Below are 72,089 nucleotides of genomic sequence, written 5' to 3'. Positions count from 1 at the left end.
GTTCCAGATTTTAGAGAGTCATATGAGTGACCATAACCCACTTGTTTTAGATCTTAGTCTAGAGCTCCTTCCGTGTCTACTATTAAGATGCTCTGCCCAATTGAGGAAACAAGAAATAGGGGTGTACGTCGGAGGTGGAGGAATATTGATCTAGAGGCCTTCCTAACCCTGCTCATGGAGAATCAGATGGAGCAATTTGAGCACTGTCTCAGTGTCAACCAGATCAGAGATTGGTACTGGGGCATTTGAGGAAATTTGAAAGAGGGCATCTGCACAACAAACACTTACTAAGCATCATCATATATCAAGACATAATAAGTGGTTTGACAAGACGTGCACACGGGCTCTTAGTTCTTCAAACAAGACCTTAATAGATCCCCAAAGGCACCAAAAGAAATTAGGAATTGTAAGAAGCATTGCAAAGAAGCCATTACACTAAGAAGAGATTAGAAGATAGGCTTGGGAGCAGCTAGATGTTGCCTGTGAAATGAATGATGTGTCAAATTTTGGAAGGAAGTTAATGCACCCTTCTCTTCAAACATTCCGTCTACCAGCATTGATGTGACCATCCAGGAGCATCTCTGGATGAACCCTTTCATGAAACTGTACGACTCAAATGAAGCGGAACCCACTGAGTATAATGCCACAGAGGATTCATTAAACCCAGAGGTCAGAAAAGAATTAACAGTTTTCCTTGGGGATATCATTTCCACTTTGAAAAGATGCCCCAGTAATAAAGCACCGGGACCGGATGGGGATCCAGTTGACCTGTTTAAAGACAATCTGGCACTCTGGGCTCCAATACTGGCGAATGTGATTCGAAGTGCAGTTTGCATGACCCCCCCCACGCCGGATCCTAGTCTAGGGCAATTATTCTACTAATCTTTAAAAAGGGGGATGGAAGTGATCCCCAATACTACCTGTCAATATCTTTTAATTGACTCCACAGCCAAGGTACTGGGTAGAGTCTTGCTGGATCAACTTGAAACATGGGCAAATGAGAAGTGCACAATATGGCTTCAGCAGGGCTCAGGAACTGTTGACCACTGCTTCAATTTGCATTTAGTCATTGATAAGTACGTGGCTGATAAAGAGGGATTCCTCTTGTGGCATTTGTGGACCGAAGTCCAGCTTACAACAATATTTATTGGGGAAAGCGATTGAAAATGCTAATAAATAAAGGTTCCAATCCCACCTCCGTTCCCAGTTGCATGGAGATGTAGAAGGTAGTATCAGGCTTGGCCCCACATGGGGAGTGCACCCCATATATATAGATTAAGAAGGTAGTCAGAAAAGGCTGTGTGCTGGCCCCCTTTCTTTTCAGTCTTTACATTAATGACTTAGATGGCGTCCTGATAGATGCAGTTACCTGTACGTAGGACGCTGATGATTAGCTCCATGTGGCTAGAATGGGGATGGGTCGTCATAAGCTGTTAGACAGTTTTTTTAGCTTTTATGTCTGATTTAGGCCTCTCCACCTGAGATACTGCTACTACTATATACAAAGCCAGAGTTGTATCGATTGCCACCTATGGTGCAGGAGTGTGTCGGATACACCAATCATTCTCAACTTCACACCAATTATTCTCAACTTCAAACTAGTGAAAACTATTTTTTAAGTAAAAAGTTATCACCCCCACGCAGTGTTCCTTGCATAATAGCGCATGAGAAAGTAGAGCTACAGTATCTGGGAGATGCCATAAGACTAGCACACAATTATTTGTGGCTTTCTATATGGTCCAAGCCTGGAGCACCATTGGCACAAACAGTTATTACTGATTATAGAAACCTTGCAGGGGCACATAAATTCAAATGGCTGACACATCTCAAAAAAAGAGCTGTGAGCTATTAATAGAATTGAATTATTTGAAAATGTGCTCTGTACTGCCCATTCTGCTAAATCACTGGTTAAAAATGAATTCTTGAGATTGATAGCGGCAGTGAGGCAGGAGGGTGAATTGAAGAAGAGGTTGGTAGCGTCAAACCTCCCACTATGTACAACATCTGGTATAGAGCCATATTTACTGAAGATGTCACACCCTCAAAGATTTTATTTATTAAGATTCAGGCTTGGTTTGGCTAATTTTTTGGTTTCCTAACTCTCGAATATATATATACAAAAAGACCTGATATCGTCCCATTCAATTCAATAGCCCACTAATCTCAATTCCATATGACGTTTATTTGTGAGTATTACGAAGATCAAATTCGGACACTGAAACCTCATCTAAGGTATTTTAACTTAACGAAATGCTAAGAGGTTATAGAATATTTGCAATTACTACAAACTGGTGAGGTAAGTCTAACAATTTATAGATGTTATTGCCTCTGTGGTAAAACATAGGCGTGTAACTGGGAAATAGAGAAAACGTAATGGCCGGCTCCTCTCTTTTTATAATCATTTTAAGATATGGTCAAGATGAATTTAATTTTGCAATTTTTATGCACTGAGGCACATTGATTACGCAGTAATTTGGTTGCACAATTGATTCTATTTTAAACAACATTTCAACAATTTGTATTTTATGATGTGTTTTTATGGTTTGTCTTAAACCAAAGAAAGTCTTTAAAGTCTAAAGTCTATGTGGCAGGATAAAAAAATTATGCAGCAAGAAAAGGCAAATTATGTGACATAATGCGACACATTTTGTAATAGCATTACTTAATTATTTCTTCATTTTGAATCTTAGTAAAACTGTGTGGGCTTTGGATGCAAATCATTACTACCATTTTAATGCCCACATTTAGAAATGAGTAATAAAAAGGTGACCAGATCAGCTTTTCAAAGGGCCTTAAAGTGTGCAGCAACATTTGTTGCTGCCGTTTTAGTAACTTCGGAACCATTTGAACAAGAAACAAATGTTATTTTGTTAAAATCTGTAGATTATGTGGCAAATGTGGCAAATCTATAGTCATGCCAAAATAGCAGCAGGCACACAATCGCATAATTCCAGTGCCCCAGTTCATAAATCACTGTGGTATATTAGGATTGTAATTTATGAACTGCAAGTAAGAAAGGATGTGGATAACCCACTGAGTTATCCACATTAAATACAGTTCTGTGGTGTACATGATACGCTTTATTTGCAGCAGGAATATGAACCCTCTGTGCTACTTCATAAGTCAAAACTGCCTCAAGATAAAACTCTGATCTGTCTCCAGCAGGTACATTAATTACCACATATATTTTAAAATGTGTGTTGCTGCTTGAAAACTGCACACAAGAAACTCTGCAGCAGGTACTTCTAAACCAGTTGCGGCCTGTTGAGAGAATTCCATGGGGCGGAAAGGCGGGGCGAGGGAGGGGCTGGGTGGAGGGTAGTAAACACCGGAATATGGATGATTGGAGGTAAGCAAACAATTACATTTATAACATTTACTAGCAGCCCGTCCCGACCTTGTCCGGGAGCAATCAGGCTTCCCGGACCCACCCCCCGCCCCGACGTTGTGCAGCAGCCCGGCCCCCCCGCCCGCCCTAACATTGTCAAGCAGCTCGGGCCCCTGCCCGCCCCGTCCTCCACGAGCAATCAGGCTTCCCGGACCCCTGCCCGCCCCGACATTGTGCAGCAGCCCTGCCCCCCGCCCGCCCTGAAATTGTCAAGCAGCTCGGGCCCCTGCCCGCCCGACCCCCGCCTGCCCGGAGCCTTACCTCAGCCGCCGCTCCTCCCCCACGCTCCTCATTTCACTGCTCCACCGCTCCTCGCGGCTTACCGCCTCTCCCATCTGTCTGCCGGTCCTCACTGCCATTCCGCCGTTCGTCACTGCTCCTCCTCCGCGCCATGTCCACCGCTCCTCTTCCGCTCTTGCACGCCGCTTCTCCCCGCGCTCCTGATGTCACCACACTGGTCGCGGCCGGCGCTACTTGCAAGGGACTACTTTTTTTTATCGTCAATTTTTTAGACAACGTATATATATTTTTTTATTTATATAGCCTATGTCAATCAGCACACCCTGACGATTACAATGATGTATCGGGTGTGTGGATTGGCGCTGTGGTTCCCGAGTTTACCCACCTCAAAGGTGCAAAGTTCATCCTTTATTATAGTAGTATAGATTTATTAAATAAATAAAACGAATTTCGTTGTGCGCCCTGCATCGCAAAATGCGATGCAGCGCGCGCTACGATATTCGTTTTATTTATTTAATTGTTTACTTACTTCCAATCATCCATATTCCGGTGTTTACTATCCCCCACCCTGTCTCTCCCAGCCCCGCCTTTCCGCCCCATGGTACTCCCTCTGCGGGCCGCAACTGTTCTAAACCCATAAGCTACACCTGACTCAGTGCCAGGTGTGGCTGGATGGTTCTCACCACCCTAAAAGGGGCCCAGATTTCATCTTATGCTCCTCTGAAGCCTTATTTGGTAGTCACAGGATCAGTATATGCTCCACCATTCTACACTCACCATCGATTAAAGCTACATGTGGAAACAGGAAGCGTCTTACAGAAGCATCTAGTTTAACAGGGCTGAGTGACTCTGCAGCTGAAATGTCCTGGAAAAAGAAAACTTAGGGAAAATGAGGTATAACCACGAGAAATAGGTGTGGTTGTCAGTACTCACCAGTAATTTCCCATTTTTGAGGGGACTCTCTGGGTTACGCTCATAGGCCCTGATCATGAGTTTGACTTTGTTTTCCAACCCCTGATTAACCCACTTGTTTGAGCAGGGGTCTGAATTATGAGTTGAGTTACTGCCTCTGGTAATTACTGGGGGGCATATTACCAAGCAATAGCGATAATTATCGCTATTGCTTGGTTAGAGACAAAAATTTACCGCTGAGCTGCGGCGATTTATATCGCAGATAAACCTTGGTATTACCAAGGTTTATCCCAAATGCGATAAAAATCAGCCGCAATGCATGAATATCGCTGAAAAGTCCTCCTATTGGATAACATGGCTAAGAATTGCTCAGGGCAGGTGTTAGCTTTTGGAGATATTCGCGCTTAGCATATTGTGTGCATATTTCCCAGTGTATCCTCATCCTAGCATCACCATTAGCAGCCAGTGGACTGTCATAGCACGTGGAATGGTTAATGATTGTAAGGTCAAGGCTTTACATGGAGACACTAGTAGATAGACTGCACACTGCAAATAGCACTAAGGATAGAGATGGCCAGAAATTGGAGGTTAGAAGATACACTTCTATTGACACACCAGTAGATGAGAATTCTGCACACAATCATCGTGTCTACTAGGGCCATAAGTACATAAATGTTTCCTCCTCCCTGACATCCTTTGAGTCTATAAGTGCTCTGCTGTGCTCCTAATGGGCCTTAGAAGTAATCTCCTGCAGTGGATTGGGACTTTAAGGACTAAAGTTTGAAGGTAAAATCTTTGACAAGGATGAACTTGGTTGGTGTGTCCAACCTGCGCTCCTTCACGGGTCAGCCTCAAATTGAGGCTCAGACTAGTTCTACCGTGACCACATTGACTATCATTGGCACTTTGTGGTTCTATGTGCTAGTCCCACTTAAAACGTTACAAAATCTGTTTCCCTTGTTGGATGTTTGTCATTTTGTCATGTTCTTTATTAAATCTTACCATATTTTTCAAATTCAGTTTGCCATTTTTATTTGGTTGCATTTTTGCTTTTTTACTGCTATTAGTCTGCATAAATATGTGTAAATTGTCCAGGGTTAAGCTTTCCTACTCTGTGCTATTGCTACCAGGGTGTTGAGTGCAGGTTAATTTAGTAACTTTGAGGGTTCACCCTGACAAGGGTTGTGATTATTCCTTGATATGGGAAATCACCTGAACCAATTGATAATCCAATAACAGTTGTTTTGTCTTTGCTCTGTGGAAATATTTGTACTAATGTATGCACAGTTTGAATATTGAAAAAAAGTAGCAACATTGTTGTTTGTTTAAAATAATTCAGATGCATATTGATCATTGTGTTGCATCACCCTTGCACCCCGCAAGGGAGCTCAACAGCAACGCAAACATAAATTCAGATGTGTCAAGCCATGCAAGGCCACCTTGCATGTTAATGCATGCATTGATAAATCTGGAGTAACACAAGGCAGCACAAAACAGCTGAATGGTGTTAATCTGTTACAGTGAAGTGTTTCATGGGTGGATGTGTGGGAACAGGGTGTTCCCACACATCCACCCATGGATTTTTGCATTTTCCCCGATTTACCATTGGTAGTAGACCTGGGAATCCCTATAAATGCTACGCCTACCCAGGTGAAGCATAATGAAGAGAAATATCTTTATTTTTCTTCGTTTTTCCTGTTTCTACACGTTCTGCATTCTGCAACACACATAGAAAGAGGAAAATGTCTCTCAGGATTTTTGGGGGCCAGGAAGGTGTCCTTTCCTGCACAAAAAATCCTGCTTACAACAGGCAGCCAAATGTGCCAGCAAAGGGAAAGCACAGGAATGCTCTGTATGATGTTGAATATAGCGCATTCCTGTCCTTTCTCTTTGACTCAACGTAACACAGCAAGGAGGCTTTATGTTACGTTGTGTGAATGTTTGATAAATTTGCACCTCAATCTGCAGACTTTGCTAATAGCTTCCATCTACCAAAACCAGATGATTGAGCACCGTTCTAGCACCCAAAGACTGACGAACTAACTGAGAGAGCAGGCTGATAATATCCCCCTCTGATGGGTTACATATGTCCCGCCGGGACAAATTGAAACCAGCAAGATTACCTAACTTGTAATACCTGGAACCAGTTTATTGTTTCTCTTCTCTCAGCTTCAGCTCCCAGAATGATAAAAAGGGCTTAAGACTAATAGCATCTGTTTTATGACCAGCTTACTCACACGTCATACCTGCACCAGATGTGCTACAGTAAAATTTAAAGGCTCCTACAGGAAGAGCAACATTTTAGTCGTCAATGTTAATTATAACAAGACTATAATCCTGTCATTCTTTGTGTTCCAAAGGACTCCCACTAATGAGATATTGACATTTCATCTTTAGATATCTGTTTTTGAGAATGTTGTGTTTTTCCAATTGTATATTTGTAAGCAGGAAGTGAAATACTGAAATTTATTTGTGATTTTATGAGCAAAGACACATTCCATAAAGCAAACAAAAAATCATTGTTACCCAGTGTATTCATTTTTATATCTAGTGAAGCAGTGGTGAGTAAGTCGCCATTTATTGTCTTACTGTAAGATGAACTATTCAATAATATGATTTAAAAACATTTTTTTAAATTGTTTTTGAAAGTTTCACAGCAGTCAGCCATATGTTAAAGTTTCTCTGCAATCGGGATATTCTGGAAAGTCTTCACCTGGGCTTTCTTTTAGGAAGACTCGTCTGGGGGTCTTACCAGATGCTGTTCATATACGGTGATTAACATTTCAATCAATCAAAATTGAAACTCAAAAAGAAATAAACATACATTCATATTCATAAGCGATACTACTCCAAATCCCCCATCCCATGCATGTTTGGCCTTAATAGCAGTTCATCAATAAGTGCATGCCCAGTCTCATTGTCCATCCCCACCACCATCATTGCTTTTTAAAAAACTGTAAAAAATGAATTCCTGTCGACATTTGTGCCAGACCATTGTGTACATCATCAACTTAAGAAATAAAGGCACAAACCTCTTAAGAGTGTTTTTTGTAAAAAAAAAAAAAAAAAGGGGTACATTTTGTTTCCCACTGGATTAGGAAATGGGTGATTGCCTTGCAGGAGTTCCAATTTTGGTGTATCTTACTTACCTGTTTTTTTCTGGTGAAGATTTTGAAGAAGAGCTGAATGTTTGTGTTTAGATTATTAAACCGCAGCGCGATCTCACAGGCTGCACTTGACAGAAGACAGGAACCTGTGAATTTCTTTGCTTAAAATCGCTGCGCTTACTGCATTTGCTCGTTTTTAAAAATCGCCGTTTTCTATTACTCTGGGGTAATATTTTAAATTGTTGATTCATTGTACCAGGCTCAATACTCATTCCGCTTAACTGCACATTAAAAATCTACCACCACACGCTATTTCTGCATGATTAAACATACCTAGCCTGTCACTGCGTCATCTAAGGTGAGGCAGTGTCACGGCCATCGACAGGCGCCATTTTGGGAGGTGCTCTAGTCTCTGTAGATGCTCGGCGGATCACACGTCCCAGGATACTTAAAGGGGGAAATGCAAAGTCGCGAAGCATGCCATAGAGGTCTCGGACTTGATAGAAGACGAGAGACTCGATGTATTACTTCTAACTGAAACATGGCTGAACAACGAGTCTACCGCTGTACTGGGATTTGTCTGCCCTTACGGCTATAAAATTCTGCATAAGCCTAGGGCCACGGGCAGGTAGGGGGGAGTGGGAGCTATATTCAGAGAGGAGCTGGACTTTAGACTTCTGCAGATTAATGAAGTGGAGGGTATTGAAGTGATGGGGTTCTCACTATACTCGGCAAACGGGAACCTACTTACTGGACTGCTTTGCTGAAGCAACAGACTACCAGAACTTCTTTGATATTATTACCAATCTCTCGTTGGCCCACTCTTGAATGATTGTTCTTGGTGATTTTAACCTCTGGGAAGATGGGAAGGCTAATGGCCATCTGCGAGATCTAAGACATACTTGTGCGTATCTGGATCTCAACCAGATGGTGGAAAGTTTGACTTATAAAGGGGGGCATGCTCTTGATCAGATATTCTCCAATCAGGCTACAACACAGGTACTAAATATAGTGCCGCAGAGCGGGTCAGATCACTATCTAGTCATGTTTAGTATCAGGATGGAACACTCGAGGGACAGTGAAGACAAGCAAAGGACATATAGGATAGATAGAGAATGGGCAAAACTGGGTCAGATTAAATCCCCAATATTTGTCCCAGAGACCACGTACTTTAATCCTACGCAAACTGTAGACGAGAATTACGTGATTTATACTAACCGTATATTCGCTATTTTAGACCAGGCAATTCCTATGAAGAGGATAAAAAATAGGAAGAAGGCCACAGCGTCTTGATTTAATGACGAGCTGAAACAGCTCCGCCTGCTTCGCAAGAAGGCAAAGAGGAAATGGAGAAGGGGGTACGGGGAGGAAGAAAAAATGGAACTAGTACAGAGACAACGGCATTATAAGGAAAGTATTTTTAAGGCCAAAGCAGATTATTATGCCAGGTCATTTGCTCACACATCAAATGGGACAAAGGCGCTCGTTGAGATTATTAAGACAATGTCTGCCCCTAAGTGTATGGACAATAAAGTGGCAGCATCGCAAAAACTTTGCGATGAAATCGCCTAACATTTTCAGGATAGGATCGCTAAGATCGTGGATAGCCTCATTGTTGATACCAAGGCTGAACAACTTAGCCTTGGACTGTGGGGAGCGGAAGATCAACAACTGGCATCTCTGAGTAACTTCCACACCCTTACTAAAGATGCATTTGACAGCCTGGTGGAGAGTGTCCCCTCAGGTTCCCTAAATGACCCCTTTCCCTCCAGAATTTAGAAGGCAGCTGGCCGGGACACTTTTCCTTGGTTAAGGCAGATATGTAATCAGTCCCTGGAGGAAGGAGCCCTTCCAGAGGAATGGAAATTGGCGGTGGTGACTCCACTGATCAAAAAGCCTTCCCTGGATCCGTCAGTGCCAGCTAATTTCAGGCCTATATCCCTCCTACCCTATCCAGTGAAGATTTTTTTTAAAACAGTCAGTAGGGAACTGTCGTGCTTCTTGGAGGTAAACTCATTGCTTGACAAGGATCAGTTTGGCTTCCGCCCTGGCCACGGGACCGAGACGGCCCTGGTTACAATGGTGGACAACCTACGGATGCGGGCCGACAACGGGAATGCAACTGTGCTAGTGCTTCTCGATATGTCGGCCGCATTCGATACGGTGAACCTTCTGATCCTATTGGAGAGACTACAGAAGCTAGGAGTGAAGGGGCAGGCACTGCAATGGCTACAATCCTACCTAGCAGGACGGCACCAGGTGGTCACACTAGCTCCTTTTACTGCCAATAAATCACCGGTCATTCATGGGGTGCCGCTTGGCTCCGCGATCAGCCCCATCCTACTTAATATTTATTTGCAGCCCCTGCTACCCATCATAAAGTCTGCTGGAGTCTGCTTAGTTAACTATGCGGACGACACACAACTGGCCTTCTCTCTGGAGAGTGATAGCGCAGTACCTCTGGACGTGTTTCAGGAATGCATGCGGAAAACAGCTGACTGGCTTAGAAGGAACTCCCTACAATTTAACGCTGGAAAGACCAAGGTGCTGTACTGTTCCTCGGGTAGGCTACCTAGACAGTTTCCTTCTAAATTTAGGCTTACCCCAGAGGAGGAACCACTGACCCCGGTCAGTAAGGCACGTAATCTGGGGTTGATGATTGACAATGATCTCCAGATGGAATCACAGGCAAGCAAGACAGCCAGCGTCTGTTTCGCTTTAATACGCATGCTGCGTAAAATACTCCCCCTGCTGCCTAAAGAGACGCGACCACTGGTCGTAAGTAGTATGGTTGGCAGCAGGCTGGATTACTGTAACTCCTTGTATCTGGGGGCCCCAGCTTACATTCTACAGGGACTCCAAAGAATCCAGTCTGCAGCTGCTAAACTAGCCCTTGGCTGGCAACGTTGCTCCTCAACCACACTGGCTCTGAGAGAACTGCATTGGTTGCCAGTGATGGAACGTATTCGTTTCAAATCCCTATGCCTGGTTTTTAAAGGGATACATGAACTTGGCCCTGTTCCTATGAGGGAAAGGTTCTCTTGGTATCAACCTACAAGGCAGCTTCGCTCCTCCAGTGCCGGGCTGCTCACAGTGCCTAGATTTAAACGGTCCAGGCTAGGAGGAAGGGCATTCATTGTGGCCGGCGCATGACTGTGGAGTGGACTTCCCCAGAGTCTTAGACAGATCAGCGTCTTGTTAGAGTTTCACAGGAACCTGAAGACCTGGCTTTTTCCTAGGGCTTAGTCTGAGAACTCTCTCCATCTTCTACCAGTTGCGACCTATTCCATCGTGGTTCGGTTTTTAGTCTGAAGCGCCAGGATACCCGTGGGGTGACAGATTGCGCTATATAAGTTTTAAATCAATCAATCAATCAATCAATCAATCAATCAATCAATCATGTGTCATTACAGATGGTTTCATCTCTGAGGATGCCTGGTGTGAAAGCCTCAATCAAGATGTTGTGTTGAAATCTGTTATCACTAAGGTATGTGATGGTTGGGGAGACAGGAAGGATTGTGCTGAAAATCTTAAGGATAAACTGGTTGCCGATGCCCATGTGAGTCATATGGGTATTGCCAAAACTAAGCAAAGAATTTGGGAGTCGTACTGGTGGCCGGGCATGGATGTTTATATTGAAAGAGTTTGTGAGTGTCTTCAATGTGCAGTGAGTGATAAGGTGTAGAAATGTAGGACTCAACCCATGGTAATAAGGGAGCAGTCCTGTGGTCCATGGGATGATGTTGTCATTGATATTTTAGGACTGGTCAAGTTCAGATCTTAGGATTCTTATGTTTTATTTTGTGTGGATCCATTTTCCAGGTGGCCTGAGGTGAAGATTGTCAGTTTTGTTGAATCTCATGTTGTCATAACATTTTTGGAAGAACTTTTTGAGTGTGAAGATTTTCCTTTGTATTTGCTATCGGACAATGGGGATCAGTTCACCTCTTTGGCCTTTCAGACATTTTTAGAAGAGAGTAACATTAGGCACACAAAGGCTGCTTGTATCATCCTGAGTGCAATGTTGTTGTGAAGAGATTTGTGAAAGTTCTGGAAGAGGCAATGCAGTTGGCTGTGTTCTCTGGTGATGATTTGGTGGCTGCTGTTAAAAGAAAGGTTTGTGAATACAGGTTCACACCTCATTCTTCTACGGGGGTTGCTCCCTTCAGGTTATTTAAAGGGAGGGCAGCTATTACAGACATGATTCCCTCTTGGGTTGCTTCTAATGCGAAATCTGTTGACAGCAGTATTGAAAACACTGGTGCATGGAAAGAAAGAGAAGTTAAGCGTGTGGAAAAAGAAAAGAATTGTTTGATCTAAGAAAGTCTGCTAAAAAAAACTCTGGTTGGGGTTGGTGATTGGGTCAGAGTGAAGTTGCCAAAGATATGTGGTGGTATTTCTAAGTTTGGCAAACCTTTACAAATCATTAAATTGTTTAAAAATGCAGTGAAGCCTGGTGATTATAAGATTTGGAACCTTGGTAGAGTTGCCAAGTGTCCTTCTCAAGGCTCTGTGCATGCCGATGTGTCTGCACCTTGTCTTGCTTCGCAACCGGTGAGGAGGAGCTCTGGATGTACAAGGTCTACTCTTCGGTGTTTGCAAGATTGCATGTGCTGATTTGTTTTTTGTTGTTGTTTTTGTTTTTACTGTTAAAGGGGGAAGGTGATGTGGCATTCTGCATTCCCTGTTTCTTCTTCAGATAACTCATGTTCTACATTCTCTCCAATGCAACCTGCCTTTGTTAAGGTTGCTAAGTAGTGATGTAACTTAGAATGTATTTTCTAGGGAAAGAATATTACTATTTATTCTGTTGGCACTTGCATGTAGCTGTTGGTGGCTGAGGTCTCTTGTACATAGATGGATTAAACCTGTTCCTGTTTTACAACTACTTACTGTGTCCTGCCTCTACTTTGAAACTGGGAAGCATCACTTCACAGGCATACATCAGCATTTATGCAAACCTGCCCCAAATTGACTAGGAGCCGGGTGTACGACCTTTTTTGACAGTCACAGGCGGAGAATAGGGCCATTTGCGACCTTTAAATGGCTTCTGGCATGTAGTAACCCTATTCTGCGAGTAGGTAACCTAGTACCGACTCGCAAAAGAGTATTTGCGAGTCGCTATTAGGAAGGGTTGTGCCAAGGGCGAGTCACCTAATAGTTAGTTGCAAGAGCATGTACGATTATTTTTGCGACTGCATTCCGGCTGAAAAACAATCAAAGTTTACTGCCTACTTCAAGTAGGTGGTAAGTCAGTTGCAAACTGGAAGGGGTCCCCAGGGGACCACTTACCCTTTGAGACTGGCAGCTAAAACTTTTTTTAAGAGCAGGCAGTGGCCCCATGGACCACTGCCTACTATTAAAAAAGCAATGGTAAATGCATTAGGTTTCACCTCTGTGATTATTATTAAGATGACTTTTTGTTGTAAATTGTAGCTTGCTGAGTAGTTGTACAATATTAGTTACAGAAAGTATGTTAAAGTGTTATGACTTGTTTATATTCAAAAAAGCTATGTATTGTGCTGTAAGTAGTAGTATAGGACCGGTAAGTAATAGTGCAATTTTGAACAATGAAAGTGGGAAATAATAGAACTAATTGATGTAATAGCAATATCTTGTGTTTAGAGGAGTCCTGCTGCACCATTCAAATCATGTCCCAAGTGTCTGCAAGATAACTGCATTTGTTATTGCCTGATTAGTAGTAAAATATAGCAATGTTTCATGTTTAGAGGAGTTATGACAAATTTTGCCCCCCGGTGCACTGCGCCTGCTGCACCATTCAAATCATGACTCTATTGCCTGCTAGATGAATGTACTTGTGACTGTCTTGTTTAGTAGTAAGATTTAGTAATAATCTGGGTTTAGGGGATTCTCTAGAGCTTTTGGCTCCTGTGCCACTGCACCTGCTGCACCAATACAAATTGAATCCCTTTTAAATGCAAGGTAACTGCAATTGTGACTGCCTGTTTTATAGTTAAATATAGCAATATTATGTGTTTAGAGGAGTTCTGACATCATTTGGGCCTGGTGCTACTGCACCTGCTGCACCATTCAAATCATGACTCCGTTGTCTGCAAGGTAACTGCACTTGTGGTTGCCTGTTTAGGAATAAAATGAAGAAATATGCAGTGTTCAGTGGGGTGCCTGGAGATTTTGGTGCAAGTGTCACTACACCTGCAGTACTAGATAACTGCATTTGTGACTGCCTGTTTAGTAGTAAAATATAGCAATATTGGAGTTATGACTTTTGGTCCCTGTGCCACTGCACCTGCTGCACCATTTAAATCAAGAACCTTTCAACTGCAATGTAACTGCAATTGTAACTGCCTGTATGCCTGTACAGTAGTAAAATATAGAAATGTTAAGTGTTTTGACGGAGATCTGACGACATTTAGGGCGAGTGCCACTGCACGTGCTGCACCATTCAAATCATGATCCTGTTGTCTACAGGGTAACTGCACTTGTGACTGCCACTTTAGTAGTAAAATATAGCATGGCTCTTGTATATTAACTTTATTTGTAAAGTGCAATGTTTATTACAACATTTAGAATTTGATCATAATGACCACATAGATTAAGTTTTAAAAAATCAATCTGATAATTCCTATAATGTGCAAAGAAAGGTACAGAGGCATGAATAGGAAATGCCACAAATGTTCTAAGGCTAAAGCAGCTGCTTTACACAACTAAGTAATAAAAAGCAAGTATTCCAGTATACTGTTCTGAGGCTGTCTGCCTTTTCCTTGGTATGAGTCAGTAAATGGGGTTTAAACTAAACCTGGGTGTAGTTTGCATAATAGCACTGCATGGAGCTGTCCATAGTATACTTTAAACTACACGTAATACTACATAGCATAGCTGACAGCACTGTATAATTATCTGCACTGTAAATGAATTGAAAATGCATCTTGCACAGTGCCATTTATTATAAAATAAATATCTCTATCTTTTTATGCTATAAAGCATATAGTACTTTCACAAAAGTGAAACTGAAAAATTAGCAAGCAGTGAGAGAGGTGATGATTTTGGGATCCTCCCTAACCTAGGGAGAGAACCAAGCAGATACCTTGAAAACAAAAAGCACATCTTGTTGAACGATTCGGTGGTGGTCTCATCTTCTTAGAACCACCCCAAGCACAGTTATCGGCAAAAAACAATCCCAACCAAAGGCCCTGCAAAGCATCATGGGATGAGTTTAGCAGTGGGCAGTGAATATTATAGTATTCAATATAAAAATAATTCTACAAAGAGCTACAGTTCAACTAGTCATTACTAGATGTCCCTCATGAGTCAAATGCAAATGCTTGATGAAAGGGTTTCAATGCTTTTGCATTTGACTCATGAGGGACATCTAGTAACGACTAGTGGAACAGCAGTTTGATGTAAGAATAATTTCAATGCTTCTGCATTTGACTCCTGAGGGACATCTAGTAATGACTAGTTAAACTGCAGCTCTTTGTAGAATTATTTTGATATTGGATACTATAATATTCACTGCTAATCTTGTCCCAAAATGCTTTGCAGGGCCTTTTGGTTGGGATTGTTGTTTGCCAATAACTGTGCTTGGGGTGGTCCTAAGAGGATTGGACCACCACCAAAGTTCAACAAGATGTGCTTTTCGTTTATGCTCCTTGTGTTCAAGGTAACTGCTTGGTCCTCCCCCTAGTTTAGGGGGACCCCAAAATCATCACCTTTCTCATTGCCTAAAGTTTTCATTGAATAAGCTCACTTTTGTGAAGTGGTTATATGCTTTTTAGCATGTAAAATTGCTTTATCAAAGCATCTGAGGATGGTGTTTTTTTAGCTGCTACGCTATGTGATTAAGCACAGTTTTTGTACTGTGCTATGTGCAAATTGCTGAATGCGAATCAGTACAAACTACGTATGCTCCGTTAGCGTATCGTAGTACTATGCCCAGGGTTAGATTAAACAGTGTGAACAGCTTTATGTGGGCAGCCAGGGGATAATAACAGAAAGAAAATTCCACAAAAAGCGAATAAACAAAGTAATTCGGCAATGGGAACTGATAAGAGCCCCTTTTTAGGTATATTAAATACAAGAGATTTCACAAGCACAGCTAAAGTGCTGTGCAGACAAAACCTAAAAATGAAACAGCAACATTTTTCTTTTTGAAACGCATCCTGTTTTCCTTTTTTGTAAAGTTGCTTTATTTAAAAGCACACATAGACATAGTGGTCTGCTGTCCCCAGCATGCCATAAACCCTGTGTTATTGCCCATTCCCAAGGTGTCCCAAAAACAAAAGCAATGTCATGCCCTTGTTTTTCAAGAAGCCCTTGGATGGGCCAGGTCCCGGGGGCATGCCAATAGTTATTAAATAAATGGAGGGGGTGCACGTGGCCCCCTCCAAGGGTATTTTCATACTTCGGGAGCCACCACCTCCCAGGGGCTACATAAAGATATAATGGGGAATGCGTGGACCCCTCTCCAGGGGCCACCACTTCTTCTGTCTTTTTTTTAAAAAAGGAGGGCCTGAATGGACCCCCTCCTAGAACCCCAGGGGCCACTACCTCCCAGGGGCTGTATTAAAGAATTTCAATGGGGTCCATAAGGACCCACAACCCCAGGGACCACCACTACCCAGGGAAAATATGAAAATGAAACATGGAGGGGACCACACAGCTCCCCCTTCCTGGGCCAGACATGCTCCCCGGGGACAACCTGTGCAAAATAGGTGGGGCCTTGAGACCCCCTCCTGGAGCCAATAAAGGCCCTGGAGACCGCCATTGCCCTGGGCCAGATCCTGCTATGTCCCGTGGTGCCCAACCCCGGGGCATAGTTGTGTGCTTTTGCTTTGTGGGAGCTGTGCAAGCTTACACCAGGCAAAAGCAAATACTCCAGTTCCAGCAAACGGGTGTTGTTAAATTAATATGCTCCCTCTTGCTGAAAACAGAGTTTTCATCTCTTTTTTGGGCAGGGAAAGTGATGAAACTCTTGCTCTCACACACAGTGAGTTGCATTTCCAACAGCTCCCTGTGTGAAAGAGCAATGCTGGCTTCTGCAGGAGGCAGGGTCCTGGCTGGGATGGCAGGGGCCTTGAGGCTCCCTGCACAATCCCATAGCACACTGGGTACCCTGGGTCAGAACAGGGCACCAAGGGAGACATGGCCAGGCCCTGGGGTTCCTGGGGCTGAAATTGGCTTACGGCGTGGCCTTCTCCCCTATAGCATTTTGGCCAAGCCCCGGGGATATGGGCCTGGGGAGGGGTGCTGCAGAGTTCTTCTCCTCTATCAGAGCCAGGACAGCCCTGGGGATAGGGCTCCCATGACTGTTCTAGCTCTGATGCTTATTTCATAGAAATAAAACTCAACAGAGGCACATAAAAATGTAAACATAGCAGGTGCCCTCGTTGAAGCTCCACTTCTGTAAAGGACAAATTATTCTAAACTCCTGGGCCTGACAAAGGCAAAGCAAGTGTGTTTCCTCTGCAATTCCATATTGAAAAGTTCTCTGAAATTCTTTGTGGAGATTAATGCATTGTTTATCTATTAGAGAGCAATCTGTATGTGACTGTGTTGAGTGAGTTCTTTGTTGTCCTTTCCTGGTGAGATAGCATAGTCCATTGTTCTCCCATTAAATTACTAAAGTATGGAAATATGAAAATAACTTAGAAGCTTTGTCCATTTGACCCCACCCACCTTAGTAGTATGAAAAGGTCTTTTTTGCCAGGATAATGGACATCCCTCATGCATTATCTACTGATTTGGGTGAAGAGTACTTGATGCCGAGGAATATGAGGACATCTCATCCAAACAAATAAGCACTAGCTTCATATAGTTAGGAGCAAGGATTTTGTTTGGGAGAGATTTACCTCTTTGTAATCTTGTCGTCTTCTCTATAGGAGGATTCATGTTATCACATAATTCTGGATAAAGATGCACCAGGAGAAATCACATTGCCAAACCGCACTCAAGGTCACTGGTGACATTTCCATGATTGCTCCATTATGCAACTGTAGTGAAGAATACGTACTGGACATTTACCGAAAGAGGTAGCACTTATTCATTAACCAGTAGAAATAATTCCACTAGGTAGATACTTTGTGCAAAACTGTGGACTCTTGTTGGATAAAGGTGCAGGTGTTTTTCCTTTGTGGCCAAGTCACTCACACAGCTATTGACATACCCACATAGATAGTAAGAAACCCACTCTAACACTCAGGCATTCACACACCCACTAACAGACCCACTCAACAACTCACACACCCACTCACAGATGCACTCAGATACTCTTGTATCCACTTACAGTAGCATTCAGCCACTCACAAAGCCTCTTACAGACCCATTGAGACACTCATAAGCCCACTCACAGACCCACACAGATACATAACCCACTCACAGACCCACTCAGACACTCAGGCACCCACTCACTGACCCATATGGCAATTCACACAGCTACTCACAAACCCACTCAAAGACTAACACACCGACTCACAGACCCACCTACTCATGCACTCTCTCACAAACTGACTAACATCGTAATGGAGGCACTTGCAAACTCACTGAGACACTCTCATACCTACTCACAGACCCATTGAGACACTCATGCACCCACTCTCACACCCAGTGAGACACTTATGCAGTAACTCCCAGACCCTTATAAACGCTCACACACTCCCTCACACACTCACTGAGACACTCATGCACTCACACACCGATTATCAAAAGTAACAACTTACAATTCAGACATAAAATTGAAAAAACAATCTTAGATATTCACTTAAAAAACAAAGGTTGCAGGGATGTTATAGTTAGTAAACAACATTTAAAACACACTTTGAAATTCACAAAAAAAACAAAGGTTACAGGGACTTTATTGTTAGGAAATAGAATAAAAACAGACATTCACTGAAAAAAACAAAGGTTACAGAGACGTTCTAGTTAGGCTCAGATTTCACTTGTACAAAACCAGTGAAATTCAGCAGTTATTGTTACCTGAGCTAACCCTAATGCACTGCTTATGACCTCACATAATACATTACTCAAGACATGGCCAGTGATATCACTGATGACATCACTGATGACATCTCTAAAGACATCACTGATGACATCACTAATGACATCATCCACAGAGCCACTCATAAACTTGTCATGTCTCATGTCTTGCTGAAAATGGAGACCAGTTTGCTGTGGCTCGGCAGGAGCTGTAAAATTCCAGCCATGCCATAGCAAACAGCTATGTCCCGGGGGTGGGCACCCCAGGACTGCCATGGGACCGCTGCTGCCACCAAGGATCCATGATCCCTGACGGTGGCACAGCGGTCTGAAGCACGTAATATGCTGGGGGTGCCACTGTGGCACGGTCAAGCATATTAAGAATTTCCTCACCACCACACTTTTCATGGCGATGCAACCGCCATGAAATGTGTGGTGTTGAAGAAATAAAGGGGGCCCTACAGGGCCACCTCTTTCCTATGTACCATAGGTTAGTTTCAGGGGGGTACATGCTGTACCCCTCTCTGTGCATGCACCCCTAGTTCCTGCAGGGCATGGACTTATGAGTCCATGCCCTGCATAAACTGCCTTTGACACTCCCATTGCGGTGCCTTTTTTTAAGGCAAAACATTTGGACCACGAAAGAACCACCCGCCAATGTAAAAATAAGTTGTACTCTGGTAGTGGTTTTTAATGACTTTGGTTGTCTTGCAGGGCAGCCCACCACCAAAGTCTTAATGAGGCCCTTGGGCTTTTATTTGGAATTTTCAAACCTAGCTAAGATGGATGGCTATTTCCATAAAGCATAAACACATCTAAGTGACCATATTTCCTAGGAAGTTGAACATGACAGGGTGCCACCTCTCATCTATACTATTCATCTTAGCCCTAGACCCACTTCTATATCCAATCTGTGCCAATAAAAAAATTACAATTATAACATTTTACTAAACCTATATTAAAGAGTTGACAGGAGTGGATGGCATTCTCGTCTACCACCATGCCGCATCTATGATTGAAATTATGTTTTTGCATATACTTATAATTTGCCATCTCTGATTCTGAGGTTAAACACTATCCTATTACATTTTTTTAAAACTTCCTATTCCAATCATGACATTATTTGGAACCCAGATTTAATTAAGTGCCTGGGTACATCTTTTTCAAAGAATGTGCACAATGAATATGATCTTACATGACAGACTGGCTTACCCAGTACCATTAAATAAAGTTAAGAATGCTTAATAGTTTTGTGTTAGGATATACTTGAAATCGTTAAAATATCATCCTTTTTATTGTCTCTTTTGGTAATGGTTTTATTGCAGTTCCTAGAAATATATAATAGGATAATAACAAACTTCCTAATACGTTCCTCTGGACAGTGAAGCATCATAGAGTCTCCAATAAAAAATCATAGAACACTAAAACTCTAAGTGAAGGTAACATCTCTTATTAAACTGTGCAGTTGCCACACTTTCATAATGAAGAAAATGCCTAATTCTATGTTAAAAATTAGCCGTCCAGCCCTTTGAATCGATTCAAATTGTCCCATAGGTTGGAACAGAGGTTAATGCACAGTTGCTAAGTGTCTTCTATGCATGTGGATAGAGAGACCTACCCTCCTCTGCTCACCAGGATGGTAGGGCGGGAAACATGTATACCTGATTATAGATTTGAAGCTACTCTGGTACATCACGCCTTAGAGTAGCCCTGATCCCTTTGTGAGTTTTTTTTATCCTGCCAGGAGAGCCATATTAAAATGCTTTCTGGTATCTCCTAGACAGCTTCATCCTTTTTTTCCCCCACTCCGAAATGCACAATCACTCCACCATTCAGATTTAGGATGACCTCATACAGGCACCACTCATCATACAGCAAATACAATAAAAGAGCTCCACCAAAGTGACCTTTCGTTGGACCCATCGGGCATTGCAGCACCGACCCTACGAGGAGCAATGTCCGATGATGAGGCATGACATCCCCAGGGATTTGTGAGGGCACCAGGAAAGAATCCTTAGGATTCCCCCTCATTAGATCATCCATAGTTTTATCGTTTTTTTAAGTTTAGAAAGCTTTATTGAATAAGATAGGCGAAGTAAAACATCAGTACAATCAAAGGGGATAGTGGTAAGTTGGAAGACAAATTGTGTAAGAAAGTAAAAACCAGCAAGAATATAGAGGTATACAAATTACAAAAAACATTTTTGGGGAGATTTTGCGATTTAGGAAGGGGAAGGAAAAAGAGAAAGGAGGAAAAAGAAAGTGGAGGAAAGGAAGAAAGAGAAGAGGAAAGAGGGCAACATATCATATACATTAAAATATGACAATTGTAATAAAGTTAATATTCAAATAACATGTCTGGAAAGAAATTCAGTAAGGGGTAACCATAACAAATCCTTTTTGATTAATAAAGGTAAAGTGGTGGCATACGCACAATCATGTCTGTGATGATGACATAACAAATTTCACCAAGCATTATATGAAATGTTAGTGGTGTCCTTCCAGTTAGTTGTGATGATCTGAAAGGAAATAGCTATTAACAAATCTATACATTTACGTACGTTAGAAGAAACATCCCAAAGAGGTGAGGAGCCACCCAAAAAAATATGTACAATGTCAAAAGGCATATCAGTATTTAAAATAGGGGACAATAGAAAAACATATGAAGGAATTCACTATTAGTGTGGGGGCAGGACCAACAAGTCTTGGAATCAATTAATTTGTATTTGGGAAGATCAGAAGGGGTGAGAAAGAGTCTATTGTAGAAGAAGTATAAAGTCTGTGTAGTGCTTGCAGAACGTGAAACTGAGTGTATGTTTAACCAAATAGAATCCCAGGTGGGGAAGGAGAATTCCTGAGCAAAATCCCATTCCCAAATGAGTTCTAATTTTGATTTGACCGTAACAACCTGTGAACAGGAAAGCATCCTATATATAGCAGTAGCTTTCACAGGAATATCAAAATCTGGTGAAGGAGGGAGGGATAAAGCAAAAGTGGGCTGAGGAATGTTTTGAGAGAGTATGGAAACAAGGGCCTTTTTTAGTAAGGGTTATTGGGAAGTATAAGTATCAGAAAGCGGGAACACTTTCATTAAATTGTTTTCAAGTAAGTGGTCAAAAACAACCTTTGTTGATTCACTCCTTCCAAAATAACGCCCTATTATTTATTTTTAGGAACTTGTTATGCCAAATCGGGGTCTGCAAGTGAGAATCAATGGGTAGTGTAAATAGGCGGGGCAGCATGAAAGCAAGTGCTTTAGAATGTTTAAATAAGGGTGTGATGAAACGTTTCAGAGGTTGAGCTAAACGGGTGGCAGTGAGAAATGAAAAGGGAAAGAGTTGTGCCAATTCAAGTGAACTCCAACCGGTTGGGCTAAGGCCAGAAGAGTCTGAATTGGAGGGGTCAGATTTGTTTTAGTGAAAAAACGGAATGATATCAGCTAATATTAGGAAATTTAATTCCACTTAGGTTGTTGAAGTCGGAACAAAGAGATCCTGGTTTTGCGATTGTTCCATAAAAACTTTATAAAGATTCGGTCTGAAAAAAAAAGCAGGAGAGAAATGGGAAGCGTGGAAAGATAAAAATTGACGATGGGGAGAAGCATCATTTTAATAGTTGAAAGTCGACCCCACCAGGATAGGAAAAGGGGGGACCACCCTTCAATAAGATTAGAACATTTTTGGAGTATATCAGCATGATTAATGTTAATAGTTTCTCTAATAGTGTTGGCATAATGAGCATCTAAACATTTAATATTTTTAGGATTCCATTGAAAACCCGAACCATCAAATATATAAGAGAGGCAAAATTTATTTAAAGGTAGAACTTCAGATTCATCAATATTTAGCTTGTAGCAATGCAACTAAAGAATTTTCGTTTAGTAAGGAAAAGAGGGAAGGCAGGGAAGTAGAGGGGTTAGAAATATATAAAAGAATATAGTCAGCGTAAGCAGAATATTTAATATCAATAGTCTGTAATTCCAAAAAGTGTAAAATGAGGACCGTCTAATTTTTTCTAAAAATGGTTCTAATCCTAGGTTGAAGAGAACAGGGGAAAGAGGACACCCGTGCCTGGTGCCTCTATGGAGAGAAAAGTAGTTATATTGAGAACTGTTAATCCAAATGGAAGTGGAAGGGGCAGAATATAATAATTGAATAGGCTGAATAATATGGGGACTAAAACCATGCTGTCGTACTGCTCCAAACATAAATTCCCAGCTCACCCTATCGAAGGCTTTCTCAGCATTAAATCTGAGAAGATTATTAGTAGCAGAATCCCATGAATGTTTATTATATTGCATTTTAGCTTTAATAAGAGAGAAAAGTGTGTCAGTGGAGTTTGTTGTGAAATATGGATGTTCAAGGTCTTTGATCTGTTTAAGAATAAGGACGGACTGTGAGAACGATTTCTTCTTCTTCTGGGATACATAAGCAATGATAAAATCACGTGCGGCAGCCTTAAAGGCATCCTAAATAGAATGAAGGTGAAGAGTATAGTGAAGATTGGTACGGAAAAACTCATTCATAAAGAAAATACATTGTTCAACAAAATGGAAATCTAAAAAGAAGAAATTATTAAAACGCCAGAGACGAGAGGTGGGCGGGGTGAGAGTAATCCATATCTAAGACGACAGGGGCGTGGTCCGAAATGAGTATAGAAACTATTTCTCAATTAGTCATGAATTGCAGGGCATGTTGTGAAAGCAAAATGTAATCGATTCTGTAAAGATATTTATGAACAGGGGAAAAGAAGGAAAATTCTAATGCATTGGGATGGGAGAGTCTCCATGTGTCTATAAGACCTCTAGATGAAATGGCTTTATAAAAGGATTTTTGCATTTATTAGGAACATATCTGGTTTGTGACTTCCGGTCTAACAAGGGATCCATGAGGTGGTTACAATCGCCACCAACAATTAAACTATCAGCTGGATGCGAAGAGAAAACAGTAGAGACTTTGTTCCAAAAGGCTAAATCAAGGCTGTTAGGACCATAAACATTTCAAAATGAAAGTTGTGTATCATTATTAAGAGTATTTACAAACAACCATCTACCATTGTTATCATGAAACTCGTTTTGTAATTGAACATTTAACGATTTGTGAAACAGAATAACCACACCATTCTTCTTATTCTCTGCCGGAGAACAAAAGACAAATCTTGTAGTTTGAGGTGTGCTTCTTGCAACAATGCAATCTGACATTTCAATCATGCTAAATGAGATAAAACTTGCTGTTTTTTAACAGGGTTGCACATTTTTTTAACATTCCAGGAAATAATGCGAAGACCTTTCATAGGTACATCTTAAATAAAAATAAGTGTAAAAAAGAGGCAAAAGGAACTAGAGAAGAGAGTAGAGAATACAATGACAAAGAAAAGAATGGAGAAGCAGAAATGAAAGAGAACAACCCAAACACAGAATGTTGTAAGAAAGAATTGCAGCAGGAGCTAGATAGGAAAAAAGTACAAAACCAGAGGGTGAAATAAAATGGAAGGAAGAAGAAAAAGAAAGAGGAAAGTGAAGAAGAGGATAATCTTACCAGAAAAACGATAAAGGGAAGAAAAGAAGTATGAAAGGAGTTAAAGAAGGAGAGATGACAAAAAGTCAAGGGGCTTTAGTCATGACAATGAAACAAAAAAGAGCAAATAACATTAATGGGGGAGGGGGACGGCAAAACCTGAACAACCACACTACTGGGGGGCGAGGGGGGGGGCACTGAGAAACAAATATCACTAATACAAAATCAGATAAAAAGCAAGGGATGAAACATTCCAAAACGGGGGAAAGAAAAACAATGATAAAAGATGAAAAAAGAAAAAACGGGTGCTTACCAGAAACAGAGGAACAAGTTGATTGGATACATCAAACAGACAGACAAACGGAAGGGGTATGCAAGAATCCTGACCACAGCACAAGAGGACCTAAAGACGGATAAAAGAAGAAATTAACAATGACAAACACCAAATGCAAAACCTAAGGAATAAAAAGAAGGCATATTAAACAGTCAATGTTTGCCAAGTTCCATGTGTTCCTCCCGATGCGAGTCAATGAACTTCAGGAGATCAGCTGGGTCTTCAAAAGAAAAGGTTCTATCTTTGTAAGTCACCCTAAAGAAACAGAGATGTATGAGGCCATAGCAGGCATTCATAGATTTTAATGCTGGCCTGAGGTTGAGAAATTCTTTACGCCTGCTGGCAGTTGGTTTGGATTCATCCTGACTGAAAAAAACCTTGTGACCTGACCAGTACATTTGTTTATGTTTTTTGACAGCCGATAGGATTTCCATCAGACCAGAGTATAACAAAAAATAGGCAATGATACCTCTTGGTTTGGGGGAGGAAGATGCATTTTGAGGCCCAAGTCTATGTGCTCTCTGAATATTAAAGTCTGCTGATTTTCATAGGCCAACAATCTGCAAAACCTGAGTTTTGAGGAAAGTGATCATGTTAGAGCCTTCGGAACCCTCCGGGATACCATAAATTCAAAGATTATTGTGCCGGTTCCGTTTTTACAAATCCTCCGTAAATTTCTTAAGCTGATGAACCTCCTTGGTGAGGGTCTCAACTTTAGCTATGACATCCTGCGAGTTGCTCACTTTTTGTTCTACATCAGATAGTCTCATATCAAGGCCGGACCATTTTTCTTCAATTCTTTGGAGGATGGTGGTAGTGTCGGACTTGAAGGGGCGGAAGAGACGCAGCTCGTCCATGATGTCCTCCAAGGTGTTAGGGAGAGGAGACTTGGTAGGAGAGGAAGGGTCTTTTTTAAGGCGTTCACTGTTGTTAGCTGTAGTGTCCTTCTGACCCCCAGAAGACTTCCTGGCGCAATCATGTGACTTATTGGAGAGCGAAAGATCCATGTTGAAGAATTAAGCAAAAAAAAAAAGCTGAGGCCACTAGTTGAGGTAAAAGTAACTTTACTTGAAAGAATTCACAAGCTGTGAATAGATACCCCAGAAAATTAGCTGCAAAAAAAGCACCATTGGTGATAACTGGCAAGTAAAACTGGAAAACTTAGGCGTATTTATTTATATTGTGAAGGTTTCATTCTGTACCAGTTATATTTCGGATTATTCTGAGGAGAATCATCGTCGTCAGCGAGTGCAAAATGGCAGCAACAGTATCAAGGAATGTTAGGGCAACCCAAATTCCATAGAGAGCAAGATGGTGCGTCATTAATACCATTTAGAGACTTGCATAGTAGCTCCTGGCGATTTCCACATTGTTAGCAGAGCTGTGCAGAGATAAATGCAAAGCTAAAAAGAAATGTTCTCATAGCAGCCTCAGTAGTAATAATAAATGAGATGCATATTCCTCTAGGTGCGCACTGAGCAAAGGCGACAAACTGAGGCAAGATGATGCATTTGAAGAAGACAGTGCTCTATGGAAAGACACCCCAACAAAATAAGCCACAGAGGTACACAGTTAAAGAAGAATTGCCAAGCAAACAAGAAATTGGGCAAAAATTACTTGTGATGCGGAGACTTCAGCCTGTGCCAGACATAATGCGGGTCAATTCGACGAGACTTGCGAGGCTCCGGCTTCAGTGGGAGCAAAATGGCAGCCACAGCACCGAAGATTTACAGGACAAACCAAGTTCCGTGAAAACCGGGTCATAGCATCATTGACGAGAGTCAGAAACTCGCCCACCAGCTCCTGGCAATTTCCGATTTAATCACACAAAATTTTGGACAGCAATTACACCCTTAAAGTGTCCCTTCGCGAGGCGATAGGTCTCAGTGCGACGGAGCCTCTTCAGAGCGCGGCCATCTTGCTGTGGCCGCGCACCTCCCACCAATTTTTCTTTATCTCTATTTTTCTGATAGGAACATACTTTCCCTGTTTGTTTGACTAGAGTTAGATAAGCATTTTTACATGAAGCATAGAGCTTTATATTGCACTCAGCATATAATTGGCAGCCAGTGTAAACCATGGTGCAGGCTAGCTGTGGAAGTGAATTTAGGGGGGTGAAATAGAAGTCATGCAGCAGCATTTTTTCTATCTGAGCCATTCAAACAGGACCTTAGATACACCTAGGTGGAGAATATTACCAAAACCTAGCCTGGAGATAACCAAGGCCTGGATTACAGTTATTGGGCTGTGAAAGATATCCAGAGTTTTCCTGAGATATCTAAGAATACCAAAACAGGTGGTATCAATTTTTATGTATCATAGAATACTTATCATCAAGCCAGACTCCTTGATTATTGACAACCATATTCCTGCTCATTGTGCCTTTTTCGGGGAGGCATAGCATTTTGACGTATTCCCAGGTTTACCAGTCTTGGTAAATCTGGGGACGCACTGAAATCTATGGGTGAATGATTTGGAACACCAATGCTCCACCCATGGAACGCCTTCCCAGGGAAAGCAATGCAAGGCAGCAACTCGTGCTGTCTTGCATTGCTCCAGATTTACCAAGCAACGCAGGGCCATGCAAGATGGCCTTGTGTTGCTTGGTAAATCTGACTTAAGTATTGTGTTACCCTTGTGACACCATGTGTGACACAAGCAGTAAGCAATCAAATGATAAATCTGCCCCTCGGTCTCTCTGTACCTTGCTACTACTACAGGATTGGCAGGCTCCTTTACTCTCTCAGCAGGTAGACTGGCTACCTTACAGGTGTTTGGCAGAGAGATGAGCAATTTATTGCGGTAAGGCAAGAATTATGTGATGTCACCTCACCTCTGAGAAGCTGGCTGTTAGGCAAATAAATCTGGTTGCACAACAGTTTTTTTGGTACTATGTGGAACATACCCTTCTTTGGTCATGACCTTGAAACCTGGGTCCAACTTTCAAAAGCCCAGCCTCTGCACTAGAGTCAGTATTGTGTGATTTTGGGCAAAAACGTAATCTCCCAGTGCCTAAATATGTGTAAAATATGTTTGTGCAATTTCCACTTCCTGTACACTATCTAGTCAATCATTTACCAACCCCTCACCAATGTAAGGCTCTCTGTTGCTTCACAGCTAGGCAGCTGTTATATAACAAGCACTGGCGTTGCCAATAGGTCTCGCAGTAGGAAAGTTGGAGCTATTGGTTTTGTAAATGACAAAGCCCTTTATGTATTTAAAATGATAACCAAAGTGAAAGGCATTGTTATTTGCAATTGTAATGGCTCCAACTGTCGTACTGCGAGACCTATTGGCAACGTGAGTGGTTTTTCGTGTGTGAGTGGCGTTGTGTGTGTGAGTGGCGTTGTGTGTGTGAGTGGCGTTGTGTGTGTGAGTGGCGTTGCGTGTGTGAGTGGCGTTGCGTGTGTGAGTGGCGTTGCGTGTGTGAGTGGCGTTGCGTGTGTGAGTGGCGTTGCGTGTGTGAGTGGCGTTGCGTGTGTGAGTGGCGTTGCGTGTGTGAGTGGCGTTGCGTGTGTGAGTGGCGTTGCGTGTGTGAGTGGCGTTGCATGTGTGAGTGGCGTTGCATGTGTGCGTAGTTGAGTGGCGTTGCGTAGTTGAGTGGCGTTGCGTAGTTGAGTGGCGTTGCGTAGTTGAGTGGCGTTGCGTAGTTGAGTGGCGTTGCGTAGTTGAGTGGCGTTGCGTAGTTGAGTGGCGTTGCGTAGTTGAGTGGCGTTGCGTAGTTGCGTGGTGTTGCGTAGTTGCGTGGCGTTGCGTAGTTGCGCGGCGTTGCGTAGTTGAGCGGCGTTGCGTGTAGTTGCGTGGCGTTGTGTAGTTGCGTGGCGTTGCGTAGTTGCGTGGCGTTGCGTAGTTGCGTGGCGTTGCGTAGTTGCGTGGCGTTGCGTAGTTGAGTGGCGTTGCGTAGTTGAGTGGCGTTGCGTAGTTGCGTGGTGTTGCGTAGTTGCGTGGCGTTGCGTAGTTGAGCGGCGTTGCGTGTAGTTGCGTGGCGTTGTGTAGTTGCGTGGCGTTGCGTAGTTGCGTGGCGTTGCGTAGTTGCGTGGCGTTGCGTAGTTGAGTGGCGTTGCGTAGTTGAGTGGCGTTGCATGTGTGAGTGGCGTTGCGTTGTTGCGTGGCGTTGCGTAGTTGCGTGGCATTGCGGCGTTGCGTAGTTGCGCGGCGTTGCGTAGTTGAGTGGCGTGGCGTAGTTGATTGGCGTTGCGTAGTTGAGTGGCGTTGCGTAGTTGAGTGGCGTTGCGTAGTTGAGTGGCGTTGCGTAGTTGAGTGGCGTTGCATGTGTGAGTGGCGTTGCATGTGTGAGTGGCGTTGCATGTGTGAGTGGCGTTGCATGTGTGAGTGGCGTTGCATGTGTGAGTGGCGTTGCATGTGTGCGTAGTTGCGTGGCGTTGCGTAGTTGCGCGGCATTGCGTAGTTGCGCGGCGTTGCGTAGTTGAGTGGCGTTGCGTTGTTGCGTGGCGTTGCGTTGTTGCGTGGCGTTGCGTAGTTGCGTGGCGTTGCGTAGTTGCGTGGCGTTGCGTAGTTGCGTGGCGTTGCGTAGTTGCGTGGCGTTGCGTAGTTGAGCGGCGTTGCGTAGTTGCGTGGCGTTGCATGTGTGAGTGGCGTTGCGTAGTTGCGTGGCGTTGCGTAGTTGCGTGGCGTTGCGCAGTTGCGTGGCGTTGCGTAGTTGCGTGGCGTTGCGGCGTTGCGTAGTTGCGCAGCGTTGCGTAGTTGAGTGGCGTTGCGTAGTTGAGTGGCGTTGCGTAGTGTGGCGTTGCATGTGTGAGTGGCGTTGCATGTGTGAGTGGCGTTGCATGTGTGAGTGGCGTTGCATGTGTGAGTGGCGTTGCATGTGTGCGTAGTTGAGTGGCGTTGCATAGTTGAGTGGCGTTGCGTAGTTGAGTGGCGTTGCGTAGTTGAGTGGCGTTGCGTAGTTGAGTGGCGTTGCGTAGTTGGGTGGCGTTGCGTAGTTGAGTGGCGTTGCGTAGTTGAGTGGCGTTGCGTAGTTGAGTGGCGTTGCGTAGTTGAGTGGCGTTGCGTTGTTGCGTGGTGTTGCGTAGTTGCATGGCGTTGCGTAGTTGCGCGGCGTTGCGTAGTTGAGTGGCGTTGCGTAGTTGAGTGGCGTTGCGTAGTTGAGTGGCGTTGCGTAGTTGAGTGGCGTTGCGTTGTTGCGTGGTGTTGCGTAGTTGCATGGCGTTGCGTAGTTGCGCGGCGTTGCGTAGTTGAGCGGCGTTGCGTGTAGTTGCGTGGCGTTGTGTAGTTGCGTGGCGTTGCGTTGTTGCGTGGCGTTGCGTTGTTGCGTGGCGTTGCGTAGTTGCGTGGCGTTGCGTAGTTGCGTGGCGTTGCATGTGTGAGTGGCGTTGCGTAGTTGCGTGGCGTTGCGTAGTTGCGCGGCGTTGCGTAGTTGAGTGGCGTTGCGTTGTTGCGTGGCGTTGCGTAGTTGCGTGGCGTTGCGTAGTTGCGTGGCGTTGCGTAGTTGCGTGGCGTTGCGTAGTTGCGTGGCGTTCCGTAGTTGCGTGGCGTTGCGTAGTTGCGTGGCGTTGCATGTGTGAGTGGCGTTGCATGTGTGAGTGGCGTTGCGTAGTTGCGTGGCGTTGCGTAGTTGCGTGGCGTTGCGTAGTTGCGTGGCGTTGCGTAGTTGCGTGGCGTTGCGGCGTTGCGTGGCGTTGCGGCGTTGCGTGGCGTTGCGTAGTTGAGTGGCGTTGCGTGTAGTTGCGTGGCGTTGTGTAGTTGCGTGGCGTTGCGTAGTTGCGTGGCGTTGCGTAGTTGCGTGGCGTTGCGTAGTTGCGTGGCGTTGCGTAGTTGAGTGGCGTTGCGTAGTTGAGTGGCGTTGCGTAGTTGCGTGGTGTTGCGTAGTTGCGTGGCGTTGCGTAGTTGAGCGGCGTTGCGTGTAGTTGCGTGGCGTTGTGTAGTTGCGTGGCGTTGCGTAGTTGCGTGGCGTTGCGTAGTTGCGTGGCGTTGCGTAGTTGCGTGGCGTTGCGTAGTTGAGTGGCGTTGCGTAGTTGAGTGGCGTTGCATGTGTGAGTGGCGTTGCGTTGTTGCGTGGCGTTGCGTAGTTGCGTGGCATTGCGGCGTTGCGTAGTTGCGCGGCGTTGCGTAGTTGAGTGGCGTGGCGTAGTTGATTGGCGTTGCGTAGTTGAGTGGCGTTGCGTAGTTGAGTGGCGTTGCGTAGTTGAGTGGCGTTGCGTAGTTGAGTGGCGTTGCATGTGTGAGTGGCGTTGCATGTGTGAGTGGCGTTGCATGTGTGAGTGGCGTTGCATGTGTGAGTGGCGTTGCATGTGTGAGTGGCGTTGCATGTGTGAGTGGCGTTGCATGTGTGCGTAGTTGCGTGGCGTTGCGTAGTTGCGCGGCATTGCGTAGTTGCGCGGCGTTGCGTAGTTGAGTGGCGTTGCGTTGTTGCGTGGCGTTGCGTTGTTGCGTGGCGTTGCGTAGTTGCGTGGCGTTGCGTAGTTGCGTGGCGTTGCGTAGTTGCGTGGCGTTGCGTAGTTGCGTGGCGTTGCGTAGTTGAGCGGCGTTGCGTAGTTGCGTGGCGTTGCATGTGTGAGTGGCGTTGCGTAGTTGCGTGGCGTTGCGTAGTTGCGTGGCGTTGCGCAGTTGCGTGGCGTTGCGTAGTTGCGTGGCGTTGCGGCGTTGCGTAGTTGCGCAGCGTTGCGTAGTTGAGTGGCGTTGCGTAGTTGAGTGGCGTTGCGTAGTGTGGCGTTGCATGTGTGAGTGGCGTTGCATGTGTGAGTGGCGTTGCATGTGTGAGTGGCGTTGCATGTGTGAGTGGCGTTGCATGTGTGCGTAGTTGAGTGGCGTTGCATAGTTGAGTGGCGTTGCGTAGTTGAGTGGCGTTGCGTAGTTGAGTGGCGTTGCGTAGTTGAGTGGCGTTGCGTAGTTGGGTGGCGTTGCGTAGTTGAGTGGCGTTGCGTAGTTGAGTGGCGTTGCGTAGTTGAGTGGCGTTGCGTAGTTGAGTGGCGTTGCGTTGTTGCGTGGTGTTGCGTAGTTGCATGGCGTTGCGTAGTTGCGCGGCGTTGCGTAGTTGAGTGGCGTTGCGTAGTTGAGTGGCGTTGCGTAGTTGAGTGGCGTTGCGTAGTTGAGTGGCGTTGCGTTGTTGCGTGGTGTTGCGTAGTTGCATGGCGTTGCGTAGTTGCGCGGCGTTGCGTAGTTGAGCGGCGTTGCGTGTAGTTGCGTGGCGTTGTGTAGTTGCGTGGCGTTGCGTTGTTGCGTGGCGTTGCGTTGTTGCGTGGCGTTGCGTAGTTGCGTGGCGTTGCGTAGTTGCGTGGCGTTGCATGTGTGAGTGGCGTTGCGTAGTTGCGTGGCGTTGCGTAGTTGCGCGGCGTTGCGTAGTTGAGTGGCGTTGCGTTGTTGCGTGGCGTTGCGTAGTTGCGTGGCGTTGCGTAGTTGCGTGGCGTTGCGTAGTTGCGTGGCGTTGCGTAGTTGCGTGGCGTTCCGTAGTTGCGTGGCGTTGCGTAGTTGCGTGGCGTTGCATGTGTGAGTGGCGTTGCATGTGTGAGTGGCGTTGCGTAGTTGCGTGGCGTTGCGTAGTTGCGTGGCGTTGCGTAGTTGCGTGGCGTTGCGTAGTTGCGTGGCGTTGCGGCGTTGCGTGGCGTTGCGGCGTTGCGTGGCGTTGCGTAGTTGAGTGGCGTTGCGTAGTTGCGTGGCGTTGCGTAGTTGCGTGGCGTTGCGTAGTTGAGTGGCGTTGCGTAGTTGAGTGGCGTTGCGTAGTTGAGTGGCGTTGCGTAGTTGAGTGGCGTTGCGTAGTTGAGTGGCGTTGCGTAGTTGCGTGGCGTTGCGGCGTTGCGTAGTTGCGCAGCGTTGCGTAGTTGAGTGGCGTTGCGTAGTTGAGTGGCGTTGCGTAGTTGAGTGGCGTTGCGTAGTGTGGCGTTGCATGTGTGAGTGGCGTTGCATGTGTGAGTGGCGTTGCATGTGTGAGTGGCGTTGCATGTGTGAGTGGCGTTGCATGTGTGAGTGGCGTTGCATGTGTGAGTGGCGTTGCGTTGTTGCGTGGCGTTGCGTAGTTGCGTGGCATTGCGTAGTTGCGTAGTTGCGCGGCGTTGCGTAGTTGAGCGGCGTTGCGTAGTTGAGCGGCGTTGCGTAGTTGAGCGGCGTTGCGTAGTTGAGCGGCGTTGCGTAGTTGAGCGGCGTTGCGTAGTTGAGCGGCGTTGCGTAGTTGAGCGGCGTTGCGTAGTTGAGCGGCGTTGCGTAGTTGAGTGGTGTTGCGTAGTTGAGTGGCGTTGCGTTGTTGCGTGGCGTTGCGTAGTTGCGTGGCGTTGCGTAGTTGCGTGGCGTTGCGTAGTTGCGTGGCGTTGCGTAGTTGCGTGGCGTTGCGTAGTTGCGTGGCGTTGCATGTGTGAGTGGCGTTGCATGTGTGAGTGGCGTTGCGTAGTTGCGTGGCGTTGCGTAGTTGCGTGGCGTTGCGCAGTTGCGTGGCGTTGCGTAGTTGCGTGTAGTTGCGCAGCGTTGCGTAGTTGAGTGGCGTTGCGTAGTTGAGTGGCGTTGCGTAGTTGAGTGGCGTTGCGTAGTGTGGCGTTGCATGTGTGAGTGGCGTTGCATGTGTGAGTGGCGTTGCATGTGTGCGTAGTTGAGTGGCGTTGCGTAGTTGAGTGGCGTTGCGTAGTTGAGTGGCGTTGCGTAGTTGAGTGGCGTTGCGTAGTTGAGTGGCGTTGCGTAGTTGAGTGGCGTTGCGTAGTTGAGTGGCGTTGCGTAGTTGAGTGGCGTTGCGTTGTTGCGTGGTGTTGCGTTGTTGCATGGCGTTGCGTAGTTGCGCGGCGTTGCGTAGTTGAGCGGCGTTGCGTGTAGTTGCGTGGCGTTGTGTAGTTGCGTGGCGTTGCGTAGTTGCGTGGCGTTGCGTAGTTGCGTGGCGTTGCGTAGTTGCGTGGGGTTGCATGTGTGAGTGGCGTTGCGTAGTTGCGTGGCGTTGCGTAGTTGCGCGGCGTTGCGTAGTTGCGCGGCGTTGCGTAGTTGAGTGGCGTTGCGTAGTTGAGTGGCGTTGCGTTGTTGCGTGGCGTTGCGTTGTTGCGTGGCGTTGCGTAGTTGCGTGGCGTTGCGTAGTTGCGTGGCGTTGCGTAGTTGCGTGGCGTTGCATGTGTGAGTGGCGTTGCGTAGTTGCGTGGCGTTGCGTAGTTGCGTGGCGTTGCGTAGTTGCGTGGCGTTGCGTAGTTGCGTGGCGTTGCGTAGTTGCGTGGCGTTGCGGCGTTGCGTAGTTGAGCGGCGTTGCGTAGTTGAGCGGCGTTGCGTAGTTGAGCGGCGTTGCGTAGTTGAGCGGCGTTGCGTAGTTGAGCGGCGTTGCGTAGTTGAGTGGCGTTGCATGTGTGAGTGGCGTTGCATGTGTGAGTGGCGTTGCATGTGTGAGTGGCGTTGCATGTGTGAGTGGCGTTGCATGTGTGAGTGGCGTTGCATGTGTGAGTGGCGTTGCATGTGTGAGTGGCGTTGCATGTGTGCGTAGTTGAGTGGCGTTGCGTAGTTGAGCGGCGTTGCGTAGTTGAGCGGCGTTGCGTAGTTGAGTGGCGTTGCGTAGTTGAGTGGCGTTGCGTAGTTGAGTGGCGTTGCGTAGTTGAGTGGCGTTGCGTAGTTGAGTGGCGTTGCATAGTTGAGTGGCGTTGCGTAGTTGAGTGGCGTTGCGTAGTTGAGTGGTGTTGCATGTGTGAGTGGCGTTGCGTTGTTGCGTGGCGTTGCGTAGTTGCGTGGCATTGCGGCGTTGCGTAGTTGCGCGGCGTTGCGTAGTTGAGTGGCGTAGTTGAGTGGCGTGGCGTAGTTGAGTGGCGTGGCGTAGTTGAGTGGCGTGGCGTAGTTGAGTGGCGTGGCGTAGTTGAGTGGCGTGGCGTAGTTGAGTGGCGTGGCGTAGTTGAGTGGCGTTGCGTAGTTGAGTGGCGTTGCGTAGTTGAGTGGCGTTGCATGTGTGAGTGGCGTTGCATGTGTGAGTGGCGTTGCATGTGTGAGTGGCGTTGCATGTGTGAGTGGCGTTGCATGTGTGCGTAGTTGAGTGGCGTTGCGTAGTTGAGCGGCGTTGCGTAGTTGAGCGGCGTTGCGTAGTTGAGTGGCGTTGCGTAGTTGAGTGGCGTTGCGTAGTTGAGTGGCGTTGCGTAGTTGAGTGGCGTTGCGTTGTTGCGTGGCGTTGCGTAGTTGCATGGCGTTGCGTAGTTGCGCGGCGTTGCGTAGTTGAGCGGCGTTGCGTGTAGTTGCGTGGCGTTGTGTAGTTGCGTGGCGTTGCGTAGTTGCGTGGCGTTGCGTAGTTGCGTGGCGTTGCGTAGTTGCGTGGCGTTGCGTAGTTGCGTGGCGTTGCGTAGTTGCGTGGCGTTGCGTAGTTGAGTGGCGTTGCGTAGTTGAGTGGCGTTGCATAGTTGAGTGGCGTTGCGTAGTTGAGTGGCGTTGCATGTGTGAGTGGCGTTGCATGTGTGAGTGGCGTTGCATGTGTGAGTGGCGTTGCATGTGTGAGTGGCGTTGCGTTGTTGCGTGGCGTTGCGTAGTTGCGTGGCATTGCGGCGTTGCGTAGTTGAGCGGCGTTGCGTAGTTGAGCGGCGTTGCGTAGTTGAGCGGCGTTGCGTAGTTGAGCGGCGTTGCGTAGTTGAGCGGCGTTGCGTAGTTGAGCGGCGTTGCGTAGTTGAGCGGCGTTGCGTAGTTGAGCGGCGTTGCGTAGTTGAGCGGCGTTGCGTAGTTGAGTGGCGTTGCGTAGTTGAGTGGCGTTGCATAGTTGAGTGGCGTTGCATAGTTGAGTGGTGTTGCATGTGTGAGTGGCGTTGCGTTGTTGCGTGGCGTTGCGTAGTTGCGTGGCATTGCGGCGTTGCGTAGTTGCGCGGCGTTGCGTAGTTGAGTGGCGTAGTTGAGTGGCGTGGCGTAGTTGAGTGGCGTGGCGTAGTTGAGTGGCGTGGCGTAGTTGAGTGGCGTTGCGTAGTTGAGTGGCGTTGCGTAGTTGAGTGGCGTTGCGTAGTTGAGTGGCGTTGCGTAGTTGAGTGGCGTTGCGTAGTTGAGTGGCGTTGCATGTGTGAGTGGCGTTGCGTAGTTGCGTGGCATTGCGGCGTTGCGTAGTTGCGCGGCGTTGCGTAGTTGAGTGGCGTAGTTGAGTGGCGTGGCGTAGTTGAGTGGCGTGGCGTAGTTGAGTGGCGTTGCGTAGTTGAGTGGCGTTGCGTAGTTGAGTGGCGTTGCGTAGTTGAGTGGCGTTGCGTAGTTGAGTGGCGTTGCGTAGTTGAGTGGCGTTGCATAGTTGAGTGGTGTTGCATGTGTGAGTGGCGTTGCGTAGTTGCGTGGCATTGCGGCGTTGCGTAGTTGCGCGGCGTTGCGTAGTTGAGTGGCGTAGTTGAGTGGCGTGGCGTAGTTGAGTGGCGTGGCGTAGTTGAGTGCCGTGGCGTAGTTGAGTGGCGTTGCGTAGTTGAGTGGCGTTGCGTAGTTGAGTGGCGTTGCGTAGTTGAGTGGCGTTGCGTAGTTGAGTGGCGTTGCGTAGTTGAGTGGCGTTGCGTTGTTGCGTGGCGTTGCGTTGTTGCGTGGCGTTGCGTTGTTGCGTGGCGTTGCGTTGTTGCGTGGCGTTGCGTAGTTGCGTGGCGTTGCGTAGTTGCGTGGCGTTGCGTAGTTGCGTGGCGTTGCGTAGTTGCGTGGCGTTGCGTAGTTGCGTGGCGTTGCGTAGTTGTGTGGCGTTGCATGTGTGAGTGGCGTTGCGTAGTTGCGTGTCGTTGCGTAGTTGCGTGGCGTTGCGTAGTTGCGTGGCGTTGCGGCGTTGCGTAGTTGCGCAGCGTTGCGTAGTTGAGTGGTGTTGCATAGTTGAGTGGCGTTGCGTAGTTGAGTGGCGTTGCGTAGTTGAGTGGCGTTGTGTAGTTGAGTGGCGTTGCGTAGTTGCGTGGCGTTGCATGTGTGAGTGGCGTTGCGTTGTTGCGTGGCGTTGCGTAGTTGCGTGGCATTGCGGCGTTGCGTAGTTGCGCGGTGTTGCGTAGTTGAGCGGCGTTGCGTAGTTGAGTGGCGTTGCGTAGTTGAGTGGCGTTGCGTAGTTGCGTGGCGTTGCGTAGTTGCGTGGCGTTGCGTAGTTGCGTGGCGTTGCGTAGTTGCGTGGCGTTGCGTAGTTGCGTGGCGTTGCGTAGTTGCGTGGCGTTGCGTAGTTGCGTGGCGTTGCGTGGTTGAGTGGCGTTGCGTGGTTGAGTGGCGTTGCGTGGTTGAGTGGCGTTGCATGTGTCAGAGGCTAAATGTAGCACAGGGAGACCTCCAGTGGTAAGACAATCAAAAACAACTTAGAAAACATTTGACAGTATGAAGAGATCAAACTCATGAACAAGCGTGATACACCTCAGCTAAAAATCATGATAAATAACAACACACATTAGAAGTGAAACTGCAAGTACAGAAGGACCAGCTTTGCTTGTTTAAAACTCCCACTTCAGGCAGATGAGTGTAATGTGTAAAGCGTCTTGTGCACATGAGCAGATCGGAGTCTGGAAGCAAATACAAAGAAGAGGAATGACTGAGGCGCATTGGTGTGAAGCACATCAAAGGGCTTCTCCTCCCCTAATTAGCCGTTCTGGGGAAACTGAAAGTACGGCTGGCCTGCGGCCGGCCATGAATAATTAGGGGAGGAGAAGCCCTTTGATGTGCTGGGCTGGCTGGCCCTGAATGCGCGTGCATGTTATCACGTGGTTCACGGGCACTGCAAGAAAACCGCGGCTGAAAGCCCTTTGGTTTGAAGAGAAAATAGCCGACTTGAATTCTCCCCATTTCCCATTCCTGCGGAATGGTAAAGGCTCGACCTAAAAACAATACATACATGCATGCAAAGCAGAGAGGAGATTTTAGCTCTTTCAGAACTGGGTTAGAGTAGTTTTTCTTCCAGGTGTCTTTTCCAGGCTCTCCAAACACACCCTTTGGGGGGAGTGATGATCTTCACAGCCGTGGTCTCCAGTCTGGTGCAAACAAAGGTAGAAATGCACATGAGGTTTCTGAATTTGGCTGTCATGGACCACACTGTGAAGAATGATAAGGGGAAAGACAAAAGACTTGCCTCAGTCGAATAATTAAGTTTGCTTGAAGCAACAGAGACTGCAGTTCCATTCTTCACCTCTGCCATCTACCAAGTAGCAGCTCTACAGGAAGATTAATCAGCAGCTCCTCTCAACAAATTAACTTTTAAATTTCTTAAGTAACATTGTCTCTTCTCTTGCTATTCCATTGCCTCTGTCTCCAGCTTCAGGAATGTCAGCAAAGAACTTACACTATCTGGGATAACAACCTCACCTTCATATTGTGCACAAGGATAGGCTAGGGCTATCAAAAATGTATAACGTAGGCCTCCATTACCCTGGCTCACTCATACACATAATGATTGTAGTATGTAGGCAGTGTGTAAGTTACACTTAGGATTGTAGTGTTAGGATTAGGGTTACCACACAGAAATGGAGCTTTACAAGACTAACCCAGTAGACCTTCACTCCAGTGACACAGATAAAATGGTCTGGTGACAACTATGGTTTAACGGAACAGGGTATGCTGCCACCACTGCTCTAGTACTAAACCCATGACATGAATAGTAGTCCACTGACAGTGAATGGTGGTACTCATGGTTTGCTCCAACAGTTTACAGGACTGGTACAGAACCTCTCTCATGTCAAAAGACATGAATAGCCCTCTGTGCACACACTTGTTTAGTATTGTCCTAGGGCGAAATTCAAAAGTCAGGACATCAGACATAATATCAGGCAGGGAAACATGACTGTTCATCTTTCAGAAGATAGTCCCGTCCCTGTGATGGCACTCCCAGATCATACTTCCCAGAATCCTACTCTTAGTTGGAGAAATCCAGTCATCAGATTGTCAAAATCAGCTGGAAAATCCATCTGAATTCCAGTGGTTCATTCCGACTTTGTGCTCCACCTTGGAATCTAAACCTTGAACTAAATTAGACCATCTCATCTACTTGGAATTCCCAATCTTTATTGCCATAAAACACTTGAGTCATTTTTGAATAGTCCCTATCGGAAATGTAGTACCAAACAGAGACTGCTGGAATCTTCTCACAGTCCACACTATTGGAAATGATTCCTTCTCAATGGTCTCCAAATTCCGTTTTTCTGGGTGTAAGCTTTGACTTATAATGGACAATGATGATCTCTACCCTTGTCATAGAGTTGAGCCAGTATTTTACCAACTCCCTTGTCTGAGCGATCCATCTGTACTATGAAGGGTTGACTATAGTCAGTGTACTTCAGATCAGTGATGTCATCAATGATGTCCTTTGAGATGTAATGTTTAAATGTTAGTTTTTATATTCACAAGATCTAAATATATATAATAAATTTCCAGGGATTTTTAAACATAAGCTAAAATTGTATTAGCTTACCTAACTATAAAATCACTTTAACCTTCTTTTTTTTATCATAAAGAAGACCGTATTACCATTCCTAACTATAACATGACTGTAGCATTTTTGTTTTTACTGAATTTCTGAGGTTTTTTGATCATGTTTCCCCAACTCCCTCATTGAGCTTAGACAGACCTGGTCTACAACCAGGCTAGGGACCAAACCTACTGCTGTTGGTAAACCCAGTGCAAGAATACAAGCTCCCAAATCTGCCCCACCCCACATTTTGTTTTGCGGTACAACAGTAATCCTGAGGTACCATCACTCAGGTATCACCCGAGGTACTTCAAGACAACACAAGATCCACCCATTGAATCTTGCATAGTGTTGCAATACCAGTCTGCCACAAGAATGCTGCCGTATCTCATGGGGGGGGGGGGGGCACACTTGGTCCTGTGGGAGTACCGCAGAACATGCAGCACAATAATAAATAATGTTTTGCCCATGTGGGGATCCCTCTGTGTCACCCCCAGAAGTGCCAGAGGATCTTGTTACCTCTAACATTCCTTCTTATATCGGATTTGAATTATAACTTTAGGAGGCTGAGCCCAACTCCTCATGTGTCTTGTAATGGTGGATAAAACATTTTTCTTAATGTTGCAGACAACCAATCAAATCGGACTGAAATGACCAACAGGAAAATTAACTCTCTCACCCATTCACATCACTATTTTATAAAATTTGCAGCACTGCTGGAGTACCACAGGATTCCCATTGTACTAGCAATCCAGACATCACTATAAATATGCTAATTACTTAAAACAGCTGAACACTGTACGCAAAACCACAAAATGCTTGCGTTCCGAGTAAATATATAACTTTCTGACAAACTTGGTAGAATTCCATGTTTTCTGTATCGTTTCCCAAAATTTCCCAATGAAAATGAACAGGGGAAAACAACATTTTGTGACCCCCACATTTTCTCAGCCATGATAGATGGACCATACTGAAACTTTCCAGAAAGGGGCTGAGGTGGATCAATTTTTTTTCTGGAAACCTTTGTGAATATTTGTTAAATGGTTCCAAAAATATCAGAAATACAAAAAACAGTCTTCCTATGAATACTGTGACCTGATGTATAACTACACAGTGTCGACTGCCACTTATAAATCGATGTATAAACAGTGGTGGTCATCAATATGTAGTTAGTTACTTATAAGTGAGTCAAAGTTTCCATAAGAAGACCATAGGAGAACTTTTAGAAGTTTGGTGCTCTTCTTTCACAACTGCTGAAATAATACATGATTCTTTTTGATTGGTCACATAATTTAGTATTTTGATTTTAATTACTTGCTTATGTTGATCCTTTAATAGACATTGCTTTAATTACTTATCATTTTTCTACAACAGATTAGAGTATAATACGGATTTGTAGAAAGAGTCTTGTTGTTATCCCAGACTACTTAGAATCAAATTTGGAGGACACACCTAGACATATTTCAGCTGGGAACTCTGGCAGGTCTGAGCAGCATCCATAATCACCCATTATGAGCAAAACTCGCAGCTAAGACAGTGATATTCCAGTCAAGTCTGTCCAATTCTGAGATGCACACAGTGTTTAATTTGTGGCGGTGGTTGCGTTTAATGCCACTGGCACTCATCTCGCAGAGTGAGAGAGAGAAACTTAAAAGAAGGGGTAGAGAAAGACTAAAAACAGTGACAAAAGGAAAAAGAATGAATGAAAAACAACATGCTAAGTTTCAATAAAGGAGCAGGGAGTGCATGGAGATCAAAAAAGAGGCATGAGATGGAATTAACACTATGCAGCCTTGGTATTCAGCAATCTCGACATTCGTGAACACCAACTGCGGTTTTCAGAGAAAAACTTTGTACACCGGCACTTATTGTACGAATTAAGCACTGGATGCACATGGTATTGACATTAGTCTGGAGGGCAACAGAGATAGAAAAGGAGGGTAAAAATCTTCGGCTTTATCAGAGTCCCACCGTCCAGCACTTAATTGCTAATTGACCTGGAATTGTTGAGCTCAGCACTGAGAAATAATATGGTCTGGTACCGCCTAAGATTCTCCTTCCTCCCATTCACCGAACAGAATCTTTGGTTGGATGGGGAGCCCTCCCTTGCCTCATACCCCTTGCTAGGTAACCATCGCACAGCGCAAACACCAAGTTGTTTGGGTTAGGGGTCGTAGACCCCCGGTCGTATTTTATTACATAAAACAATAAGACATGTAAATGAATGTCATTTTCATTCTGTACACAAAATACGCAGAAAGTCCAATACATTGATAGGTACAGGTCTGTCAGTTGGCTGACTTTCGCAATGAAGATGATTTCCTTTCTGCATATTCCCTATTGAGCCTACAGCAAGGTCAATGACTGGCGTCCCAAGAGCCCAATAACGCTACGTCCCAAGAACTCCCTCCGGAGTAATGATTGTTGCGTAGGGGGTCCAGCTTACCGGATGGATCCCCCCCGGCCCCACCTACGCACTCAGCCTTAACTTCATAACGGGCCGATGCAATTAATAAGCATCCTTGCGCTGTGCCCTTGAGCGCTGCACCCTTGATGCCACCAGCCTCCGGAAAGCGTGGCTTCCCCTCTCCCCGCACCCTGCCAGCCTACAGACTGTAATCGCTAGACTCCTACCGGAGCGATGTTGCGAAGGGGGTCCAGTTTACCGGAAAGATACCTCCCCCGGACCCCCCCCCTTCGCCCAGACTCGTAACTCCAAAAACGGGGTACTGCCGCTATGCGTCCTTGCGCCCTTGTGCATGAGCGTGCAGGGGTGGCCCATGGCCTCCTGGAAGCGTGGCTCCCACAGCCCCCTGCACCCCTTCCATTATGCGTGCTTGAGCGCATGCACGTGCGGGGTTGGCCCATGGCTTACTGGAAGCGTGGCTCCCATAGCCCACAGCACCCCTTCAACCTACCAGCTGAAACTGCCCCTTGGAGTTCTATGAGACACCCTCTGTCTCCCCCTCGGGCATCCCCTTTCATAAAGGTGATGCCCCCAAAAGGACTGCAAAGTATGCTCACCAATCATGACCTTACCGTCACAGGCCAGCATATTGACCGAATATCAGGCCTCCCCTCCGCCTAGAATAAAGGTCATGCTGTGTCCATAAAGACTAATACCCAGACGAGAGAGGTGAATTCCCTCCTGTAAAGAGCAGTTCGCGGATGCAACCGGGACGCACTGTGTCCTCACTATCAGTGACTTGGGGGATATCACTGCCGATCACCCATATCCAAATGTTCTCCGCAACTGTATTATCGGATGCAGTAAGCCCATCTTCCTACTGGAATGACCTGTGCCACAGCTTTTAATTGAGAATATTGAGAATATGACCATTGCTAGCCTACATAGCTCCTGTACCTGGATGGATTCCTCCTTTTGTGAGTTCTACACACCGAATCATACCCGGAGTGCTTGTGTATTGAGCCCGTCTGTCCGCTAAAATACCTCTATTCACCCAACCTCGTCCCCCTCCTATGTTTAGCCTGTGCTCAATGCTCCTGTAAGGGGGCTGGCCTCTTTAGGCCCCCCTCACCCCATCCAGTTAACCCTGGGATAATCGGGAGAGTTCTAACGAACTAGCCGGAAGTCAGTAGATGATTGCAATTGTAGCTGCACTCAAATTCAAAAGTAGGGTGGTGCCCTCACAAGCTCTCCCCCACCAAACATAGCCATGGCATGTGACACTGCACGCCTGACCCGTAGGATTGGTGGGAAGCTCTGTGTGAAACTCTTCACCCCGTAACTACCTGCTGGCCTTCTTGTGTCCTGGTCCGTAACACGGGAACAACCCATACCCAGGAGCATCCCCACGCCGCACAGCCCTCCCTGACGTGGCACTTGTGTATACGCGTGCAGGAAAACTGGCTTACTTGCGGCTAGCAGTTCAATAGGCTATCGAGGTGCTGTAATATTTTGTTGCCCTTTGGTCTGGGGAAGACACGTACGTGGGTCGCAGCGTACTGGTAAATACCCCTACCAACAACAACTCTGGCTGCCATATCATACATCAGCTCACAAACAGTGCATGAGCACAGCCTCCCAACAATGCATGGTAGCACATCTGTGTTATTTCAAGCGTGCTCGCCACCCTTAATGTCTCGGCTGGTCATACCCGTTCCCGATCTTCCGGTACTATGGTCCGCGAGTATCTTGCTGTCATTGCGGTGTGTTTACCTCCCAGATATCACAGTAATTCCACTGCATGAAATAATCACAAAACAGATGATTAGTGCTACATTCCAATGACACTTCCAGGCAAACACCCTTTTTTCCCACACCTAATCTATAATTACGCAATTACTACTGTTGTGTGTGGTCGCCTCTGCCCCGTAAAATATTAGATCCCGCTCCTACTCGTCAGTACATGTCATTTGAGGGAGCTAAACCATACAGAATAGGCCACAGGTACCAGACATGCATTGAGGTGCAGACATGCTTTGAGGTGAAGTGTATGTCCCGGCCCTAACAACACCATCCCAAATCAGACTTTCTTACACATATTTTTACAATGTGGTTATATTATGTAGTGTCATTAAATTTTTGCGGCAACATTACCTTCCATTATATTTGCTTACAATAACATGTTTCATCTGAATGGAAGACAGTTATATCCTCAATCGCCATAGAGATAACAGTGTCTGTGTCCTATGCATGTTAGGATTTAATAATCCGTTATCAGCAAGAGAGGGAGGGATAATGTGAAGAAGACACTCTCGTCCCCCAGTAGATTGTTTCAACAACAAAAGAGTGTAATTCCTGTAAGCTCAGAAGAGGGAGCAAGGAAGTTGAAATATAAGTCTATTAGGATTTATATAGAAGTCCCTCACTCACCAACCTGGTTGGTGACATGCTTCATCATCGGGCCCCACCGGGAAAAGACGAGTGCCTCTTCGGTGTGCTTCAACGCCAGAGTTACTGCGGAGCTGGTTTTTTGGGTTTTGTGAGAAGTGAATATGTGTCGGTGTAATTTACTTAAAAATGTCTAGATTTTGTCACAAAAAAGTTCTATTAGGTGGCCAATCAGACATATTAAAAACAAGGTGTTGGAAGGTAGTCAAATAAATTGTTTGGCTGCTACCTTTGAGGTAAGGTCAACATGTTTCTGCCAATGTGCTGTAATTTTACCCGGAATTCGTCAAGACCATGAATAGTGAGCCTCGGCGGTATGGGCGCGCTAAGGCCCACCTCAACCTGAGGACTTGAAAGTAAAAAATCATGTAAATAGTGCAAAAAAAGGCAACATTGTGGGTGGTTAACCTCTCAATTCAGAGGAACCTGTTGCACCTGTAAAGGAAGATAGACAATAACTAAACAAAACAAGCATTTGCAATGCAATAGGTCTCGCATTAGGAAAGTTTGAGCTGTTGGTATTGTAAATTACAAATTTTATATTTATCTGTTGGTTTTGAAAATACCAAAATTAATAGCTTTGTCATTTACAATGCCAATAGTTTTAACTTTCGCAAATGTGACACCTATAGCATTTGTAATGCAATATGTGTTGTATTTAGGTGACTTAGATGTTGAGTGCAGTGTAATTATGTGGTGTGTAATTATGTGGCACTGAGTGGTATTTGGAGTGCATGTTGCATTGAGTGCAGTGTAATTATGTGGCGTGTAATTATGTGGCACTGAGTTGTATTTGGAGTGTATGTTGCATTGAGTGCAGTGTAATTATGTGGTGTGTAATTATGTGGCACTGAGTTGTATTTGGAGTGTATGTTGCATTGAGTGCAGTGTAATTATGTGGTGTGTAATTATGTGGCACTGAGTTGTATTTGGAGTGTATGTTGCATTGAGCGCAGTCTAATCAGTAGAGTGTAATTATGTGGCGTGTAATTATGTTGCACTGAGTGGTATTTGGAGTGTATGTTGCATTGAGTGCAATCTAACTATGTGGCATGTAATTATGTGGCACTGAGTGGTATTTGGAGTGTATGTTGCATTGAGTGCAGTGTAATTATGTGGCACTGAGTGGTATTTGGAGTGTATGTTGCGCTGAGTGCAATGTAGTTATGAAGCATAATTATGTGGCACTGAGTGGTATTGTGTGGAGTGTGTTGCATTCAGTAGAGTATAATTATGTGGCGTGTAATTATGTGACACAGTGGTATTTGGAGTGTATGTTGCGTTGAGTGCAGTGTAATTATGTGGCGTGTAATTATGTGGAGTGTATGATGTAATTCAGTAGAGTGTAATTGTGTGGCGTGCAATTATGTGGCACTGAGTGGTATTGTTTGGAGTGTATGTTTCATTGAGTGCAGTGTAATTATGTAGCATATAATTGTGGCACTGAGTGGTATTGTGTGGAGTGTGTGTTGCATAGGGTCCAAACCATGAGGCGAGCCCTCACCCCCCGCCCCCCCTAGACACTTGCTTGTTGTTTATCAACTTCATGTTACGCAATCACAATCCGGTCCTTGAGCCGAGGCTCCTTCCTGCCAGTGAGATAGATCAAAAGAGACTTCTTGACCGTGCACAGACAGGCGAAGGGAAAAGAACACAACCCTTCTGAGATGCAGGTAGGTTACGTTTTAAATAAATACTATTATTGTGGCGACTCGTTACACATTTTTGCCAATACTAATATTGCATTGCGAATTCGAGGGTGCCTACCGCTGTTGCCCCCAAAAGAAATCACCGCCGCAGCCCTGCTCCGTGAAAACCGGAAGTCAGGCACTTTTGGCCGAGACGGGGGCGGGGCCTGCAATCCAGCAGGAAGTTCCGCCCGCCACCGCCGAGGAAGCAGTGAAGCCGGCCGACTCCGACCAGCGCTGCAGATGAAGACACGGAACACGCCGAAAGAGCCCGGTGAGTGGGAGGGGAGGGGGGTGTATGCGTGTGTGTCTGTTCGAATGTCTCTGTGTGGGTCTGCGTGTGTGCGCGTGGGTCTGTGTGTGTGTATGCAGTGTGTGTATGCAGTGTGTGTGGCTGAGTATGTGCGCATGCGTGACTGTGGAGTATGTTTGCGCAAGGGAATGAGACACGAGAGGGGCAAGGCGACGTGCGCGCCCACGAGGTGGAATCCGCGTCTGCGCTCGTGCCCCTCTCGTGTCCACTCTCCCAAATACGGGCAACATTAGTTGTCTTCGCTGACAGCTTGCAATGCTTCGCATTGCAAGCTACGTCAGCTCGCCCTAAAAAGAGAAAGACAAGACATACAGTTAATTCCTATCTTGCGCATTAGGTTTTGTTACAAGTATACCATGTTCATGATTAGAGTGCTTTTGTGCTCAAGCTGAGGAATTCAGCTGGCGATTTGACTTGTACTCCTTACTTTAGGAGTGATGGCAATACTGGCCAGAAAAAAACGGCTAGCGAGTGTGCATGATTAAGGGAAAACAGTTTCCATCAAATAAAAAGACACCTGCACTCCAGCTAGGGCATTTAGAGGTAACAGTAGTGTGGAGTTGACGATGAAAACATGGCCCAAAATGCGGCCAGTGGGTCGTGGTGACATGATATCAACCTCACAAGTACATGCACACAAACAGAATACATAATTAAAATCTCACTTGTAGTGTGAGAAATCCTCACACCATGGGCCTCGTGAGGGGAGTGATGGCGAAAATGGCACACCCTGTAAAGGCAAAAACAAGGGAGAGTCTCATGGTGAGCATCGCGCTGAGGCAATAGTGTGGTTTACTTAGCTGTAGTGCGTGGAAGAAAACTCACGCCCGCGTCGCCAGGCACCCTCTCGGTACCTGCGTAAGACCCTCTGAAACCGAGCCCCGTGGATACGAGGTACTTCGGTGCAGCGGTATTTAAAGATGGTTGGATTCGAGCAGACTGGCCCGTCACCGTAAGGGTGGGGGCATGGTCATACACGTCGTAACGTGTAGGCGCGCCTCGTCCGCCATTCACGGTGCGCTAAGCGATGACGAAATGCGTTAGTTATGTGCAGTAACTAGAACGCTGAGTTACAAAGGCTGAGAGCTGTTTGAAAAAACTTTATTGCAACCACCGAGAATGACGATGGTGCTTGTTTAAGAGGAGGAATGTCAGTGGGCAAAGAACAAGGAAAGAACGGGAACCAGACTGGGCTGTCAATTAGAACCCGGATGGTCTGACCTATTTAGCAATGTATCGGGAGGTGTCACACAACAGAGTTCACTAAAATGAGGCTTTACATTGAAAAGAGGCATATGGACCCAAAATAGGCAACTCTGGTGGGGCGAGTACCGCTCTTGAAATCCGTGACACGCCCAATTCCAAATCCCCTCAATGTCGCCATGTCGCAGCCCAACGCGATTGGGTGACTCACCCAGCTCCTTACGGACGTGCCCTGAAAAGAGAAAAGAAAAAAATTGTGGCCTCCGACGAGGCCCGATTTTGAGGAGCAGTACTCCCATTGCTGGGGAGCAGCAAAAGAGGGTCTGCCCTCCCCGCTCTGCAGCCTTTATCGTTCCTATTTGGGCAATCGAAATTTTATACTGGATTGTCAGACTGGTCTGCTCTCCCCGCTCCCCAGCCTTTATCGTTCCTATTTGGGCAATCCGGTTTAGACTGGATTGTCAGACTATGGGACGTCCGGGGAACCGGAAGCACTTGAAGTGTTTCCGGTTCACCCGTGACAGATAAACCCAAAGGAGAAGTGCCAGAAGGCGCGACCTCCCCAAGATTCTGGGGAGCGGTGCGACCACCATAGTGTTGGCGTGCCCGAGTCCATGCCCGCCTCGGCAAATCTCTTGTGAGTTAGAATGTTAAAACCAAAATTAAAGGTATTAGAAGTGGGATACTACACTGGTAGAAATATTAATGGTAATTATTTGTACTAGACAAAGTTACAGCTGAAGTAAATACTTCACATCCTTCCTAATTATTACCTAATTAGTACTCCACAAAATAGTACTTTCCTAATCACCTATCAGAGTGTCACATTAATGATATCACCTAGATATATCTTGTACTCCAATGGTAACTTTGGGGTCCATTAGGATCAACGGCGGATCGCCACCGCCAGCATGGCAGTGGCGATCCGCCCGTGATCTGACCACGCCCACCACCCAATTCCCCCCAGCCATATTACTAAGGCAGGGGGACCACGGCGGACGGAAAGACCGTCCGCCGCCACAACAAATCTTACGGAATCACTGGTCAATTTTACCTCCCCAGACAAACAAGCAATTCGAACCATCTTCCAAAAAATACGTCATAATGGAGCACCAGGTCCTAACGGCCTGCCTGGCTCCCTCTTTAGGGAGGACATCGACTTTTGGTCTGACAATTTGGCTCAGTTGGATGCCGAGTGCAGGTTTCTGGAGGACGTTCCAGACTCCTGGAAGGGGTCACTGCTGCATCCAATATACAAAAAAGGGCAAAGCACTGACCCTAGGAATTATTGTATGATTTCCTTATTGGACATAGAGGGCAAGACCTATGCAAGCACTCTTTTGGCGGAACTAGCGGATTGGGTTAGGAAGGAAGATATTCTCCCCTTCTACCAAACCGGGTTCTGAACAAGAGGTTCCACCATAGAGAACATCATTGCCCTATCATACCTAGTACATCAAGCGGCGTCACACGGCACCCCAATTCTTTTTGCTTGTTTTGTTGATTATACAGCAGCATTCGATGAGTAGACTGCAACATCCTACGGCAGAAATTGGCGCGTTGGAACATCCGCCCCTTGCTGCTACAAGCCATTAGATCCCTATATTCACGAACTTGGGTAAGAGTTAAACTCTCATGTGACTCCGCTACAGAAAAAATCACCACGGATCACGGGCTGAAGCAGGGTTGTGTCCTTGCCCTGTTGCTCTTTAATTTATACACAGCGTATATGGGCAGTGCTCTGCACGAGCCGCACTAACGACCCCTAGCATTGGGTAAATTAAGATCCAGCTGATACACTATGCTGATGACCTGGTCGTTTTGGATCATACCAAAATCGGTCTCCAAAAAGCTTTGACAGCACTCTCAGAGTACAACGCCGAAAACAAGCTGGTCGCCAACCCAATGCAATCCAAGATAGTGATCTTTGGCCACTATCCGAAAAAAAAGTGGCAAATTGGAGTCTGGGTCCATTAATCCTGAATTGCACACAATCGTACAGCTATCTTGGGGTCTGGATCTGTTAAACTACACACTCACGGGTCCAGCGCCACAAGCTCCAGCAGGAAGGGAAAATGGTTACCTAAGCTATCTGCAAACTCTATGCGGTCTTAGAAAGTTATTCAGAGCCTTGAGGGCAAAATTACTACCTTTCCTCAACTATGCGCCACAGGCATTTCCAGGTAAATTTGCACAGGACCTTGACAAGTTACATTGTGCAGCTTATAAAAAGTTATTTAGTCTACCAGCCTGCACTAGGAATACTTTACTTTGTCTGGAAATCAATCTCAACCGACAAACTTTGGAAGAAGTAGCGGCTCTAGCAAAATACTTTTATTTAACAACTACATCTTTCAACAACCTGGCAATCCCTGGTCCACTGACCTCGCCTCAGCCAAAGAACTCTTGAAACTAGCCACAGGGAATAGTGACTCTGACATAATTAAGTATACCACTATTACAATAGTAATAAAAATGCAAGCACGATCATGCTCTCGTATGTTGGACATTGAAGCACTGGCAGCCAGAGGCTTTCACAAGACTCATAGGGGCATATTATCAAGGACCTGTGTTAGAATTATTGCCATTTTATCGGCAGTAAACTGCCAATAAAACGGCGATAATGGGCTTGATAATACGCCCTTGTTAATTCCCATAGAGGCTCATGTTAACATCAGAACATGGGCTTCTATGGGAATTAACAAGGGCGTATTATCAAGCCCATTATCGCCGTTTTATCAACAGTTTCCTGTCGATAAAACTGTGATAATTCTAACACCGGTCCTTGACATTATGCAACATAGTTCCCCCATACATCACTTGGCCTTAAACCACACCTTACGCAGCCAGTGGGGAGGCAAGCCCTACATAAGATCCTTGCAGTCACATTACATCCTCTCCCCCTAAAAGAACTATTCCCAATAGGGAAAGCAAGACCAGCCATCACTGAATGCCTCCTCTGCAACTAAAAGCGAGAGTCACTGGTCACAACCTACTTTGCTGTTCTGCCTTGTGGCTAGCTCGCCGAATGCACCTTAAGCCCATTCTCCTTCAACTAGGCACGTGCACAGCAAATGAGGCAGTCCAACAATTACATTAATTGGACACTGTGAAGCACATGGCCATCTTTGCTACGTTTATTTATAACACCGGCACAGGTATTATGGATAAGTCTAGATTGGCTATGCATGGGAATCATCCGGGTGAGGGGCCTACCCAGATTAGCCATTATTGAAAGACTGACTTGTTGTCCTAAAAGACTGTTATTATCTCCATTGTTTTAAACTAACAACAGCAAAAGAGGTTTTTATGAATATGTTGTGTACGTATATTTATCTATTTTAACTCTTTACTATATTTATATATTGGTGTTTTTGTATTGGTTTTTATTAACCACACAAATAAAGAATTCATTCATTCATACTCCAAAAGTGAGACCTGGTTTTATGTTCTACATAATTCAGATTTCAAGCTTTTCTTGTTTAGCAACTTTGTTTGAGGAGGAAACAGTTGTTTCTTTCAATGATTGTCTCACATAGGTCACCTGCAACAATGGAATTACGCTTAAGGGCAGGGACATATTGCTCCCATGAAAAGAGTTTATTTTAGATTTCAAAAATCTGCTACCTTTTGTTTCAGTATCATCATTAGAAAATACATTTTTTATCAGTTACTATTAGTAACCAGATTTGAAAATTAAATGTTGAAAACAAGTCACAAACGAGTCACAAAATGGCTGCGCGTCTTTTTTCCAAAATCTCTAATGGACCAGAGGAAGCAAATCAAACAATTCCTTTACAGAAACGATCTATCATATTGCGAGGTTGTTTACCCCTTTATTCTGGCACAGTCATTTGTAAACTACATCTCAAATGGTCACCCAAAACTATATGAAAACTGGCTTTTTCAGTCAACATGGTTGTGAAAGTAGTCTGTGAGCATCCTCAACTTATCAAGTCAAGTTTACTATGATATGGAACTCCTAACTAGATCTACAAAATTGCACACTACAGATAAAGCAAGACATATACTTCATTCAAGAAATAGTTCTTCCTCTGTACAATACTTCCTCCTTAAAATCTATTATCATACATACTATACAGACTGTGGGGGGGGGGAATAAAACAGTCATGTAAAACAGAAAAGTGCTAAGTACAGCATACAAGAAGCAAAATGGAACAAAGCAGTCCTAAGCAATATTGGGACACATATACAACCAAATAAACAAAAATCTGAATATAACAACATAAGAAATAACATTAAAATAACCTAGTAAACATCCAAGAAAGGTTTAAAACATCGATAAATCCTTTTACAAACCATTTCATTTGGTGGGGAGAACTAAGCTGGCCTCATAGGCTGAATGAATATTAAATTTGATGTTTAAAGAAGATTTGAATAAAGAAAATGTACACACGACCTGCTGATTGGATCTGGAATTTTGTTAATTGTGATATGTTTTGATATTGAATGGAGTGCTGGATTTTTTGTTTGCTTAAAGGACATTAGATTGGGATCAACAAAAGGGCAATAGATTGGGGTTATTCTCAGGTCACTAGGCAGAGAGTTTCAGAACATGGGGACTGCCCCCACGAATGATTACGAGTGAGCATGGGATGTTCTGAATCGAAGACCTGCAAGAAGGAGTTTGTTGTTGCTTTTTGTCCAGTTTTGTCACCGGAAAGTATGAGTAGGTTCCTGATGTATGAGGGTGTGTTAAGATTTAATGCCTTGTAAATGAGGCGTCCCAGTATGAACGGACATCTTGCCTCAATAGGGAGCTGATGCAAATGGAGCGAGAATAGGGCTCATACATTCTTTGCTGAGGATAGGAATCCAGCAGTTGCTGGGAGGTGTATTTTAATAGAATGCGTGTGTATTGTAGCACATCTGCCAAAACTACATTGCCAAAGTCTAATGTACATATTATCGTTGCATGTGTAGCAGAGTTGAGTTGGGAATGTGTCAGAATAATTTTGATTTTCTTTTGTGCCTGCAAACTCGTGTTTGTGATTGTTTCTAAGACGCACCATTAATTGTGAAGTAGGAAGGGTACATTCCTGATGAGAACTCAAAGGGAGAGAGAGCAGGCATACATTTTGTTGATTTTAAATCTTTAAACAGATCACGATCTTAGCTGTTTTCCAGGTTGAGTGAAAACTGTATAAACGATTTATTTTGTAGTTGAGATGTAGATTTGTAGCCCACTACAATATTTTTGTCATCCTTGTTTTTTGCCGGGTGAGAAATAAGTGCAACATGACAACGTTTTGAGGCAATAAAGTTTTATGGTAAAACTGTGTGTTGGTGGTGTAGGGAAACCTCTGTACCCTCCTAAATAGATCCAATTGGTTAATTGTGCAAACTCTGAGGAACCGCACAGGAAACCAACAAAGAGATTGAGAAATGTCAACGCACTTTTATTAACTAGGGAGCATATTATCAAGACAGGTGATAAAATTATCGCTGTTTAGCAGCAGACAACTGCTGCTAAAGCGGCGATAATGGGCTTGATAATATGCTCTATGGAATTCCAATTGAAGCCCATGTTAAATGTGAAGGACATCTAACATGGGCTTCAATTGGAATTCCATAGAGCAAAATATCAAGCCCATTAACGCCATTTTAGCTGCAGTTTTCTGCCTCTAAAACAGCGATAATTTTATCGCCTGTCATGATAATATGCCCCACGGTTCTCTTTGAAATAAAGAAGGCGATCCAGTTTGGCATCGTGCAATGGATTCCCATGCGGGTTTCCAAAACACACATTAGGTTCCCAGTATAAACTGTGTTAAATGCCACTGTGCGATCCAAAAGAATCAGGAGACAAGAGTCATCCAACATTCAGTCAATGTCACCCAAGACTTTTTAAGTGAAAGATATGATGCAATTAAATGTAGATCAGTTGAGGTGAAATATATGGTTTGCTACTGCCATTGCCACTAGACTTTCACTCTGACCTTGGGGGTAGTAGTGATATAGACTGTGGGAGTTTTATGCTTATTGGGTGGGTGAAAGCAGGCAAACTCAAATTAAGGGATTTTTTACCTCTAATTCAGCACTCAATTACAGGATTGGGTTTGGGACAAGTTGGCTCTTTCTTGCTACCTCTGCGTCCCTTCATGAGTATTTATATTTTTTAATGCAAATTAGAAGAAATGACTGCAAGTATGTGGGCAACCATCCGCGGTCGGTAGTCGGATGACCTGCATGGCGGTGACGTGTAGTGGGGGAGGGGCAGGGTGCGACTTAGTAATGTATGGATTACGGAGTTTCACAGGTAAGTAAACATATAAATAAATAAAACGAATTTTATTGCGCGCACTGCATTGCATTTGGTGATGCAGTGCACGCAACAATTTTTTAAAATGTATTTATATGTTTACTTACCTCTAAACCTCCGTAATCCATATATTACCACCCCCACCCTGCCCCTCCCTCTCCCCACGTCACCGCCCTGCAGGTCATCCCACTACCGGCCACGGCTGTGGGCAACATATCACAGTTGAATGCCTGCCTCTTCCAAATGGCAATGAAGGATGTATGCTGTTATATGGGTCTACTTATCTTACAGTGGAAGTTTGAACAAGTGAGGTCAAGCCAAAATAGTATTTGCCACTTTGACTCTCAACTGGTGATTCAAAAATATTCTAAAGCTATTCTAAGTATATGTCTCATAGTAATAATTTTCAAGCCTGGGTAGCGCATGCGCTGCTCTGCAAGGCATGCTGTATTAGAGTATGGACTTGAATCTTCGCTCACTCTCCGCCCATATTTTTCATTGGCTCTTGTCATTGTCCTTTGTAAATGTTGGCTTCTGATTCAGTAATAGGCGTGTTAGTCCCTCCTTAGTACTGCCTTGTCTTCATTTATAACTGGATTCAACCTAGCCTGGCTGATGAGGGGTGTTACCCCGCAACTGGTCCCAGGATGCTTGTTTCCGGTCCAAGGAAGATCTGGCTTGGCAGTTCAGTCTGGACTGTTCCCATGAGGCATAGGGTCAAGACTGATGTGTGTATGGTTGGTCCTGAATTTGGGTGGTGAAGTGAGCCAAAGAAAGACGATGGATTCAACCCAGATCTGTGACTGGGGGTGGGTGTCTGAAAACTTTGGGGTGCTCTCTCCATCATCTCCTTATGTTTACTTTGTTCACCCTGAGTTGACAGGGTGTGCCCAGACATGAGTCCCTTGCTCACTTTGCCCCTGGATTCAAGCTAGCTTGGCTGAACAGGGGTGTTACTCCGAAACTGGTCCCAGGATGTTTGTTTCCTGTCCAAGGAATGCCTGACTTAACAGTTCAGTCTGGACTGTTCCCATGAGGCACAGGGTCAAGACTGATTTGCATATGGCTGGGTCTGAACAGGGGTGGCGAAGTGAGCTAAAGAACAATGATGGATTCAACCCAGATCTGTGACTGGGGGTGATTGTCTGAACAGTTTTGGCAGTCCATCCATCATCTCCTTGTGTTTGTTTTGTTCACCCTGGGTTGGAAGGGTGTTTCCAGACCTGGGTCCCTTGCTCACTTTGCCACTGGATTCAAACTAGCCTGGCTGATGAGGGGTGTTACCCCGAAACCGGTTCCAGGGTGCTTGTTTTCATTCCAGGGAAAACCTGGCTTGGCAGTTCGTTCTGGAATGTTCCCATGAGGCAAAGGGTCAAGACTGATTTGCATATGGCTGGGTCTGAACTGGGGTGGCGAAGTGAGCTAAAGAACGATGATGGATTCAACCAAGATCTGTAAATGGGGTTGAGTGTCTGAAAATGTTCGGCACTCTGTCCATCATCTCCTTCTGTTTGCTTTGCTCTCCCTGGGTTGGCAGGGTGTAGCCAGATGTGGGTCCCTTGCTCACTTTGCAAACTGGATTCAAGCTAGCCTGGCTGATGAGTCTGTAAGCACTATTTTCTTTAAAGCGTTTCTCCTACTGCAGGCATGGCATACTTTCCTGCAACATTCAGGGCACCATGCGCACTTTCACTTTGCAAGCAGCCTGGGAGAATAGGTCCCACATTTACAAGAATTTGAGCTATTGGCATGGTAAATGACAATGCCTTTTATTTATGTGTTAATTATCAAAAGAGATCATTTACAATGCCAATTGGTTGAGGGGGCGTGGCTAGCAGCCGATGGGAACAGACGCAGCCTAGCGAGGCTCCTCGCCCACAGCCCGATAATCCTGTAAGAATCCGGAACCAGAAGAGGGATCCCCGTGAAACTCGGGTCGATCCCATAAATACCGTCTGTGCATGTTCAGGTCGAGTGACGAGCCGACCGGACGTCTCCAAAGGGTGAATCGAGGCGTAAAGAGCCTGAGCCGGGGAGACACAACATGGCGGCGCAGAGATCTCCGACGACTGCTGGTAATCACTAGAACTGCTCCAGTGCCCGGGCGGACAACGGCCGCTGTCCAGTGAACGGACGGGCGCAACCCTCAGCCTGACTCAGCGCTCCGGCGGATCCGAGGTTGGTGAGCTGCGTGGCGGGGCCCGAGTGGCCTGGCGGAGTCCCGGCCCGGAGCGGCCGAAATCTACACCCCGGCTGGGGGGCCTGTATCCTAGCAGCCGAACCCCACAGTGAGTGTGCAGGCCGGGACCAGTACAGCTGAGGCAAGCCGACATACCTGCGAAGTCGGCGGGGAGCCTGATCCGGGGCTGCTGAGTGACGGGAGCCGCTCCAACCATCTGCTGTCAGTGACTCGGTCTCTCGGCCTGAAGGTAGGAGAGCAACGGAGGCGGCGCGCGGTATTGCCCGGGAGTCTACCTGGATTACTCGGATGCAGCCAGCGCCATTAGCGGAGCCCAACCCAGCCGGGTGCTACGCTGTGTGAGTCCTGTAACCGGGCTCAATTGCCCAATAAGTGCGCCCTACTGCTGCGGACTTTACTGACCGAAGGAAGCACTGACAAGCAGGAGCCTCACCTCCTCCGCGACAGTTGCGCCCAAGCCCCAGCTTCGCGGGGGTGCACCCTCGAACTACTCGCCAAGCAGTCCACCGGGGGGGGGGGCAACACATGAAGGTCCACACGGCTGCTCCGAGCTGCTGGTGACGCCACCGATGTGGGACCCCTGCACTACCCAGTACGGGACCCGGAGAAACGGCAGAAGTGAGAAGGGGTAGCCCACCTTGGGCACGACACCTTGATCCCCCGGATTTAGACCCCACTAACCCCCCCCTGCTGTGCACAAAATACAGCCAGGAACCCAGCGCGGCAGCCGTCGAGGCGTACAGCAACGACAGCAGGGTAGAGTGCCTAGAGGGGGAGTGCCTAGTATCAGTGCCCGGGAACCAAGTGGAGAGAGGAATCCAGGCGCGACTGAGCCCCAACACTGGGAAGTACGCCCACAGACACCATTACTGCTCACTATAACGGTGACCGCACCACTGAGGCAGCAGAACCCCGAGGCCCCGACAGGCACCGCCGGAAGGGAATTGACAACTTCCGCGACACGAGAAACACCTTCCAGCAACGCGCACAGGGCTGGGGAGTGCGAACTGGCCACCTGCTGGGAGACCCGGCGACCAACGACTGCCTCGTCGGAGCCAGCTGTTCCTACCAGAGCGACATGGGGAAGCCGCGGGGTCCGAAGGGAGACGGTGGCCCGACCGTGGAAACTCCAGAGAACACTCAGCAACCCCCATCGGAGCTGCAACAGATGCAAGACAAGATCCTCAACGCTATCGCGGCCACAAAAGACGCCCTACACCGGGATATTGCCCAGGTATCGACAGGGCTAGGACTCCTAAGAGCAGACCACGGAAAATTGGCCGATAGGGTGAAGGAGACGGAGGCCACCCTGAAGGACATCGTGCCGGAACATGCTGCGACGATGGGGAGGCTAACTGAAGTGCTGGACCGCATACAAGCACTGGAGAAACGGGCGGAGGACGCTGAAAATCGCAGTCGGCGGAATAATGTACGCTTAGTAGGCCTTCCGGAGAAAAAGGAGGGGACGGACATGGCAGGATACCTAGACGATTGGTTGAGGACTGTGGTGGCCCCGGAGGGCCTCTCCCCCTTCTTCACCATAGAACGGGCACATCGAGTCCCGGCCAGACCTCCGAAGCCGGGTCTACCCCCTCGTCCGGTGGTAATCAAATTACTCCACTACAAAGACAGAGACTGGTTGCTGCAGCGAGCAAGAGACGTGGGGCCCTTCCAGGTCGACAATAAAAATGTCACGCTCTTCCCGGATTACACCTTCGAGACTCAAAAACTACGCGCCTCCTTCCTATCCATCAAAAAAGAACTGCGTACGGAGGGGCTGCAATACTCGCTGTTATTTCCGGCCAAGCTGCGGATACTAGTAGATGGGAAGGCCCTATTCTTCATGACATCTGCGGAGGCATGGGACTGGTGGGAAACTTATAAGGCTGGAGCGGACGGGGCTCGCCACAGAGCGGAAGAAGAGCTTCACCTGCGCCCGGCACGACAATCCAGGAGGCTCCGGATGTATAGGCGAAACTCCAAAAAACCGACGGACTCTCAGACGGAAGAAGAACGGAAAGCGGCACTGCAAGCAGTGAAGAAGGTTTCTGGGACAACGCCGATACTAACGGAGAGGGACTCGAACTCAGAGGACCCAAAAACAGGCACAGAGACGGAATTGTCAGAAGAAGACAGCACAAAAGACCCGAAGGTTACACCGCAAACGGCAGAAGAAATCTTCGGCAACTGAGCATGGGACGTACGGATCTGACAGGGACTGCCATGGCTGCTCCGGCGCTCACGAACACTTGAACAAGGCAGCTGTAAGACTATACTGCGTAAGCCTTGATACGCATCCCAGGGCGAGGGAATGGGGTAAGCGAACTGAACGTAACAAAGCTAATACACGCACCCAGAGGCCCATAAGGCCACCGCAGTACAAACTGCGGAATACGAAGAATTGAGAGCACGTTGCTCTCCAGTTTGGATGGGGATAACTCTTTTGCGGTTAGGTCCTGTTCTGGGGAGGGGGGGGCCTGGAGAAGTTGGGGTTTCTCAGGGCGTAGTTGGGGGGGAGGGGGAAGGGTCTGAGCCGGGAAAAGCCAACGCTCAGAGAAAAAGTTTTGGGGTTTTGTTGGGGGCAGGTGGGGTTGATGTCAAACCTGTAGTCTGGTCGCGAACGGAAATGGGCTTAATCCAACTGCAACAAGACAATGGATAATGTGGGATCATTAAAATGTGTGTCCTGGAATGTGCGAGGGCTGAATTCAATGGCGAAGAGATACAAAGTGCACTCCTACCTGGTCCGTAGGGGGATTCACATAGCCTTCCTACAAGAAACCCACCTCACCAAGAAAGAAGGTATAGCACTGCAAAAGAGATGGAGGGGGCAACTGTTCTACACCTCATATTCAGCATTTGCTAGGGGAGCACTAATTTGGATTCGGGCGGGGGTTCCCTTCCAGTTTAATAGGCACACTATAGATCCGGATGGGAGATTTGTAGCAGTAGAGGGACTACTCAGAGGACGCCATATAGCACTATGCAGCACTTATGCGCCAAATATAGAGCAAGCGTCATACTTCACTAGACTCTCCAAGTCATTGGCTACCTACCTTACCGGGCCACTGCTGATGGGGGGGGACTTTAATTCTATCGAAGACATCACGCTAGATAGATCACACCCACCGCTGCATACATCCCCGATACACAGACTAGCGAAACATAGATTAGGCTGGCGACAGCAATGGGACCTGACGGATGTATGGCGGATACAACATCCTGCTGAGAGGGACTATTCCTTTTATTCCGGCTTACACGACCTGCATGTTCGATTGGATGCCTTCTTGTGCTCTCCACCGGTGTTGCCGATGGTGGCCCGGACTGAATATTTAACACGCACGATCTCAGATCACAACCCCCTGCTCCTGACGCTGGATTGGATGAACGGTATTACGCGGATCCCGACATGGCGGCTTCGGCCTGACACGCTGGACGACCCACCGTTCCGTGCAGCGTTAGAGGATAGGATCTCCCAATACTTTGCAGAGAACGAGGGTACTGCTTCATCTAGAGCCACAGAATGGGACGCGCTCAAGGTGGTGGTACGAGGGCACTGCATAGGAAAGTTTGCGGGCGCGCGACGAACATTGCTAGATGATTTAGACGGAGCGGAGCAAACCTTGAGAAAGGCAGAAAAAGAACGGCCTAATCACCCCGAACTCCAAGAGAGGGTCTGTACTGCGCGGGAGGCGGTAGCAGTAGAAGTAGAGCGCCTCCGTAGCTTTGATTATAAAACTTACCTGACCAAAACGCTAGCTGAAGGGGATAAAACGGGGACGCTCCTGGCCTGGCTCGCCAACCCTACCAGAGGAAACACTCCGATCCTGTCCTTGAAAGGGTCAGATGGCGAAGTTTATACTACCCAACCAGATATATTAGATTGCTTTAGAGGGTATTATGAACAACTGTATAGAAGGGATCTGGGAGATCGCCACGAGGCGATAGAAGCGCTACTGACTGAGGTACATCTGCCTCACCTAGACCAAGAGCAGGCTGCTGCCATCGGGGGACCGATCACATTGACAGACATCAGGGGAGCGATAAAAAGGATGGCGCGAAATAAAACGCCAGGAATGGACGGACTGCCCATAGAATTTTACGGGAAATATATAGATCTACTAGCCCCGAGACTCCGGATACTTTATACCGAAGCCAAAGTGAAAGGCATGTTACCCCACTCCATGCGCGAAGCGATCATGATCCCCCTCTTAAAACCGCGAAGGGACAGCGCTGACCCGGCTTCATATCGACCGTTGTCAATGTTGACAACTGACTATAAAATCCTAAGTACGATTCTGGCCACTAGACTGGTAGCCCACATGCAAGACCTGATCCATACAGACCAGTCGGGTTTCATTCCTACCAGGAACACTTCGCACAACATCCGTAGGTTACTTCGGTTCATAGCGGAGCCCCCACCGAATGCGAGAGCCCCCATGGTGCTGGCGATCGACATAGAGAAGGCCTTCGATAGCCTAGAGTGGAACTATTTATACAAAGTGATGCACAGTTTCGGCCTAGGCGAGGGTTACATACGATGGACGAAAGTGCTTTATGCATCGGCGGGTGCTAGAGTGAGGGTGGGAACTCTGATATCGGATCGGTATGAGGTGCACAGGGGTACTAGACAGGGATGCGCACTATCCCCTCTCTTGTTCGCGCTAGCAGTGGAGCCCTTAGCTGCACTGGCTAGGACGGGTAGTTATTTCCACGGCCTAGAGGTTGGAGGGGCCCACCACTATATATCACTATACGCGGACGACCTCCTGCTGTTTTTAGATAACGCCGAGGAGGCAGTGGCGGGGGCAGAGGAGCTCCTGACACGGTTCAGAGATGTCTCTGGTTTAAAAGTCAACTGGTCGAAGTCTTGCCTCTTCCCCATACGAAAGACAGAAAAATGCTCCCTGGTCCATCCTCTACTACGCTGGGAAGCAGACTGCTTCCACTACCTCGGGGTATATATTTACCACGCACCCGCAGACCTCTTAGATGGCAATATAGGCCGTTGCATTCGAGCACTACAGGGCGCCATGTCCTTCTGGGCCACCCTCCCCCTATCCATGACAGGCCGAGTGTCACTACTCAAGATGATAGCCCTGCCACGATTGCTATATTTCTTTAGGACCCTCCCCATATGGATACCGAGAGCGGTCTTTACACGCTTAAAATCCCACATAGTGTCCTTCCTTTGGGGAGCAGGCAGGCGAAGAATAGCACTGACGACCCTGATCCGCCCGAAGAACGAGGGGGGTCTGGCGGTCCCGGACTTCGAGTTATATTACCTGGCGGCGCAACTACAGTACTTCACGCAGGAGGTGGCGAGGGTGTACCGGGGCCCAGATCAGGAGAGGGATCTTGGCACCCCCCGCCACGTGTTGGCGTTTATAACCCTCCAGCAAAGGTTGGTACTTGGTGGACTATCCCTAGAAGAACGGACGATGAGGTTATGTTGGAACCGCATGCAAAAGCGAGCTGGTCCTGAACACCCCTATGCCCCTGAAATCCCGTTAGGCATGTTAACAGCGCTGCCACATGGTGGTGACTGGTCGAGACTCCAACGTTGGGAGGAGGCGGGACTGCAAATGGTAGGAGACCTCTTTGACGACGGAGTAATGACTCCATACCAGACCCTGCTAGAGCGTTACGACCTCCCCAGGGGCGACTACTTATTACATGCGGCTGTGACAAGGGCCATACAGGCACACTGGGGGGAGGGACTGATTGAGCCCAAAACAACATCAGCATGCCAATACACGATGATGGCGGCGGGTACATATAAGGCAGTTACATGCCTTTACTCCAGAATGCATACGGAGAACATCCAACCTCTTACTCGCCTCAAAACTCAATGGGAAGCTGACCTACAAAGAGAGATCCCTGACACAACGTGGTCTCAACTGGTTCAGAGAGCCAGGAAAAGTACCAGGAACGCCCGATTCCAGTTAATACATCTTTATATTATCCATAGGGCTTACCTCACCCCACTCAAAATAGCAACGTACTTTGATGCGGAGGACGCAGCATGCCCCAGGTGTGCGCGACTGAGAGCTGACCTCCTACATATGCTACGGGACTGTCCGCATTTGCAGGATTACTGGAGGGAGGTGGGCGACACCCTGAACGAAGTAACAGACAGAGACCTGCTGTACGACAGCGCAGTTGCGATCTTACACTGGTTCCCGCACACACGCAAAACCAAACTGTCAAGTAAATTCATAGACATGGGCTTACTTCTTGCGAAGAGGGAGCTAACTAGAGGGTGGAAATCAAATGCGGCACCGACACATAGGCGATGGCTGAACGAGTTCCTGAAATGGGCTGCAGCGGAGAGCACGATTAGGTACCAACTGGCCCGGCGTGGCTCAGATGAGAAGGCTCAGGAAGCAGCAATGGCATGGGAAATCCTGGTCCAGGCTCTCAGAGATAATGCAGTGGAGAGCGACGAGGAGGAGGAGGCAATAAACCCTAGGGCCCTGGGGGAGGCGGTCCTGAACCCGGCACTAACACCGGACACATGAACACAACACTAGGCATACGACTCCTGACATTCCCATTACAGCTGGAACTCCCGGCACCAGACTAGGTCCAGACATCAGGGGGGAGGGGGGAGGGTGAGGGGGGATGAATCAGGATAATGATAGCGAACGTATATGCACCACATAGTTGTTTGGGGGGAGGGAGAAAAATTAAAAGCAGAGCGCGGAAGACCAAATGTGATGACGGCACTCATCGATGGAATATCCAGCCTACCGTTGTTATGAGAACGCCACCCAGCCTCCGGGATGTGGGTTGTATGGCTGTGTGCTTGATTACCAGATGGAACCAAAGGACTGTGGGTCCCGCAACAAATAATGCTAGTATGCTGTTCTACTCTCATTGATCTCTGCAATAAAAATTGTTTTACCAAAAAAAAATTACAATGCCAATTGGTTAAACTCTCACAAATGTGAGACATATTGCAGTGCAAATACTTGTTCTTCAGTCTCACCATATAATTCTTCCATATTTAACCCTTGCCTGGAAGAGGCATCAGTGCGTGCAGGGGTAGCAAGTGCTGTGTAAAACCAAGTGCATTAAAATAAAATACATTAACGTATACTCGAGGCGTTCTTTAAATATCTCTCAGGATAGGGACAATATAAACAGATTTGTACAAGTCTTTTATAAAAAGGCAGCTCTTCAGAAGAGATGTTGCTCTACTAGATAGAACAAATCAAACCGACCGCCTGATTGTGCCTTCAGTTAGTAGTCGTTAATCATCACCAGCCAAGGTGTGTTTATATGAGAACACTGTGTTCAAATGGACTGCAAAGAAAGCTTTACATGACTTAATGCACCTTGAATTGCAGCTTGATAAGCTTTCATGGGAAACGTGCCTACTTCAGAGGCAATTTCTCGGGTTCCAAGAAGCGCTCGTACTTGAGTTTTTCCCTAGGGAGGCTTATGTATTTATCACCGCGGGGTCGTGGTGTTTTGTTCCTGCTGTTGCAGAGAGTGGAATGCGCTTTTTTATTTTGAGATCCCAGGATGTTTACAACTAAAGCGAAAGCACAGCTAGGAAGGCAGAGAATGCAAGGGCCTGGGAAAGCCCTCTGCTCCGCACTGCTCTGTGCCAAGGCTTCAGTAATATGTCAGCACACTACGTATTTTCTCTGCAGTAGAGTGGGTGCAATTATCGAAAAAATATATACCCAAGGGATAAAGATCCATGGGAGCCTGCAGCAGAAAAAAATGATTTCACTTCATCCGCAGGCCAAAATATGCTTTACCAATGTTAACACAGAGATGGCGATTGGAAATCTTTTCTTTAGAGCATGACAGCCTACTATTTAAGTTGAGTTCATCGGAGGTAAGGGAGTGCAGCAGTAACAAAATTGAACACATATGGGCAGGCTAAAAAGGCATTTTTCTACATTCTTTTTGAAATTTCGTGTATGAACGCTAGAAATCAGGGAAAAGTCGGCGCACACAATTGCATGGAGGCTATACCTTGAAATAATGGCTGTTCAGAATTATAATGAAAATAGCAAGCCTGTTGGGTTAAGTTCAGTTCACTGAGGTAAACTCGTTTTTTTAAAAGGACTCCTTGGCTTACCTCTCTGCGGGTGCTCTCCGGCCTTTTTGCATTCACCCTCCGGTTTTCTGAACCCGATTTTTTTTTGTCTTTTAGGACTCTGCACACTTTTCCAGTGCTAAAGTGCTTATGCTCTCTTCTTTAAATAAGGTAATATTGTCTTACACCCAATTGGCACTTTAAATGTACTTGTAAGCCCCTAGTAAAGTGATACAACATGTACCAAGGGCCTATAAATTAAATGCTGCTGGCGGGCCTGTAGCACTTAATGTGCCAACCACTTACATACCCCTTTAACCGTCTCTCAGGTCTATCGTGGTAGTCTGTATGTTAAGTTTTAAACTGCCATTTCGACCTGGCAAGACAAACTTTTTGCCAGGCTCAAACCTCCCTTTTTAATACATAAGTCATCCCTATTGTCTGCCCTACATAACCCAGAAGTCAGGGTGCAGTGTATTTAATGAGTCAAACATGTAAGTTTAAGTTTAACATGTCCTTGTTGTGAAAAACTCCTATGTTTGTTTTTTACTACTATAAGGCCTATCTCTCTCATAGGATACATTGTTTTATCTAACTACATTTAATACATGAAACAGGCAGGAATATCAAGTTTGATGTCAAAAGAATTGTATTTTAAAGCCCCTTTATTGGTAAAGTCAGTTTATAAATCACAATTCTGAAAATGCCACTTTTAGAAAGTTGATAATTCCTTGTCTTAACCATTTGGTGTCTGCTGTCTGCATCCTGGGTCACATGACTCGATGTAGCTGTTATGTTTAGCTATTGTTATGTTTGCTCATTGCAAATGGTTGCAATGGTTTAGAACCATTATAGGTAATAGCCTGTGGAACCTTGATTGTGGGAGCTGAAGGGAATTATGAGAGTGGCAGCTGAGAGAAGAAAGGAGCTTGATTGAGGTTGGTGAGTCTTGCACAATCCTGATACCAATGAATACATTTTCATTTCAACCTACAATTGGAGTCTGTCTGCTTTGGGAGGAATACATCATACCAGTTATGTTACGTTGATTTGTATAGCACACTAATCACCGAACAGGGTATGAAGACGATTGAGTACATGTACAGGTTTGTGATCCTCAAAGTGCTGATACGAAGACCCAGGTCTTCCGCTTCCTTGGAACTCAAGCAGTGAGGCGGAGGCTCTGAAGTGTTGAGGGAGGATGTTCCATGTCTTGGGTGCGATGAGGGACAATGAGCGGCCTCCAATTTTGCTTTTGCGGATGCGGGGAATGTATGCAAGTGAGAGTGAGGCTGAGCATAGGTGTCTGGCAATTGGTCTTTGTGTATTGCTCCCAGAAGGGGAAACAAAGGGTGTTGGCAGGATGGGCCATCTCTGACTTGATGCGGCGAAGGAGCTGTCACCTACCACACCTGCGCAACACAAAGGCTCCATCTGAGCACTCACAGAAGAGGGTTAGACACGGGTTGTTTTTGACCCCAGACATGTCTGGACCAGGGTAGGGGGATGTATGACGTTAGAACGCATACATTGACAACGCGTACCTTTACAACGCGTTCGTAACAACGAAAGTTGTTACCACGCATTGCGCTGGGGGGCGCAAAATTGATTAATTTAATTTACTATTCCAACACCAGTCCCCGTGGATAGTAGGGAAGGTGTTGGGATAGTAAATTAAATCATTTACTATCCTTGAGCGCCCCCAGTGCAATGTGTGGTAACAACTCTCGTTGTTACGCCCGCGTTGTAAAGGTATTCCGTGGTAATGCTTGCGTTCTAAACGCTGCATACCGGGTAGGGAGGCAGGAAATTCCAAACACCTCTGGGGTGGACACCTCTAGAACCTTTTCCTACTTTAATGTTGGCACCAGGTTTAAATATTAGAGCCTTAGACCTAATTCTTCCGTACACTCCTGAACCTATGGATACTAGAAAAAAGGACCTCTGTGATGCTATGCTGGCAGAAGGACTACCATTCCGATATCCCTCTTCTCTGATGCTCTGTTGCCTAATGTCATGCATACTGAAAAGAAAGACTGGTCCTGCATCCTTCATCCCAGGCTGAAGTGACAAGGATAGAACATATTGCAGAGGCTCCCTACAACTGCCCAGCTGACATTTTGCCTGGACCCCTGCAACTCAACCTGCCTCAGCCATGCTGGTCTCTGTAGGAGTGATCTCTTGATCTCCCAGTGGTGCCTCTCATGTCTTAGACCCTTGGTTTGGCCTCAGTTTAGCTCTCTTGGGGCCTCATTTATGGGGCTGTGCATCACTTTTACGCCGCCGGTGCATCACTTTTTGTGATGCACCAGTGGCGTAAAAAATGTTCCTTGTTGCGCCATATTTACAAAGTGACGCATCTAGGTAGATGCGTCACTTTGTAAACCCCTGCGCCACATTATACCTGCGCAAGGTATAATGTATGCAAGGGGGGCATATTGACGCAAGGAAGGGTCGTAAAAGTGACGCAGTGAAATCTATGAGATTTCACTGCGTCACTTTTAGGACACCGTTGCGTAAACATCTTGCGCCTGCCTCACAGCAGGCGTAAGACTGACGCAGGCCCTTTCAACTTGCCCCATGTGAAAGGACGCATTGCTGGAGTTGCGTCACTTTTGTGACACACTCCAGCAATGCGTCACTTTTGCACTTACAGATACGTCAGAAATACTGACGTATCTGTAACTCCTTGCGACATGATGCATCATACATTAAATATGACGCATCAGGAATGTCGCAAGGAGTGCGCACTGAGAAGTGACGCATCACTGCTTTCACTTAGCGATGCGTAATTTCTCATAAATGAGGCCCTAGATGTTTGATGCTCTTTGCAAATGTTACAGGCCCATTCATGCCAAGATCTTGCCACCCACGCTGCACGCCAATGTGAAGTTCCAGCGAACCTGACTCTTCACGCTACAGCGACCATCACCACAGCACAAGATCTGCACTTTGCACGACAGCAGCGACAGCTCACAGTAACCACCAACATGAAGCTCCAGCCAGACCATATGTGACACCTGACAGGATCTTCATGCTGCAGCTTTGACCTTCTGTGGCACCCAGCCTGTTCTTCGCATTACATGAACAACCATCTGTGATGCTCTCCCTGCGGCCCCTTCCACCACAAACAGAGCTCTTAGTGCCATACTTTGACGTAATTCTTTCAGAGGGACTAACCTCATCCCTGTACATGGCCTGCACTCCATCACTGTCAGACTGAACTTGTGACTTTCACTCGGTCTTGCATGACCAGAAAACAATGAGTGAGCGATTTGTGCTTTTAGGTTCCCTACTTACCTGAAATCTTTAAAATTACATATCTCCATTTCTACTAATTGGATTTTTGTTATTTTGGTGTCAAATAATGTATTGAATTTTACTCTATTTTTTTTAATTTGTGTGGTATTTGTCTTGTGTTTTCACTTTATTACTGTTTGAAGTACTGCATACATTCTTTAGGCATTGCCTCTAAGTTAAGCCTGACTGCTTTTGAGCTGTGGGGGTTAAGCAAAGGTTAATTAGGGGAATGCCTGTGTTTCACCCTAATAGACATAGCGGTTCCTGCTGGAGTAGGGATCACCCCCCCCAACCTGTAACCCAATTTCCAAAACTCCCTCGCAAATTTATTTTTCCCCCAATCTCTGTATAAGTTATTGGACATGATTTAGTAATGAGAGACAACACGTTGGGTTTTGGGAAGCTGCAATGAATATGTATTACTAGTTTCACTCACAGATTTAAAAATCTAGTCATGTTGATGGAGGAGTTCAAACCTTGCACCTTTTGTACAACTCCAACTGTCCATTACTCACCAGTAACTGGATCAGGCTTAGCATTCTGCCAGAGTGATGAACCTCTTTTAACTGGAGACCTGCAATGCAGGACTTAGCCCATTGGCTGAAACTGGAACACAGGGTCACTCCACCCCTCAGTTTCTACACAAGTCAATTGTCAACTTGCCCTTGCATCCATCCCCAGGTTTCCCCTGGTACCATACTTTCATGGTGTAGTTGGTGCACTAGATGCCCAGCGGGTACCATCATATTGTTGTTCCAGCTCTTCCTCTGGTTGAAACAACACCTGCCTAGGCTACCACAGCTAGCTTGTTCTAGTAGATGGTAGGTGGATATTACTTAACCCCATAAGGACAACACTATGGGCTTAGGCTGCCTGCAATTGGATTTGCATTACTTACTTCATGTTCCATTGCCAGGGGTACTGCGGGAGAGTAAAGTGTGTCTATGTTGAGGAGTTGAGCAAGTTTACGCCATACCCAACTTGTGGTGGAGAGAGTTTGCATGTCATTGGGGTCGAAGAGGGCATCGGGCTGCCGAGTCTTTTTCAGGGATTGCTTAATTTTTTTTGGGGGGTATTTATTGAGTTTTATTTGTAAAGAAAAGAGGTACCCCCGACTAATGTTCCTAAACCGAGGCAAGTAGATCATGTGTGTAACAAAAACATTTAGGAATGTGAAAATAATACTTCTGGACCTAAACAACCAGCACAATACAACCGGATCAATAATAGTGTCAATATACAGTAGACAAAAACTGACTTTATTTGTTCTTTTTATAAAGATACATTTTCTTTTTATTATAATGAAAGAATCAAAAAGTTTGTCTAGCAATTACACTTATCAAACTTGTTTGCCTAAACAATTATTTATACTGTGTTTAAATTTGATTACTTATTTTCACAGTTTTTTCACAGTTCTGAGTTGATTCAAATAACACATTTACATTATAAAAATAACAACATTCAATGATGGCGTATCCTACACGCGTTTCGGCAATCAGCCTTCATCAGGAAGCCATGAGTAAACTTGAATCAGAACCTTAGCAATGTAGATAAAGCTGTAGAGATAGTAGAGGAAACATACCAGCCACCCAGTACCTAATGTATCAAAGGGAAATCTGCCCCAAGTCCGGCTGGGTATGTGACGGACTAGGAGGAAGTCCACAGCCCATCTCCTCTTTAGCCATCAGGTCGGTCCACTGGGCCAAGGCCAAATAGCAAGGTCTCAGTCAAAAAGCAAAGCATTTTAAAGAGCATAGGAAGATGAGAAAAGTGGAGCGTAGAAGCATAGGGGGAAGGGAAAAAGGGTAAGGGGAGAATACAACGGCTGGGTAGGTGATGGCCGAGGGAGAAATCCACAACCCATCTCCTCTTTAGCTAACAGGTAGCTCCACCGGACATCGGTCAGCTAGATAAGTCTCAACGGTCGGAGGAAGATCCCCAAATTAATGTCATGGTGGGTGAGCCAGGGGGGGAGGGTGGTCGGGGAGCACCCCTAGCCTCACTAGAGTAAGCTTGAGGTGCCAGTCCAAGGAGTACGGTGTGGGTGGAGGTGTTTCAAGGGTGACAAATAGTAAAATAGAAGGTAGGAGCCTAGGTGTTTAGTCCATTTGTGTGGAGGCCATGATGAGGTCGGGCACCCTGGTCGTTTGAGATCCCTCAATCTCTGTTTCCTGATGATTGTAGCTCCCACGGGCACCATGTTGGAGTCAGGGATCTCCTTACACAAATGAATTCTCCATTGCTTGCTGCCCCAAAGGGGAAGCTCATGAAAGACAGATTACTTGAAGAGTGGCCCAGGCTGGCGGGGTTCATGCCGTGTATGGGAGGTACTAGATGTTGGGTGTATTTGAGGGGGTGAGGGTTGGACGGCCTGTGTGTGCTTGGGTGATGTTGCGGGCCGTAGGTGCCTGTCACAAGACTGTGGTGTTCATCGAGGAACAGACAGAGCCTTTGCCACCCCCCCAGAGTATAGGAGTTGGTCTGCTCCGAGCCAATTCAACCAGCCACCATTTTGTCCTGGCAGTGCCTCTGTGGAATTGAGACCTTTCAGTTAAAGACCATGTCTCCCTACGGCAGCATAATGATCAGTACTGTCTGAAATAATCATGAGCTGAGCACCGTGGATGAATTTAACGCTAGATCGCCGGTGGCAGTTTGAGTGTCCCGCAAAGGGGAAGGGGATTCGGGTTTCGCTATGCCAGCACTGCAGAGGGGGATCACCAACCAACTCCTCAAGGAAGCTACCCCCAGGGGATCAGCTGACAGGACTGCGCTACTGTGGGGTGAGGGGGACCACCACTGGGAGTTCAAGTGGAAAGTAAGCAGTATCACAGTACCTGGCTCGAGTCCTCTTGCGTAGATCTCCGGGCACCATCTTAGCTCACTCCCATATGGGGACTCTGCAGGACATTTTGCGGATGATCAGGATCACAGAAAGGTGGTTTTAAGCTTGCTAAGATCAGGAGGCATTCAGATTGTGGGAAATATGCATCCAGAGGGAATTTGATCACAGTGAAGTGCCGCTTCGGATGTTTGAGAGCGGGTCCGACACGGAGCTTCAGTTCAAAGCAGCCATCATGGTCGCTAGCTCCGCCTCCTCCCTCAAGGGAGGCACGCATCAGGGTGAGACAAGTAGTGTACAAACTGCACTGTGCTGCTAGGTTATACATGTGGAAATGTACCAAATCCTCCTAGTTCGTAAGGGAATTTGAGGACATACAAGCAAATTCTGGGCTGTTTATGTGCCCAAATAAGCTGCAGTAATAGGCTACAGAGGGTCATAAAGAAGTTGTTTAGAAGTGGTATGGGCACATTGAAACATAAATAAAGGAGTTGGGGCAGCACTACCATTTTAATGATGGTGATACTGCCTGCCATGGAAAGAGGAAGGCAAATCCAACGGTCTACCTGCGATGTTAGTTTTTCAATTGCTGGGCCATGATTCAATATTATGACTTGGTCTTTGTCACGGTTTAAGTGTATGCCAAGGTATCGATGATGTTCATTGCACCATGTCAGGGGAAATTTGTTTGAACTTCATTGAGGCTGTCAAGTTAGTAAGTGGGACAGTTTGGACTTCTCCCAGTTGATTTGCAGGCCTGAGAATTCCCTGTACAGGACTATCTCACGTGTGATGTATGAACAGAAGGATGTCATTTGCGGATAGGGAAATTAAGAGTAGCCCCGTATTAAACTGCATTCCCCTGCAGATATGTTCTTTCTGTAGATGGCGCACAAGGGGATCCATTGCTATAAGGAGGAGCAATGGGGACAGCAGGCATCCCTGTCTTGTCCCCCTGTTGACAGCAAATAAAAAGGGACAGAGTACCATTGGCTCTGATTCAAGTGGCCAGTTGGGAGTGTGACAGCATGATCAGTGAGGTGAAGCCTTGCGGGAACCCTAATTTATGGAGCATGGCATGTAGGATGGTCAATTATAAGGATTCAAATGCTTTCTCTGTATCGAAAAAGGGCCACTTCAGTGGGTGTTGTTGGAGAAACCCTATTAAGTACTGCAAAAACTGCGTGAAGATTTAGGGAAGTAGAGCAGTGTGGAGCAAATCCCAGTGGAGATGATTTGTTCCAACAATAGGGAAGGACGCATGGCTAATAATTTTGCTAGTGTCTTATCAGAATTAAGCAAGGACAGAGGTAGTAAGAGCTACATAAATGGGGATCTTTCCAGGTTTTAAGTAGGAGTGTGATGACTGCTTCCCATAATGTGGGCAGAAGTGTACCTGCCTCGAGTGCCTCCGAATACATGGCAAGGAGGTGTGGCACCAATATTTGCTTATAAACCTAATAAAAGGCCCAGGTGAAGCTGTCGAGGCCAGGAGCCTTAGCACCATCCAAGGCATCTATGGCAAGCACCATTTCTTCGGTAGTAAAATATTCACTCAGAAATTGCTGCTAGGCCATAGACAACCATACCATAGCTATTTCAGCGAGGTATTGCGCCAACTGGGGGGGTTCCCCATTATGGCAAGAGGAATAGAGGTGGGTGTAGTAGCTGAGTAGCTCATTCTGTATTAGTAGTGCTGGTGGCATCCCCACGTCTCAGTTCTGAGATGTATGAGGCAGCCATGGGAGGTGACAACAACCTAGCCAATATGCGCCCAGGCCTCTCGCCCTCCCCATATCGGTGAGCCTGTGTATATTTGCCTATATTGATCACAGTTCGCTCCGCTAGTTCAGGGAATGTGTCTATTAGTGTGGTATGTTTATGAAGTTGAGAGCTAGTGGTTTGCTGTGTAGCTTCTTTATCTTGGTCCATCAGTTGACCCTCAACACAGGCCAGTCTGCAACGCAAGCCCCGCAATACACCAGAGTGTTTAGCTATGTAGACGGCCCTGATGTATGCCTTAAAGGCCTCTCACAGGGTTGCCTGTGATGCAACCAAATCTGTATTCAAGTCAAAATACTCTAATTGCAGAGCACAATTCAGTACTGAAAAGTTCATCATGTAATACTGTTAGACCTGGCATCATTGGCGTGAGTCCCCCTTCCATTTTTGAAGGATTGCCTCCTCTGTTTTGATATTTTTTTGCTGGTTAGTTGCTTTGGGCACTGTGCCACTGCTATTCAGTGCCACAGTGCAAGTGCTCCCTATGTTAAATTGATGTACTAATTGGTAATTCCATGACTGGGTTATTTGATTTGCCTGTCTGCCCCTAGTACAGTGAACCATGTGTGCCCAGGGCTTGTAAATCAAATGCTGCTGTTGGGCTTGCAAACTGGTTGTGCCACCCACAGAAGCAGCTTGTAAAGTGTGCCTCCGGCTTGCCTTTGTAAAGCTTGTGTGCAGTCTGTGACTGCCATGTCGATTTGGCAAGTGCACCCACTTGCCAGTCCCTATACCTTCCCTTTGCGTCATGTTAGACACCCCTATGGTAGGCTCAAGGGCAGGGTGCATTGTAAGTATAAGATAGGACATTTTCTGGTGTGTGTAGCATGTCCCGAATTACAGCCATTTTAGTT

This window comes from Lissotriton vulgaris, chromosome 1_1, assembly GCF_964263255.1.
Source record: "Lissotriton vulgaris chromosome 1_1, aLisVul1.2, whole genome shotgun sequence".
In the NCBI taxonomy this organism is placed as follows: Eukaryota; Metazoa; Chordata; class Amphibia; order Caudata; family Salamandridae; genus Lissotriton; species Lissotriton vulgaris.
Note: the sequence above shows the minus strand (reverse complement) of the source record.